The following is a 71,681-nucleotide window of genomic DNA, read 5'->3' as shown; positions in this document are numbered from 1 at the left end:
AACAAAGCCTACAACGACAAGCGCTGACGGAGGCAGTTTCAGCTCTGCATAGCCTTGGAAACACAGATGTGTCTTAGTGAGGTCGGATTTGAGAAAGGATGAACTCATCTTGAATCCTTGTTTGTTTCTTTCTGCTGCTCCACCCACTGGCTACCCCCACCACACCAAAAAAAAAAAAAAAAAAAAAAAGTCCCATCTGAATCTCAGCTCTAGCTCTTTGGTTTTTGTCTCCTGATTGTTCATTTCTTCCTAGCATTTTGAGCTATCTCTATATTTGTACAGTCAGTAAGTAACTAATTTTCCTCTTTCAACGGAGAGCTGAATTCTGTACCTCAAAGCACGCCTGATGGTCTCAGGGGCCTGAGAATCTCAACGGCAGTGGGGAATCCTTCTATCCCACAAGCTACACATACTGGTGGCTAATTGCTAAGCTCCTTCTCTGCCCAGGGGACGGAAAGGACTGCTGGATCCACCAGCCTAGCCATCACTCTGTCTCCAACCCTGAGCTCTGGGTGTAGTAACCCACTGCAGAACTATGCCCTGTGGCACACAGGAACTTCGTCACCTGACCAGGCTTTGTGTGCCATCATGTTTCTGATTCTGGTGTGTCCAAAGCTTCCATACGCTCAGAAGAAGAACTCCTGGCTCGAATAACAAGTAGAATGTAGGAGAAGTATATATTCTACCCTGTCTTTTGTGGAATAGGCTCTAGCATTGAATGCCATTTCATAGCATGATGACCTGGTGGTCTCTGTCATTGCAAGGCCCTTCGACTAGGCTGGGGAACACCTTGATTCATCATCTGAAGAAGTGGGCTGTGCCCACGAAAGCTCATGATACCATCTACATGTTTTGTTAGTCTCTAAGGTGCTGCTAGACTATTTGTTGTTTTTTAAGTTTTACTCTGATTTTGGTTAATTTCTCTGGACCGCCATTGAATTTGGTTTGGGTCCTTGTATCTCAAAACTCAAAGAGAAACAGATCAAACTAGTGTGCTTTGCCTGGTTTTGGATGGCATAGCTCAGCTCAGGTTCATGAAACCTTGATAAGCCTGGCCCAATGGGTATGGAAAGAACCACTAAGCAAGTTTCAGGATTTGTCACGAAGGAAGGGATCCCAAGAGAACCCTCCCTCCAGGATTTCCCCCAGTGATGTATCAGTGAGCCACTGGGCTGGCTTTTATCAAAACTTTAATAGATACGAGGCACTCAGGAGTTTTAGAAAAAAATCAGCTTGGTCTATGGGCTCTGACCATGCATTCTGAAAGAGTCAGAGAGATTACAGAATTATAGAGTCAGTGCTATAGGAAACTACATGCAGAGAATGCATAAAGGAATTTTCTATCTCGTCCTCTCTAGGCTCAGGGAGTCTTTGCCCCAAAGTTAGTAGGAAAGGTTCAGTTCTTCAAAAGTACTTAGACTCATGACTTTTGTTAATTTCAGTGGAAGTGAGGAGTCTAAAATCCTTTTGAAGATATGAGTCAAAATGACTGTGATTATTAAACAAAAATATAAAGGAAGTTGAAAGGAAGTAAGAAGTTGCCAAAATTGGGAATCTGCAGCAGACCAGGATAGGTACTGAGACCAAAGAGGTATCTAACATTTGGAAACAGTAAATGGTAGAAGTGAAAAGATTTAGAACATAAGAACAGGAAAACCAATATTTAAAATGTACAAAAAGCTTGCATTGCACCAGTCAAAATTTGATGCATGGCAAGTGAAGGGCTCTGGATGGCTAGATACGGCAATGAGCAGCACTTTAGAGAGCTGGGTACTTAGCTCAGATTGATTGTTCTAGGTTCTGATCTGGGATCGCGGGTCAAACACCTCTTCTGTTCCCCTCCTCCCCCACATCTTATCTATGCAAATATGAGCTGCTCCATGAAAATTCTCCTAGTTCTGTTGCAGAAATGTACAGATCACTCTGTAGGAGGATATTGGCTTGTAGCCTTCGTGACTATTCCACAGACACTGAAGGAGAAAGAAATCAAAAGGGTTATTTTTAAATAGAGATGCATAAACTCCACTGCGTTTGTGGCATGAAGAGAGTGTGATCTGTTCATGACCCCTGCATTACCTCCACTCAGGATAAACAGCCCTCTCAGCAGAGCCAGACATGTGAGGACCAAGTAGGTCAGAGAAAGGGAAAAACATCTACATGTGCCTACAGATTTATCCATGACAATGAATTTCATTATTACATTATTTCTCCAACCCCCCCCGCCGCCCTCCTCCGCATAACGTGCAATCACATCTCAGATCTCAGTAATAATTGCTCCCTTACTCTGACAAACAGGGCAAAGAATGCATTCGTTGTAAGCTAAGAAAGCTTTACAACTATTGCTGATGTAGCCAGATCATTAGGCTCGCAAACAAGTTCAACTGAAGGCGGTGAAGAAATATCCCAGAGAAAAAGACTGTGTTTTTTGTAGTTATTTTAGAGCAGTGGTTCTCAATTTTTTTGGCCCATGGCTCACCCCACTTGATGCAGACCTTTCTGCAGACCACCAGCCAACCACCCATGATGACAAAATGGGTGCAGGAGGGGGTGGGGGCATAGGGTATGGATGGAAGTTTGGGTGCAGAAATGAGTTGAGAGTGGGGGGGGTCTAGGTGGGAGGTAGGGTACAGGAGCAGGATAAGAGTGCAGGGTCTCAGCAGGAGGGGGATGGGGGCTCACTTACTTGGCTCCAAGCCTCCTGCTGCTCCTAGGCACCGTCCCCCACTACTCCCATTGGCCCTGATTCTAGCCAATGGGAGCAGCCGGGAAAACCTCCAGGTAAGTGGTTTCCTACACTACCCTTCCCCCCAGCTGAGGGGAGGGGAGCAGCAGCATGTGGAGCTGCTTCCTTCCCCCACAAGCTGGATCTGGCCCACGAGGCTTGCCCCTCCCCTGCATAGCAGAAACCCAGTGTTGGCGTTCCAACCTTATGGGTAGGGGAGGGCAAGGGTGGAGAGCCAGCGCAGGCTTCTTGCTGCAAAGGGGGATAGAGCCCTGAGCTCGCGGCCCACCTGCAAGATGGTTGTGGACCACTAGTGGTCCTTGGACCCACACTTTGATAACCACTGCTTTAGAGTCAGTGTCTCTTTTGTATGACTTTAAAATAACTCCATTCAAAATAGAACCTCCAAAAATGGGATTAAGTTGAAACAGAACATTGCACTGGTTGGTGTCAGTCCAAAATGGGAGCGACCATTGACCTGTTCTGGGCTTTATGCACTGCTCTCTGTTGTCATGGAGGCCTGCTTTCCAGGGGAGTGGCAAAGTTTCCACTGCTCACCATGGGAATCAGCTGCAGTTCAGAAGAGCTGCATTTGTTTTCTGTCAGAGCAAAATGCAAGAAAAACAGAGAACAGAGAACCTGTTCATACTGCAAATGTGACCTGGGATCCTGTAACCAGCTAGAGGGACAATCACCTTAGCCATGGAAGACTGTTCAGTTTATGGCTATACACCATCGTATCGGAATTGTTCTTGTGCTTATGCACCTGCCGCACTGTCTATCCATGTTTGTCTCATCAGTGCATTCTGTCCCATACAGATACAAGTCATGTTTACACCCAAACTTCCCAGTAACAGACTATTGTAATTTATGGACCAGGAGTCCATTGTGGTGATTGTATTGAAATTGTAATCTGTCACTTTATATCACTGGAGGGTTTTTTTTCCTGGTTCTGCTTTCAGTGTAGGGAGCTTTGAAGCAGTCAGTCTGCAACTAGCCAGCCTAAAGTAAGAATAGGTGAATTGTGCCTTTCTGTTTTAGGGAGCACCCTGCTTTCCCATCCTCACTGTTTTGGGTTCTTGTGTGTCATTCTGAATTGTAAGAAATAAAACAGGGTTATAGTACAACCTTTCGGCAGGAGTATTTTATGTTTTTGTCTAACCTCTCTGTTTGTGTGCCAATACTTTATAAACACATAACAAGAAGACACTTCCTGCCCCAGAGGCTACAATGCTGATAAAAGTTTCTTTGTCAGCAAGAACTTAAATCACAAAATGATCACTGTCCAGTGCACTGTAACAGCTTCCTGTACTACTAGCAATTGATTTGGTGCTAAACACTGTGTTTTGGGGCACTTCATAATTCTTTAGATCACTAGTGAGCAATCTACAGCTCAATGGCTGCATGCAGCCCATGGGGGTTCTATGTGTGGCCCATGAGACATTTTGTTTACTGTTGCCCATATGCAGGGTTGTCATACTCTGCTGGTTTCTATCCACGTCATTTTTTTTCCTACCAGTATTAATACATTTGGATTAAGGGTACGTCTACACTGCAGCGTTTTTTTTGGAATAACAGCCATTATTCCAGAAAATCAATACTTGCATTCACACTGCAGTTGCGTTCTTTCAACAAAAAGTCGAAAGAACGAAGGGGTTTTTCCGGTGGCAGTAAATCTCTTTGGGTATGTCTACACTGTCACCCTAGTTTGAACTAGGATGGCTGATGTTGTCATTCGAACTTGCAAATGAAGCCTGGGATTTAAATATCCTGGGCTTTATTTGCATGTTCCCGGGCACTGCCATTTTTAAATGCTCTGTAGTTCGAACTACCTGCCCACGGCTACATGCGGCACGGGCTAGGTGGTTCGAATTAAAGCTCCTAATTCGGACTACCGTTACTCCTCACTGCAGTAAGTTCCTGTCTCCTGCCAGCTCTTAAAGCCACAGGCACGTGGGTCAAGGCTTGTGGCAGGAAGCCAGCCCTGGGAGCTGCACCTCACCACGTGGCTGCCACTGCCACACTGTTCCTGAGCCATGGCCCAGCCTCAACCCCCTGAGAGCCCACTGGCCCTCACAGGGAGCATGACCAGGGCTCCCAGGACACAGCCAGGGGCACAAAAAGGCAGGCACTGTCCTGGTCTGGGGCGGAAATCCTGGCCTTCCTGGATGACTGGGGTGAAGAGGAGACCCAGAAGAATCTCTGCTCCAGATGCAGGAATACTGACATATACGGCCGGCTGGCCGAGGCCCTGGCCACGAGGGGCCACCACTCCAGGAGCCTCAAGCAAGTCAGGAGCAAGGTGAAAGAGCTCCGGCAAGTGATGCCAGGGGAAGGAAGCGCAGCTCTCACTCCAGGATAGGACTCCACACCTGCCCTTCCTTCAGTGAGCTGCACCACATCTGGGGGGTGGTGCAGCCCCTTCCCCACCCCTAGTCATCGACTCGGAGCTGGAGGCATCCATCGTTGCCCGCCCAGGGCTCCCAGGCCAGGAGGAGGAGGAGGAAGATGACGAGCTGGAGGAGGAGGAGGAGGAGACAGCCAGCACTGGCATCCTCACCCTGGAGCCAGTATCCCAGGGTTTGGATGTCTCCCAGGCATCCTCTGAGGCTGGGGAGGGATCATCAGGTGAGTGCTCTTAGGGTACGTCTAGACTACATGCCTCTGTCGCCAGAGGCATGTAGATGAGGCTACCAGACATAGTAAAATGAAGCGGCGATTTAAATAATCGCCGCTTCATTTAAATTTACATGGCTGCCGCGCTGAGCCGACAAACAGCTGATCAGCTGTTTGTCGGCTCAGCGCGATAGTCTGGACGCGCGGGTGTCAACATCAAAAGTATTTGTCGACCACCCAGGTATGCCTCCTGGGATGAGGTTTACCTGGGTGGTCGACAAATGCCTTTGATGTCGACACCCGCGCGTCCAGACTATCGCGCTGAGCTGACAAACAGCTGATCAGCTGTTTGTCGGCTCAGCGCAGCAGCCATGTAAATTTAAATGAAGCGGCGATTATTTAAATCACCGCTTCATTTTCCTATGTCTGGTAGCCTCATCTACATGCTTCTGGTGACAGAGGCATGTAGTCTAGACGTACCCTTAGTTTTTCACACACGACGGGGGAGGTGGGCACTGAAGGGCTGGGGTGCCATTGTCACTTGGCCTTCTCAGCCTGGACATCGCCAGTCCGTGCCATGCTGCCCCAGAAGGCAGCCACAGAGCACCCCCAGGCTCCTGCTCACAGGCTCTGGGGAAGCCACACACATGTCTGACCTCTGGGGAGGGACGCCCTCCCACCACAAGCCACCGCTGGAAGGAGGCTGGGGACAAGGGCGCACACAGGCATGCACACAGTCCACCCTCCTTTCCCTAGGGTCCTCCTTTCCAGTATTCCCCTCCTCCCCGCCAGGGGCTGCAGCCTGAGAGTGCCTTACCTCCATGAGGAAAGACCCTATGGTCAACTTCCCCATGCCAAACTAGTTGCCCACCAACTGGTAACTATCTGAGGGTATGTCTACACTACAGCGCTAATTCGAACTAACTTCGTTCGAATTAGTTAATTCGAACTAAGCTAATTCGAACTAACGCGTCTAGAACTAAAAACTAGTTCGAATTAGCGTTTTGCTAATTCGAACTAGCATGTCCACATTAAATGGATCCTGAACAGGGCTTAAGGATGGCCGGAAGCAGTGCCGGCAGGGCATCAGAGGAGGACTTAGAGCGTGGAGCTTCTGTCTCAGGCTAGCCGAGGGCTGCGCTTAAAGGGACCCGACCCCCACCCCGGACAGACAGTTCTCAGGGGTGCCCCGCTTGAAAACCAGTCCTGGCTTGGAGTGCCCGGAGTGCCCACACTGGGCACATCACACCACTCGGCCATCAGCCCGGCTGCACTTGCCGCAGGCTGCCATCTGGAGAGAGGGGGCAATTGGGGGGCTGCAGGAGAGCTTCCACCCCCAGAAGCCCACAGAGCCAGACCAGTCCTCCCCATCGGGGGCTCGTGCCCCATTCCTCCCTCACCTCCTTCCACTTACCCTTCCCTAGCCCCTTTTCTTGATGTACAAAATAAAGGACAATTGTGTTCAAAAATGTAATCTGTCTTTATTGAACAAAACTGGGGGAGACTGGGAAAAGGAGGTGGGAGAGGGGAAGAGAAAGGCTGGGAGAGGGGAGGGCAACTAACATGATCAGGGGTTGGGAACAGGTCCCATATGAAGAGAGGCTAAAGAGACAGGGACTTCTCAGCTTAGAAAAGAGGAGACGGAGGGGGGACAGGATAGAGGTCTCTAAAAGCAGGAGTTGGGTGGAGAGGGTGCATACAGAAAAGTTCTTCATTAGTTCCCATAAAGAAGGACTAGAGGACACCAAAGGAAAGGAATGGGTAGCAGGCTTCAAACTAGTAACAGAAAGTTGTTCTTCACAAAGCAAAGAGTCAACCTGTGGAACTCCTTGCTGCAGGAGGCTGTGAAGGCTAGAACTAGAACAGAATTTAAAGGGAAGTCAGATCAAGTCATGGAGGTTGGGTCCATGGAGTGGTATTAGCCAGGGGGTAGGAGTGGTGTCCCTGCCCAAAGTTTGTGGAAGGCTGGAGAGGGATGGCACGAGACAAATGGCTTGGTCACTGTCTCCGGTCCATCCCCTCCAGGGTCCCTAGGGTTGGCCGCTGTCGGCAGACAGGCTACTGGGCTAGATGGACCTTTGGTCTGACCCAGGACGGCCATTGTAAGCTCAGGGCTCAGGGTCGGGGGTCTCAGTGGACCCCCTTGATTTTCATGCACATCTGCTCCTGGGTGGCCAGGCTGGCAGCTCTCCTGCCCAAGCCGGCCACTTACCTGTGCCTAGTGCGGAGATCGTGGACAAGGTCCACGATGTCCGCACTAGTCCAGGCGGGTGCCTGCCTCTTGCGGTCCCGGGCAAGCTCCCGGGAGTCGCCAGCCTGGTCCCAGGAAGAGGGGGAGGGCTGGGGGGCATCGGGTGGGTGGCTCGATCCGTGCCAGGTGCAGGGTCTGCTGGCTGGGTGTTGGCAGGCTTGCACCTGGCACGGGCACCGTAGCCAGCCCGTGCCCCTTTAAGGGGTCCGGGGCCGGGAAGGGGGCATAGAGTTTCCCTGGTGTTGACCAGAGTGGCCACCAGGGAAACCTGGGAAGCCTTAGCCTCCCACTAGTTCGAATTAAGGGTCTACACAGCCCTTAATTCGAACTAGCTAGTTCGAACTAGGCTTAATCCTCGTAAAATGAGGTTTACCTAGTTCGAACTAAGCGCTCCGCTAGTTCGAATTAAATTCGAACTAGCGGAGCACTAGTGTAGTGCCTATTAAAGTTAGTTCGAACTAACATCCGTTAGTTCGAACTAACTTTGTAGTGTAGACGTACCCTGAGGTGGTAAGCTTCCAGACGGCGATTGCAACCTGCTTCTCCCAGGGAATGGCGGGTTGCATCTAGGTGTCCTGTCAATGGAGGGCAGGGGTGAGCCAGACACACAGCTTCATAAGGTGGCCTTCCACATTCTGAAGTTTTGCAGCCGCTGCTGGTTGTCCCACCGCTCCATGACCAGCTGGTCCCACCAGTCGGAACTGGTGTCCAGCCTCCAAAACCGTCTCTCCACAGTGGGGTGTGGTTGCAAAAGCCTTACTCCCACATCCAGGCAGAGGGTCTCACGGATGAGCTCAGAGTCGAGCTCCTGCAGAACCATGAAGGCAGCCTGCAGAAACTGCTGCAGAAACTGCAAGACGTTAGTGTGGAGCCATCGCATGCCTAGAGGCAGCTCCCGCTCCATGGCAAGGAGTATGCTGTGGCATCCAAAAATTGGGCAACCAGAGCATGCACTGCAAATGCTTTGCTGTCCCTCAGAGAGGTAGGCAAGCACACAGCAGAAACTGAGAAATGGCTGTCCAGGGGTGTCCCTTTAAGCATGCGTCTCAGCTAGCCTTAGGCAACAGCACCCGGAAGCAACTGCTGACCTAATGCCCAGCCTGAACTGGTTCCAAGTGGCCTTACATGCAAGATAGAGTCCAGTGTGGATGCTATCTTTTGAAATAGCACATCACTATTTCGTTGAGCTTTTACTGTGTGGACACTCTCTTTCAAAATAAATTTTTCCGGAAGATCTCTACTGGAAAAGCTTATTCTGAAAGAAGCCTGCAGTCTAGACATAGCCAAAGAGGAAGAGAAAACTCAGTTAAAACTCATTATCTGGGTAGATAAAACTTGACAACATTCATCCAACTGTAATATAGTCACATGTTCATGGGACTTTAAAATGCTTGCTACATTTTTAATTGGAAATGGACATCCATCATGATGCCCTTAGTTCTTGTCCTTCAGTGCATGCCTCCCAACAAGATCGTGCCCAGAATGAGGTGGGAATCATACTTTTTTCTCATTGGCACCGTCTTTTGCCGTCAGTTTGACTCTCAGTGACAAGGCCTGGCTTGGTGGAACTGTAGTCAGCTTTTTCATCCACTTTCCCTCCCCAGTCTACTAGCCCAATAGCTTTACATCTGCCACTGGATGAATAGAAAGAATAAAAGCAAATCTGTAGAACATCCTGAATAACTGCAATGCAGAAATGCTACATCTTTCTCCCTTTGCATGGAGTGAGGCGGGGGAGGGGGAGAGTAAGGAAGGGGGGAAGCTATCACTGCCACTAGTCTACACAGTCTCCTGACATGGAAATTAATTCTAGCCATTTTGCACAACTGTGCTTAAACCTTCCTCCCCTTTTCCTTTCTGACTTGGACCACTATTGTGTGCACAACAGCAGGGCAGCATGTGGCAAAGGAAAGCAGTGATTGTTAAGTCAAGCTGATCCTGTGGCTGGGGTCCAGCCCTCTGCCTCAGCAGCCTTTCATCCCTGCAGCCCGAGACAACTAAATGCATTTTTCACTGAAATGGGAACAGGCTAGGCTGGTCACCAGAGAATTGGGATGTTCCGACTCCTCAGTTGTACTCATCATCTGTCTGCTTTGGCCTTTTCTCTTTTCATCACAGCCCAGATGGCTACGGCAGCCTGTCTGCACTGAGCAGGTACTTCTGAACACCCTTCTCAGAATCCCACAATACAGAGCATGCCATGTGGCTCTGCTTCGGAGCAGGTGACTGATTCTCTTCAGCCCCATCAACTCCACCTTCCCCAGCTAGGAGTGTCTCACTTCAAAGAGGCCCATGGAAAGCAGCTACCAGACTCAGCACCAGGTTTCCTCCCACAGCAGCGTGAGATCCTCCATTAACCTCCATGGGGCTTAACGCTACAGCTTCGGCAGGTAGTGTCTCAAAGGACGAGAAGGCTGGCGAACAGTGGAAGGGGGAGGAAGGAGTCTTTCAAATGGGGTGAGTCAGAGACCAAGAAGGCCATGATGGAGAGAGGTGTCTCTGGGTGGGACGTGAGCAGAGGCATTCAGGAAGGTGGTAGCGCAGGAGGGGGAGGAGGAGAGACAGCATGAGTAGCATGGGTGAGCAGAGACTTCCAGAGCTGGGGAGAGAGAGACTAAGGATAGAAGATTGCAGGGGTAGGGACAGAAATGGGCAGAAGTGAGACAACTGAGGCATAAAGAGATTCAGGGATCAGTCACCAGCCCCTCACTGCCCTGCATGGCCAACCCACATCACTGGAGCCTACATGGGGTGAAGGGAGGTAGCTACTACCAAGTTGCTACTCCCTTTTCAGTGCAGGTGGATGTGGTGTAGGTGGCAGCAGTGTGCAGTCGACCTGGCTTTAGCTGTGTCCTCTCTTCAGGAGTAGGGAATGCCGGGACAGTAAGAAGACATCACTCTGAACAAGTTAGGCGTCTCAGATTGTGTCCTACAGGTTCACACAGGATAACGCATTCCTTGCTCCTGGAGCTCCACAGGTACGTGTCACGCCTCGCTTAGGCTGGGCTGTGAGTGATAATCCAGTGCTATGTGCTGGTTCATTCAGGGGAACGCTGGCAATCTGTGGCAGAGCCAGGGACTGTCCCTCTCTCCCCTGAGTCACTTAATCACAAGACCTTCCTTCCTAAAAACACCAAGTTCGTTTGGAAAAGAAAAATCAGAAGGAAGAGCTTTTCCCTCCAGTGGTTTGAGGGTTTTGTTTTGGTTTTGGGGTTTTTGTAAAGCCTTTCAAGCCTGCTTCTATTTGTGAAGCTAACGAGGACTTCTCTAAAGCTCTCGCTCTGGTGCCTGGGCCATTTTTTGTAAAACGCAGAAACATGTTTTATTGGAGGGGTGCACAAATTATAACCCATTGGCTGCTTCTGGCCTGTCAGACCTTTTAATCCAGTACCCGAGGTCCCATGGGAGATCAGGGCTGGGAGCTTGCTGCAGCCAAGGAGGATTTCAGTGCAGGTGGATGTGGTGTAGGTGGCAGCAGTGTGGGGGTTTGCCCAGCTATGTGCATGCCATAATTCTGAGTGGCTCCCAGAAGCATGTCCCCTCTTTGACTCCTACATGTAGGGGCAGCCAAAGGTCTCTGCACACTGTTCCCCAACTAAGTGCTGCCTCTGCAGCTCCCATTGGCCAGGAACAGCAACCAATAGGAGCTGCAGAGGTAGTGCCTGCAGATGGGGCAGTGTGGGGCAGAACTGCCTAGCTGCACTTCCACAGAGGAACCAGAGGGGAGCATGCAGCTGCTTCCAGGTGCTGTTTGAGGTGTGCGCCACCTGGAGTCCACCATCCTGAGTCCCCCACTCTGTACCTCAACCCCCTGCCCCAGCCCTGACCCCCCCCCCTCCTCCCTTCTGAACCCATCCATCAGAACCAGGAGCATCCTCCTGCACTCCAAACTCCTTATCCTCAGCCCATCCCAGAGCTCACACATCCAGCCAGAACCCTCACCCACATCCCCTTGCTCCAGCCTAGAATCCTCTTCTGTGCACTGAACTTCTCACCTCTGGCCCCTCCCCAGAGCCAGAATCCCCTCCTACAGCCCAACCCTCTAATTTCATGAACATTCATGATCCACTGTACAATTTCCATATAGATATGTGGCTTTCAGGCCAAAAATGTTGCCCTCCCCTGTTGTATCACTTTATTGTTTTCTAACACAGCTAGAAAAGACCTCTGTAAATCCTGTTCTGCAGTGGCATGACAAGTCCACAATGATATTAATGGCAGAAACAGTACAACTTGACATAAGGTCAGAGTCATGGTTCTGTGTGTTTATTCAAACTTGATTTATGCTTTTGCTGCTGTATCTAGCCATGTTCCTGTCTTTTCCACAATATACAGGGCAATTGCCCAACTTGATAGTGAGAAATAAGGTCTAGTTATATTAATTTTATATGGGTAAATAACATAAAATTAGGCTTTGGGTCCTCTTTTGCGCTACCTGTACAGCATTTTGTATAATTTAAACATAACTGAATTGTAGCGCAGGATTCTGAAAAGCACAGCAAGAACTAAAGAGGATTATCCAGCAGCCAATCAGATAAACTTTTATTTGCATATAAAAGATATAAAGCGAGGGGCTGAGGAGCCACAGGATTCAAAACTTCCACAGAAGACTGCAGACACAGACAGAGTTAAGAAACTATTAATAAGCAGGAACTGGCGTGATACCAGCTATGTTGTATTCCAGATTTGGCTTCGGGGATTAAGAAGTGATTCCAGCGGCTTGGAGACTGGAATTGTTGGCACTGTATGTTTTCCAAACCAGGGAAATTATTATGTCTACAAAAGACATAACAAAGTTAATTATTTTTGCTTTCCTTTCCCCCCCTAGTTACTAAAATTCAGGTTTCAGGTGCAACATTCCTATGGAACATTTTTTAATGATCTTTTATTGACACTGGTCACTGCCAAGAGAACTCAGTTACCAAAAAGTACTGGTGGGCAGCAGTATCTTCCTGCAATAACTAACAAAGGCTCGTCAATACAGAAGGCTAAAGCACTCAATGATTTCTAAAGCGTGCTAATGTGTTGTGAATTAATTGGTCCGTACAGATCCTGCTTGTGTCCCATAGAGATCTGCTAGTGCGCTTTCACATAGTTCTATTTCAAGCAGCATTACATTAAAGCTCACCAGCAGAGTTGACATTGGCCAATTAATGTGCAACAGACACTTTAGAAATCATATCCCATACAGTACTTTATCCCAGCAGTTCCCAACCCCTCCCTGCCCAGCTGCGGCACTCTGCCAGGCCACACCCCCAGCTGCTATGAGCCCAGCTCCCTGGGAAGCTCTGTTCCCAATAAGGTACGCACCTACGCGCACTAAAAATTTTCCTCCCACCCTCCGACAGTGAGTGGTGCTGTGGGCGGCCCCGTGTGCCATGGCTGGAGCTGGGCCACGGTGAGGCTGTCTCTGCTGAGGGAGCCTCACCCTGGCCCTGGTTCCAGTTCCCGCAGCAGCCACGCAGCCCAGCCACTGGGCTTCATGGTGGGCGGCTGCCCTGTGTCCTTTCAGTGGCAGGCAGTGTATTCGGGACCAGGGAGTGGAGCCTTCTCAGCCATGAGGGTCCTAGCCTTTATTGGTATTACTGAGGAGGATCAGGTTACTGGGTGTCTGCGATTTCTGCCCCTCCTCCAGCAGGGCCCAGCTTCCCCTGCGGGGTCTCCCCTGACAGCTCTGGCCTGCATCATGTGTCTGGCTGCTTCCCAACGTCCCGGGGAGCCGCAGGTGGAAGAACTGCTCAGAGTTGTGTGGAGGAGCTGGTCTCCCTGACTCAAACCAGTGAGTGTCAGGGGGGCTAGTACTGCTCGGCTGCCGGGTGGGTGTCGCGAGCCTGAGATGCACATGGGCTGAGTGACCCTGCACCTCTAGGCCCCAACTGTTAACGGCCTGGGGAGGAACTCTCGAGCCACCACAAACGTGCTCCTGCCCCTATCACTTGCATCGCAGACACTGCCGATCCTGTGCATGTGTCGGGGGTTGGGCTGTTAGGAGGCCTGGCAGGGCCAGGGGTGAGGTCTTCTGGGTGCAGAACAGTGGTTTGCTGTGCAGCATGAGGGCCACGTGGAGCTTGGCATGGCAGTTTTAGAGCAGCCACAGCTCGGGCAGCAGTGCTCAGCTGGCAGCTGGGAGGCAGCACAGAAGTAGGTGGAAGGGGGGGGCAGGCACTGGGGGCTCCAGAGGCAGGGCTAGTGCTGTAGGGTTCTGGGGGCAGGGCTGGCACTGGAGGGGCTCTGAGGGTGGGGCTAATATTGGGGAGTGAGGGCTGGGACTGGGGGAGGTTGTGGGAGGGTTGGGTGCAGTGGGGATCTGGAAACAGGAGGCTAACAGTGGGGGTCTGATGGTGGTAGGGCTCTAAGCGGAGGGGGGCTGGCATTGGGGGGCTCTGAGAGTGGGAGGCTGACACTACCCATTGGTCCTGCCTCTGCTCTGTTCCAAAAGTCACCCAGAGACCTATACAGTTTATTTACACAGTGTAAATCCACCACCTCTCACCCCACGTCACTGTGGGTTCTAGCCTTAGGAACTTCTTATCTTGCAGCCAGTAGGGGAGAGCTACCGCTTTTCTTCCACTTTCTGGCATGGCCTTTTGAAACACTGATGCAGCTTTGTAAACTGAAAAGTGTGAATCTTAGAAGTGCCCGGCACTGTTTTGGTAGTCAGTCTCAGGTAAAGCTTAAACATAGATTTTTAATAGAGTTGCTAATGGGACTGAAGTGGGAAGGATTGTTCTGAATTTCAGAGCAATGTCCTTTGTCTCATATTGATCTTCCTGGCACACTAAAATGGTCCCAGTTAATGGGAAGTCACATTTTTCCCCTTTAAAAGGGTAACAATACCATAAAGTGACATATCATTGTGCACACAGTAGAATGTATGTAAGAGACTTTCTGTGATATGACAATCTCAGTTCATTGATCAAACTAAACCAGTTTTGACACACTCTCATCTCCCCTTCCAAAAGACAAACAGCATGAAGGGCAGCTAAAGAGCCTGTAAAGTTCATCTGAGGCAAGTGTGACCAAGTGCCCCCTGTATTTGGACCCTACACAACACTGTAATTATCTTTATACAAAATATGCCTTGTGTAAGCAGGGGAATGGTCCCGCTATTGTGGGGAACTTTCCTGGCTTCTATACAGCGCGGTGAAATGAACCAGCGAAAGGATCTGAGTCCCCGCTCCCACTTCCTTTACCCCACGGCTCCCTGATCCTGAGGGCTCCCCCTCCACTCTCCTGAGTAGCAGAGCCCTTGAAACCCCAACAAGGCTGGGCCCAGGTTTCCTGGGGCTTAATCCCTGACCTTGTAGTCACTAGGGGCAGGAGTTAGGGTGTCCCCACTCCGAGGTGCTCTCTTTACACTGCAGGCCTTCTTGGCGCAGTGATCACTTCATAAGGTTCAAAGCAAATACAATTTATTAAACATCAACTGATTAAAGAGAATAGAATAAGAAACAATGAGAATGGTTAAATGAGAACACACAGCCCTGCTCTGTAGCACAGGGACATCAACACAGCAGTCTGCAGAGTGTAAGGACAGTTCACAGTCTCTTCCTTAGAAGCCCTGGATGTGCTGCAAGGGGCTGCAGGCTGGACACGCTTGCACTGGCAGTGACCACACAGCCTCAGTCTCTTAAGTGGCCAGACCCCTCTCCCAGTCCAGAGCCTTTCCCCACACTTTGCAGGTCCCAGTAGCTCACCACATCCAGCTGCAGGCTGTGCTGCTTGGCCAGTTCCAGCTCCTTGTGTTGCTTCTCTGTTCCTTTTGGCTTTCTGAGCACTGCCAGTCTGCTGCTCAACACAGGGTCTGCACTGCTTGGCCTGTCTGTGTCTGGTTCTGTCGCTGCAGGACTTCTTCTTGTACTCCTCTCTCAGCTCTCTGTCTTTGCAGGACCTCTTCTGCACACAGCTGGCTCTGCTCTTTCAGCTCCCTGTTTGCTCAGAGAGAGCCAGAACAATCCCCACTTACAACCTGTCAGTCAGGCTGAGCTGGAGTGTTGACTGCTTTCCATTGTCTCTGGGGTCTGTCAGTCTCATGAACCCTTTCCCTTCTGAAGCTGGTAAACCAAAAAACTCCCACAGAGTTTTAGTAAGGGGTAACAGTCCCCTTACACTTGTATCATTTAAAAACTAATAACATGCAAGTCAACAATATTATGGTGAAATGTGAGTAGCAACATCTTATGTAAAGTTATAAACATCTGCTGAAATTATGACAGAAATGTGTTTACCAGACAAGGGTAAACCTGTTCCTCGAAGACAAAGGGAAAACTCTAGTCAGGTATAGGGTTGATAGGCAGTCACTGGTTAAGTAGCCATTATTTGGCAGAGGAGTGGGGAAGAAACAGATTAATCTGCATTTTAATAAACAGTATCATGGAAGCTTTTCCACTACAAGACTCCATGTCTCTGTCCTCACTGTGAAAAGGAACTTTATATCTAGGGGTAACCCTCACGAAAATGCATTTCAAAGGGTGATTGGACTATAAAAGTGAGGGGTAAAACATTCTCTTTCTCATTCTTTCATCTAAGTAAACAAAGGAATCAACCCTTTAGACTGTGGGGGCAGATACTGACTTGAAAGTTTAGTCAGCAATGTTGCTGGGAACATGTGGAAAGGATTTTACCTTGAAGACTGTTTTGTTAAATCTTAGCTACTAGCAAGCGTTTTATCTTTATTTCACTTTTAACCGTGTCTGACTTTAATACCTTGTACTTGTGCTCGCTTAAAATCTCTCTCTTTGTAGTTCAATAAATGTGTTTTATTCTTTAGTGAAAACTAATCCAGTGTTGTGTTTAAACCAACGTGTTTGCTAAATCCAGTTAAAGTAGCAAAGTACTACCGGGGCAGCAGACCTCTAAGATCTGAACTGTTCCAGGACAGTGCAGAACACACATTTTGGGGGATAATCCAGGGCTGGGAGTGGGTTGCGCCACCCAGCAAGTGGTAACCAAGGCTGCTGGAAGCCAGTGTGTACTGGAGTGTGTTTGCAGGCTGCAGCTATACACAGACTCTCAGGGTGTGACCTACCTGCTGTTTGTGAAGAGCCAAGGCTGGGAACTACATGCAGCAGCAAAGCATTGTGAGGCACTTCAGGTAGCAGGACATGGTGACATAACCCCTCTCTAGTCTTGATTATACGCTGGAATACGATAGCAAGTTACACAGATGAAGGAGAAGAGCGGGGGAAGTATTAGCCTGATCCCTCTTCCACTCTTCTCCTTCCAATGAGGAGTGATGTGGAAGAAGCTGAGGAGCAGCCACCTCCCCCCTCAGCACAGGAGAGGCTTCTACTCAGGGTGTGTTTCTTGCCCAAGGCCAGTGGATCAGTAGCAAAGAGGGTCATAGAACACTGGCCTCCTGGCTCTAATAACTTGACACCGTTGACCTCACCCAAAATGAACCAACTTTTCATAGTTTCTCTAATGTGAACCCCAAATCTAAGTGTTAGCCCATCACTAACTGTATGTGGCTTAGAAAAAGGCCAGTCTAGAGATCCATCACTATTATCAACAGGATTTGAAAACACTACTCATTGGTTGATATCAGCAATCAATGTCTGCTATCTGTCCCTGTACTCTACAGCCAATGCATGAAGGGCATTAATTATATTACCTGTTACCATATTTACTTCAATAACTGTCCTGTAAAGCACTGAATGTGCTCAAATAGTATCAGGGATCAGGGGGAAGGACTCTTTTAAAGTGTTATTTCTTTGCAATGTCTGTGCAGTAAATCCACGTTTATCTGTTTCCATTTATCTTCATTCTCCATGGCTATTCAGGTAACTTTAACTCGAACAACTTTCTTGTTGCCAAATCAGCATGTCAGAAACAATTTGGAATCTGATTCACTGAATCGCAAACATTGTTCTCAGCACTGCCAGAGTGAGATCTCAACTTCAAACACAGACCTCAAGAAATGGCACTGAAAGAGGGGCATTAATCAACTTAATATTAGCAATAAAAGAGATTAGCCAGGCGTGGTTAATTTAACTGAATTGAGGGTGCAGGTTAGGTATAGTCCATGCATGGAATAACTGAAAGGTTTTAGCTTGAATTCTGCAATCCCTTACTCACATGAGTAGTAGTAGACTATACATGTGAGTAAAGGCTAATCATGTAAGGTTGTGGGGTCAGAGAGAGTGAGGCAGGAGTTCATGGGTATGACAGGTTTGCCATTCCTGCTTTACTTGACATGCAAATTTGATTAAAAGCATAAGCAACTTGTAACTGAAAATGTCATAGCTAATAGCAGGGGAATAGAGATAATTATATGTAGGCTTTTGAGAAGGAAAATAGCTTTTACAAGTACATATGGGCCTTAAAAACACAATACAAATCCATACAATATAAAATCCTTTTTAATTACAGTTGGTAATTATACTTTGGGGGTGGACGCAGGTCCGGGTCAGACTGGCCTAGGAGTAACACAAAGCCAGAGCCGTAACAATTCTTCTGGTCATTTTTGCTAACATTATTAACTCATGGCTGGAAACCATCAAGAATGTACAATGAGCCTCATAATATCTGGTGTTTTTTCTTGGAGTCTCAGCTCCTGGTGCCATTTGATTAACCTAGACCAGAGGTTTTCAGTGATGGGGGACACACATCAAACTTTCTAGGAGTGTGTGACACAACATCTAACAGTTCAATAAGCGAAGTTAATGTATGTGAGGGGGAGGAGATGCACCAGCTTGCAACATCACTCGGTCAAAGCTAGCTGTAAGAAGTCAGCCTATGACTCTGCTTTTCAAACACAGAGCCTTGTGTTGACCAGCTATCCAGTAATTAACCAGACCTCTCACCGACTGACATCAGAAGCACTTATACAGGTGAAGGGGTGTTTTTATAGCACTGTTTGACTTTGAATAATTTTTCTGGTATGTCCTGAACAAACACATTAGCAATGCTATGTGGTAGTATCCTTCTCGCTAGTGGGGCTGCAAGTTAAAAAACTCACGAACCATGGGGTGTGATGCATAGAACCCCTCACTTAGTTCAAGGCAAACTTGTAAAATATCCTGAAAGAACCACAATACAATAAAACAGAGACTCCATGGAGCACCTACAGGGACATTCCTGGAAGAAGAAGAGAGAGTTACTCACCTTGTGCAGGAACGGGAAGTTCTTCGAGATGGTTGTCTCGGTGAATGCTCCACCACTCTCCCTGTCTCCCCTCTGCTTCAGACATTATTAATTGCTTCTGCAGCAGAGAAGGAACGGAAGGGATGGTTGGCTGCGCATGTGTACTAGTGGCACTGTGCGTACAGTAGAGGACTGTGGGATGAAGCAGGGGGTTGGGTGTGCAAGGGGGCTCAGGGCAGCAGGTGGGGATGCAGGCTCGGGGTGTGCATCAGAGTGTGGGAGGGAGCCCAGAGCAGGAGTTTGGGGTCCAGCATCAGGGCAGGAGTTAGGATGCGGGAAGGGGTTCAGGGCTTGGGCAGGGGATTGGGGTTCAGGGCACTTACCTGGGGCAGGTCTCCTTTGATAGTCCAGGCTCTGGGGAGGGAAGGGAGCAGGTGGCTCTATGTGCTGCCCTGCACTGGCCTCTAGGTACCGCTCCCCACATTGGCCGTGGTTCACAGACCTGGAAACTGTAGAGGACAGAGGGACAGGGGTCAGACAGAGATTTAAGTGCTTGCAGCTCTGGTTCAGCGTAGGTAAGGGAAGGAATGGCACCCAACAGAGCTGTGTCCATCCCCTCCCACCTGCCAGGCCAGGCTGGAATGCCGGGGCTTTAGTGGCTGCAGCCCCAGGACAAAGGGGGGCCCACTAAAAAGAGCTGCATTTTTGGCAGCCCTTAGATTTTTTGGGGCTCCCTCAGACTTAGCCCAGAGTCCTGAGCTGCAGCCCCTAAAGCCCTTTTTCTTAATCTGGCCCAGCTTACACATGTCTCCATGGAGCGTGAATCTGACACATATGCCTGTGTTCAGAGCTGTTTATGAAATATGAAACAGAAACCAGAGAGAATTTTTTCCTATTTTTTTTGGAAGTGTAATAAAAATAAAAAATGCAAAATTTTGGTCAAAAGCATTTTTGTGCATGTGAGATTTACTGGATGTATTTTATTCCATCCAGATGCTTATGCAAAATAATGTAGGAGTTATATTAAAACTACCATCAAAGAAACCTCATGGGAGTAACACTGCCAGTAGCAAGGGGTTTTAATGAGACACTGGGCACGGGACTGGGTTTCTCTGGTGGCACAGTGGCTTAGGGAACACATGACATTGCTAATTAGAGCTCAGAGGTCAGGCACCACATTTGGGAAAACACAAAAGTCATATCTGAATTTAAGTATGTTGTTAATCTCCTTTGGGCTCCATTGTGCCCTTTAGCACACCCCTACCTGTGGCACTGTGTGAGCTCACACTTACCCAAGCGGAGCTCCAGGAAGGCTTTAGCCTAAAGGAGTGCAGCATAACCCCCCGCAGTGTGGCCACTGCCCTGCCTCCTTCCCACCATTGGAGTGTCTTGTGTCCCAGGGAGAGTACCCAGGGAGCAGCCCTGGCATGCGTAGAGTTGCCAACTCTGGGACTAGCTGGGAGTCTGACAGAATCAAGCCTGACCTGCTGGAGGCTACTCAAACCAAGCAAGGAGATTTTAGGCCACTAAAAGTCTGGTGGTACAGTGGGGCTAAGGCAGCGGCCCTGCCTGCCTTGGCTCCACACGGCTCCTGGAAGTGACCACCATGTCTGGGTAGGCACAAGGGCGGCCAGGGGGTCTTTGTATGCTGGCTCTGCAACTCCCACTGTCCAGAAGCCTGGCCAATGGCAGCTGTGGGGTGATACCTGTCAGAGGGGGGGCTGCGCATAGACCCTGAGCCTAGGAACCAGATATGTCTGTTGCTTTTGGGAACTGCCCGAGATAAGTGCTGACCAGCTGGAGCCTGCACATCTGACCCCCTGCCACACCCTGGCTCTCTACCCCAGCCCTGAGCTCCCCTCCCTCATCCAAACTCCCTCCTGGAGCACTCACCCCCTCACTCCAACCCCCTGCCTCAGGCTCAGCCAAGAGCTCCTTTCCAGACTCCCAAACCTTCAGACTCGCCTCAGAGTCCGCATCTCCTTCTGCACCCAACTCCCTTTCCCTGCCCAGCGAATATGAGGGAGGGAGGGGAAAAGCGAGTGATGTGGGGGGATAGAGTGAGCAGGGGAGGCTGGAAGAAGGGGTGAGGCAGGGCCATGCCTTTGGAGGAGGCGAGGGGCAGGAGCAGGGCAAGGATGTTTGGGTTTGTATGATTAGATAGTTGTAACCCTACGCATGCTCCTGAGCACACAGAGTGCAATTGTGCCCTGGGGTAGCACAGCAGCAATACTCTTTGTGCCTCATCTCCTCCATACACACCCCTGGGCCAGCCAGGCACAATCACTGGTTCTTTGTAAATATGTTTTATTATTCATAGTGTTTGTGCCTGTGTGAGCAGTGCAGATGCTGTATAGATTAGAATTATACCTGCACTATACTGTTATTGCATCAGTATAACTATGTCAACCAGCATAATTCTACTGGTACTAATCCCTAAGGGTACGTCTACACTACAGCGCTATTTCGAATTAACTTAATTCAAAATAGTTAATTCGAATTAAGCTCATTCGAATTAATGCATCTACACACACAAACTATTTCGAAATAGCGTTTTGCTATTTCAAACTAGCGCGTCCACACTGAGTGGACCCTGAACCGAAGTTAAGGCTGGCTGGAACCGGTGCCGGCAGGGCATCATCTTAGGACTTAGTGTGTGGGGCTGCTGCCTGAGGCTAACTGAGCTCCGTGCTTAAAGGGACCCTATCGCCACCCCGAACAGACAGTTCTCAGGGTTCCCCGCTTGCTTGTCTACCTCGATGAGGGACAACAAAGCAGTCCTGTCTTGGAGTGCCCTGAGTGCCTGCACTCGGGACACCACAGCACTCGGCCACATGGAGCCAGAGCTTCCCCTGGCCACGCCGGTGCATCTCGTGGGGTCATTGCCATCAGCCCAGCTGCACTTGCTGCAGGCTGCCATCCGGGGGGGTCCATCGTGGGGCTGTCAGGATCCAGAAGGCCCTGAGGGAGAGTGTCTACCTTGAGAAGCCCGAGGAGACATCCCGGTCCTCCCCACCTGGGGCTCGTGCCCCATTCCTCCCTCACGTCCTTCCACTTACCCCTCCCCAGCCCCCCTTCCTGATATCAAATAAAAGACATGTATGTTCAAAAATAGAAACTGGGTTTATTGAACAAAACTGGGGGGAGGGGGAGAATGAACCTCTGGTGAGACTGGGAAAAGGAGGTGGGAGAGGGGAGGGGGAAACCTGGGAGGAGGGAGCTGTAAGGGGGAAGCAAGGGGAAGAAAGGGGAGGGGAAGCTCAGGGCCCAGGGTTGGGGTCTCGCCATACCAACTTGATTTTCATGCAAACCTGCTCCTGGGTTCACATGTGGCCTTTGGTGGCCAGGCTGGCAGCTATCCTGCCATAGACGGCCGCATTCCTCTGTCTATAGTGGAGATCATGGACGTTGGGGGCATCCTCCCCAAACCTGAATAAGATCCATGATCTCCACTCTGGACCAGGAAGGCACTTGCCTTCTCCAGCCCCTATCAGGCTCCTGGGACCTGGCAGACTGCTTCTGGGGAGCGGTGGGGGGCTGGCTTCCAGTGGCTTGCTGGCCCATGTTTTGGAGCCACTGGGTCAGGGGACCCGGTGGCCACTGTTGGCTCTGGGCTGGCAGGCTTGGAGCTGGCACAGGCACTGTGGTCAGGGTCTACCCCTTTAATGGCTCCAGGGCTGGAGGGAGAGGAGAGTAAGTTTTCCTGGCTGTTCCCAGAGTGGCCACCAGGGCTCCCTGGGAAGGGCTAGAGGCCCCCTATTTCGAATTAAGTGTCTACACAGCACTTAATTCGAAATAGCTATTTCAAATTTGGCATTATTCCTTGTAGAATGAGGTTTACCAAATTCGAAATAAGCGCTCCGAAATAGTGGTTTGCATGCATAGATGCTATTAAAGTTAATTCGAAATAACGGCTGTTATTTCAAATTAACTTTGCAATGTAGACATATCCTAAGGTGGATGCAGTTAACCTGATAAGAAGGGGTATGTCTACACTACCACCCTAGTTCGAACTATATCCTTTGGTATATGGTTATGACTATTTTCTTCCACTATTTGATCTGAGGAAGTGGGTCTGGCCCACGAAAGCTCATCACCTAATAAACCATCTTGTTAGTTTTTAAAGTGCTACATAGTCCTGTATTTTGCTTCATTTCTGAACAGGGATCCTGTGAAGGAAATTAATCTGTGGGACTAACCCCACCTCTTCCTCCTTGCAGCAAAGGAGAGAAGGAAAGTATCACTGGCCTGTATCTTGCTGCCATTTATCTTACCCATCGCAAGCGTTAAACTCTTGCTTTGGTAGCCTCTTACCCAGCTGATACAGAGAGTGCATAGCACAGCTCTGTGATACAGAAGGTCACAGAGGCAATGAAGATTTGTGCAGGTGACAGTCTTCTAGGTGATTGAGTTTAAACCTGAAAACAAACATGGGTCAGGAGAACCTATCCCTTTGCAAGTAAAGCTGTGAGCAGCTCTGCAGAGCACAGTGCTGAGAGCCATAGCAGGAAGTGTGGTTTCAGGCGAAAACAAGCCTATTTGAAACAGTGTTCAGTCTAAGGGATTATATCACTAATACCCCGGGGACAAAAGGACTATTTATGCCATTGACAGTGAAGAAAACATTCCTTTAAAAAAATATCCTTCTCATGATTAACTGGTTAGCATCTCCACACTCCCTGCATTGGTACTTGCTAATTATTCTGGATCTGTTTGTTCTATTTTTATCTGTCTTTAAATTCTGGTTATTTTGCTGGCATCAATATTTCATGGTATCATGCCAAGGAAGTGAGGTTGCTGTTTCCCATGTGTGAAAGCACACCTGATGATCTCTCTTGGACAGGACAGGCTTGTGCCACAGAAAAACTTATGGAAAGATGCTCCAGCAGTTAGAGTTGTAGCCTGGGACTCAGTTTCTACCTCTGCCTCAGACCCTCTCTGAGACCATGGGTAAGTCATTTGGCCTGGTCTACACCTAAAACTTATGTCAACCTAGCTATGTTGCTCACCAATATGAAAAATTCACACCTCTGCGTCCTGGTCCCCTTATTTCAAAATAACAAGCAGAGCAGCCACACTACCAAGTCCGTTATTTTGAAATAGTAACTCCTGCTTTCCATGAGGAATAGGGCTTATTTTGAAATTATTTTGGGGGGAGTTATTTCAAAATAATTTCCTAGTATAGACATGCCCTGAGAGTCCTAGCTAAACTTTCGGTCAATAAGAATTCTTCCATTGACCGATCTTCCAGCTCTCATGGGGGTGGATTAACTACAATGGCAGAAAACCCCATTCCATCACTGTATCATAGAATCATAGAATAATAGGACTGGAAGGGACCTTGAGAGGTCATCGAGTCCAGTCCCCCGCCCTCAAGGCAGGACCAAGCTCCGTCTACACCATCCCTGACAGATGTCTATCTAACCTGTTCTTAAATATCTCCAGAGAGGGAGATTCCACCACCTCCCTTGGCAATTTATTCCAAATTTCATCACTGCTGCCAGCACTTAGCTGGGCCGTTGTAGTGTCTACAGTGTAGACAAGCCCAGAGTCTCCTGGGGGGCTCCATTTTTTCTCCCTCACAGGAAGAATATAGAACAGATAGTGAGGTGATTACACCTCACTACAGCAGTGAGAGGTCATGGGGTGCCCAAAATAGCTATCTACATCCTAGAGAAGGCAACACTCGTTTTTGAAAAGAGATCTATTAAAAAAATAGTGCCCAAGATTCCTATGCACTGTCCTGCCTCCTGTCTCCTTTACTGATTGTTCTGCCATTTGCTTGCTATTTATTCTGGGACTCACTTTTTTTTAAGTACGCTGTATTGGAACTTTGTGCTCATGAAAAGTGCAGGAATGATACTCCTGGAATTTAATATACACAAACCAGGCAGAGCAGTGAAAGGAAATACTTCCCACCATCTCCTCAGCTATCTGCCTCCACCCTGATCTAGAACAGAGTTCTCAATCTTTTTTGAATCATGCCTCACGTTAGTATCTTTGGACTCCTCCCTCCCTTACAATAGTGAGAGGGATACTGCCGCCTAGCATTGCCAATGCATTTGATCAGAAGCTACTAGGCAAATTACTTGAAATGCAAAGCAAACAGTACTATAAATACACCCCTCAGCTGCATTAGCCCTCAGTAAAAGATCTGGCCTTGTTTGGTACTAAGAATCAAATCAACATGAGGCTCCACGTTTGAAAGGCATAGACAGGTCATCTTGTACTTGGAGCCAGATGTGAGTGGCAGTGCAGCCCCATATGCCAATCACAAATGCCACTCATGCATCTCTGGTCCAGTGGGCCTTCCGTCTATGAGGGTACGTCTAAGCTATGCTCTATTTTCGAAAGAGCATCCTGCGGAATTTGCATATCTTCTTCCGATCTCACTTTCAAAAGCAGAGCTTTTGAAAGTGAAAGTAGTCTTCACGCATTTTTGGGGGGGAACCCCCTTTTTCGAAAAACCCCCCACAAAACCCACGTAAAACTCATTTTTTAAGGAAGAGCGGCTTTTCCAAAAAAGGGGAGGGGGCTTCCGAAAAAAACCCGCATCCAGACTACTTTCACTTTTGAAAGCACCACTTTCGAAAGTGAGATCGGAAGAAGATATGCAAATTCCTATGGAATTTGCATATCCTCTTTCGAAAATAGAGCATAGTCTAGACATAGCCAGAAAGAGAGAAAGCTCCACAGTCTATGTAAATATATGTTGATAGAAGATTATAATTTAGAGACACTCCCTCCTAAGGGACAGTACTGTAGTATGAACATAAGAATTTGGAGATGTGCCCTGGAGGCGGGGGTAGGGAATACCACATGGCTGTGTGCAGCTCCTAACAGAAGCTCTCCAGCTGATTTTATTACATTTGTATTCTTCTCTCATAATTCATTGGTGTGTTAGTTAATGAACCCCAAGATCGTTACAGCCCACAACCCATCCTCTGGGCCCTCTAATTCTATCTGTACTCATATAAAGGAAATCGCCCTCCTTTGTGGTTGTTGTTGCAGTTGGCAGTTGTTTGACTCAGTGGCATCTGTGTAATTAATGATGCTTTATTTTATTTTAAGCAAATACGTTATCAAAATGGTAACAAAAAAAATGAAGAACTGAAGAATGTATGCAAAGCTTCTATAGACTGTAAATGAACCCAAGGTAGATTTTGCTAAAATGTCTGTGTGTTTCTTTTGGGTCTGGTTCTGAGTGGATGTAGCCAGGGCCATGCGGTAAGCGAATGCATTCTGACTCCCATTAAACAGTCTCAGGGACTGGAGCCAATTGTGGGTTTTGTTAGGGGTGTGTAAAAAGACAGAAGTGCTGCTGTTTCAGCCAACACAAAACAGTCCTGCTCTCATAGCTTCCGGACGGCACATGTGTTTTCCATCGGCTGATAAGGAACTCAGAGACACTGTGTTTTGCTGGAGGGACTCTGTAGTTGTAGCAAGACACATGAAACTTTTCTTTAATGAATATGGTTTCACTTCATATCCAGTATCTCACTCTTTCAGTCTTCAGAGACTCTCTTTAAGTCTTATTCTGCCTGTCCTTTCCCTGAAATATTTGTAATGTACTTTCACATGAAGAAGACAAGCCAAAAAATTAAATAGTCATACTTTGCCTCAAGGACGCCAGATATACACTCCATAGGCTACTCAGATATTTATTAACCGAATTGGTGTAGGTGAGTGGAGTGCCTGTGTAACCCAAACACCTAGGCTATGTCTACAGTGGCGGGCTGTTGTGCCAGAAGTATGCAAATGAGGCTAAGCGTGGAATATCGCTGAGCCTCATTTGCGTACCTAATGAGCTGCCATTTTTGCGAAAGAGGCTCTTGTGCCAGAAGGAGCTGTCTACACTACCCCTTCTTGCACAAGAAATACCCTCTTGCGCAATGCCTTTATTCTTGAAAATAATCAGCGTAACAGCATTGCGCAAGAGGGTTTTTCTTGAGCAAGAAGGGACAGTGTCGACAGCTCCTTCTAGCACAAGAGCCTCTTCTGCAAAATGGCGGCTCATTAGGTATGTGTAACGCGGGAGCCCGTCCTGCTCCCCTTTTGACGTCCCTCTCACCACTTGTGCTCCTCCGCTTCCCTCCTCCTCGTGCTGCGTGCCTCTCCCCCCGTGCCCTGTGCCTCCTTCCTCCTCTGTTCTCCTCTCCTCTCCTCCTCCGCTCTTTCTCCCGCCTCCGCTCTCTCCTCCTTGTCCGCTCCTTCCTCCTCCACTCTCTCTCCATCTCCCTCCTCTCCTCCTCGCTCCTCCGGGCTCTCCCCCTCTCCTTCCGCTCCCTCCCCCTTTTGAATTCCCCGCCGGCGTCCGGCCCGGGTGACGCAATGCGCCACGTCACCAGGCTTCGCCCCCGCCGTGCGCCTGTGCCCGGTGACGTCAGCCGTCCCGTCGCCGAGGCTCCGCCCCCGCCTCACGTTGCTGTCCGGGCGAAGCCCCGTCTCCACCGCGCCGCCCGTTATCCGGGCCGCGGCAAGGGAGCAGGCTCCGCAGTGCCGCCGCGCTCCCTGGGTGGCGCCCAGGAGGGACAGCGCGATCGCGGGCTGAGTGCGGGGCGGGCCGCCGGATGGGGTGCGGGGGCGGCGCGCCCCGTCACACACCTCCCCCTCCAGGTTCGCCCGTTCCTCCCCTCGTGTCTCTGGGGTCTCCTCGGGTATTCTGGAAAAAAAGTCTGCGTTCCCATGGTCTTTCCCCGCCCGGTGGCTCACTTTAAACCGGTAGGGCTGCAGCGCTAGGTACCACCTCTGGATGCGGGGGTTGGCGTCTTTCATAGCCTGGAGCCACCGGAGGGGTGCGTGGTCGGTCACCACCGTGAACGTACTGCCTAGGAGATAATATCGTAACATGTCAACAGCCCACTTGACCGCCAAAGCCTCTTTCTCTATCGTTGAATACTGCTGCTCCCGCGGGAGTAGCTTGCGGCTCACATATACTATAGGATGTTCTTCCTCTCCTTCCCCCTGGGACAATACCGCACCGAGCCCGCGCTCGGAGGCATCCGTCTGTAAAATGAACGGGCGGGAAAAGTCAGGCTGCGCCAGTACGGGGGCTTGAGTTAGCCTCTGCTTTAGGGTCTCAAAGGCCTGGGCGCACTCGGGGTCCCACCGCACCCTCTTAGGGGCCGCATTCCTGGTTAGGTCCGTCAACGGGGCCGCCACGGACGCGAAGTCGGGCACAAAACGCCTATAATAACTGGCGAGCCCCAAAAACTGCCGGACCTGGCGCTTCGTGCTCGGGGGGGGATAATTTCGTAATGCCTCCATCTTCCCGATTTGGGGTCGTATCTGTCCTCCCCCCACCGTGTACCCCAAGTACGACACCTCCCACTGTCCAAACTGACACTTCGCGGGGTTAGCGGTGAGCCCGGCTTCCTGAAGGGAGGATAATACCACCTCTATTTGCCGCAGGTGCTCGGTCCAAGTTGCGCTGAAGATGATTATATCGTCGATATAGGCCACTGCGTATGCCCCGTGAGGCCGGAGCACTTGGTCCATTAGCCTCTGGAACGTGGCAGCGGCGCCATGGAGGCCGAAGGGCATCCGTTTAAATTGGTATAGGCCGAACGGCGTGGAGAATGCGGTTTTCTCGCGGGCCTCCTCCGTCAGTGGGATTTGCCAGTACCCTTTCGATAGGTCGATAGTGGACAAGTATCGGGCATTCCCCAGCCGCTCCAACAACTCGGCATTGGGTAGGCATCGAACACAGACACCGCGTTGACCTTCCTGAAATCGATGCAGAATCGGGTGGTGCCATCCTTCTTAGGGACCAGTACGATGGGACTTCTCCACGCGCTGCGGGATTCTTCGATCACCTCCCACCGCAGCATTTTGTCCACCTTGTCACGTACCGTCCCCCACAGTTTCCTGGGCAGCGGCCTGACCGGCTCCCTCACGGGGCGACCGGGTGTGGTCACGATGGGGTGCTGGACCAGGTCGGTCCGTCCTGGCGTCTCTGTCAGGACCTGAGAGAACCTCCACAAGGTTTCTTGTAGTCCCCTGCTCTGCCCTGGTGTGAGGCCGGGGCCCAGGTGGGGCCGGGCGGCCACCTCTTCTTCCCTCGGTTCTGAGCCCCACCCCGCCAGGGCCTCCCGGGATCGCCATGCTTTAAGCAGGTTGACGTGATAAATGTTGGTTGTCTTCCGTTTCCCGGGCATCCTAATCTCATAGTTCACGTCCCCGACTCTCCTGATCACCTCGAAGGGGCCCTGCCAACTAGCTAACAGTTTTGAGGATTGTTCGGGCAACAGGAGGAGAACCCTATCCCCGGGCTGAAAGGTGCGCAACCGGGCATTCTGGTTATAGTAGCGGGCCTGCTTCCCCTGCGCCTCCTCCAGGTTGCGCTTGGCGAACTCACCTACCCGACGTAGCCTTTCCCTGAGCCTCAGGACGTACTGTACTGTCCCTTGTACTCGGGTCTCCTGCGCCTCCCAGGCCTCTCTCACTATATCCAGGATCCCCCTGGGCTGCCTACCATACAGGAGCTCAAACGGGGAGAACCCTGTGGAGGCTTGGGGTACTTCCCTTATTGCAAACAGGAGTGCCGGCAGGGCTCGGTCCCACTCCTTAGGCTCCTCTTCCACGAATTTCCGGAGCATCCCTTTGAGTGTCCGATTGAACCGCTCCACGAGCCCGTCGGTTTGCGGGTGGTAGACCGATGTCCTCAAGGTCTTTACTCTCAGCAGGCGGCACAGTTCCCTCATGAGCGCCGAGGTGAAGTTCGTCCCTTGGTCGGTGAGGATTTCTCCTGGTATGCCTACTCGTGAGAAGATCTTAATCAGTTCGTTCGCGAGCGTGGGGGCGGTAGCGTTCCGAAGTGGTACGGCCTCGGGGTAGCGGGTTGCGTAGTCCACTACCACAAGGATATACTGGTACCGGTTCTTCGTCCGCTCTAAGGGTCCTACCAGGTCCATGGCGATCCTCTGGAATGGGACGTCTATCACCGGCATTGCCACGAGCGGGGCCTTGGTTACCCTCCCTGGTCCCATTCTCTGGCATTCCGGGCAAGATTCGCAAAAGTCTTTAGCCGCCCGGTATATGCCGGGCCAATAGAACCGCTGCAATAGGCGCTGCACCGTTTTCTCATACCCTAGGTGCCCGCCCCAGGGGTTGCTGTGGGCCAGGTCCAACAGCCGCCTGTGATGTAGCTTCGGTACGACCAGCTGCGTGATCACCTCCCTGTCCTCTCGTCCCTCAGTGATCCTGTATAGGCGGTTGTCTTGGATCTCAAAGCGTGGGTAGCCCCTTTCTCCCTCTGCCCCGGTGGTCGCGTTCTCCCATGCTTGCTGCAGGAGGGGGTCCTCCCTCTGTTCCCGGACGAAGTCGGGGGACCACTCACCCTCCATGTCGGTCGGGTCCTCCCTGGCCCTAGTTCCCGGCTCCCCCATTGGGGCCTCTGCATCTTCCCCGGCCAATGCGGCTTGATCTCCCTGCCACTCTCGGAGGGCCTGCCCGAACCCGCTCCAGTCTCTTCCAAGGAGCACGGGATATATTAGTCCCGGTACAAGGGCGACGTAGGCCCTCCCTTCCGAGCCCCCATCCTTTAAGTGCACCCAGGCAGTGGGGTATGGCTCGACGCGTCCGTGTACGCATTGGACGAACACGGGGGGCCCCCGGGGCTCCCTGGGGGAAACTAGGTCAGCCCGGACCAGGGTCTGGCCGCAACCTGAGTCCACGAGGGCGGTGACTACCTGGCCCTCTACCTCCACCTGACGTAATATCCTTCCCGCGGGTTGGGGCCCCGACCTGCTCTGCCCTGTCATTACCTGCGTGAAGGAGCAGTCCATCAGCGGGCAGTCCCGCTTGAAGTGTCCTTCTTGACCGCATTGGTAGCACGCTCCCCCGGAACCCCGTGCCGGGGGCGGGTTGATCTTCTGCTCTTCCAGGGCAGCTGGGCGGGGGATTGGCTCCTCCCTCGCAGGGCGGCTCCACACCGGCGCTAGGCGTCTGCCCCCACCGCGGCCGGGGCTGGGGGGGGCACCCGGTCCCCTTGTCTCCCCTTGCCGGGGCGGGGGTCTGGTCTCCCTTGCTGCCCCGCTGGAGTGTTCCCCTCGGGACCCGGGCCCTTCCTGGCCCCCCTCGGCCGACATATAGTCCTCCATTAGGGTTACCGCGTCGGCCAGTGATGTAGGGTGGTGCCGTCTCACCCACCGCTGCCCCTCGCCCGGAAGGATGTGTATAAACTGCTCCAGGACGACCTTCTCCGCTACCTGGGGCCCTGACCGCTGCTCGGGTTCTAACCAGCGCCAACACGCCTCCCTGAGCCGTTGTGCCACGGCTCGCGGGCGGGCCCCCGGGGTGTATTTTTCTTGCCGGAACCGCTGTCTATAGGTCTCGGGGGTGACCCCTAGCTGGTCCAGGACTGCCTCTTTCACTTTGTAATAATGTAGGGCATCTCGTGGATCTAAACTCCGATAGGCCAGCTGAGCTGGGCCGGTAAGGTACGGAGCTAGTAGCGTAGCCCAATGTTGTTCTGGCCACTGGGCGGCTGTGGCTACTCTTTCGAAGGTGACCAGAAAGGCTTCGGGATCGTTGGCGGGGCCCATTTTAGTCAATCTTACGGGGAGCTGGGCTAGGGCCCCACCCTCCGCCCCTTCCCCCACGACCGCTGGGGCTGGCCCCCGGCCCGCATTTTCCCACTGTCTCACCCAGTGGTCCTGTTGCGTCCGGAACTGCTCCGTCACGTCACGCAGTAGTTGGGCCTGCTGCTCCCGATGCTGCGTGGCCAACTGCTGGAGGAGGGCCGTCTGCTGTTGCTGCTGCTGGTGTTGATTGTCCGTCAGCCATTTGAACACGTCGGCCGCGTCCATGGCTCCGCGTTGCGCTCAGTCACGGCTCTACTTGGCTGTGCGTCCTGTTACACCGTAGCCTCCTCCACCCGTGATTTTTTTTTTTTTTTTTTTTTTGGTGAGTTGTTTTGGGGTTGTGCGCTTTTATCTAGAGTTCATACCCACATTCTCCACCACGTGTAACGCGGGAGCCCGTCCTGCTCCCCTTTTGACGTCCCTCTCACCACTTGTGCTCCTCCGCTTCCCTCCTCCTCGTGCTGCGTGCCTCTCCCCCCGTGCCCTGTGTCTCCTTCCTCCTCTGTTCTCCTCTCCTCTCCTCCTCCGCTCTTTCTCCCGCCTCCGCTCTCTCCTCCTTGTCCGCTCCTTCCTCCTCCACTCTCTCTCCGTCTCCCTCCTCTCCTCCTCGCTCCTCCGGGCTCTCCCCCTCTCCTTCCGCTCCCTCCCCCTTTTGAATTCCCCGCCGGTGTCCGGCCCGGGTGACGCAATGCGCCACGTCACCAGGCTCCGCCCCCGCCGTGCGCCTGTGCCCGGTGACGTCAGCCGTCACGTCGCCGGGGCTCCGCCCCCGCCTCACGTTGCTGTCCGGGCGAAGCCCCGTCTCCGCCGCGCCGCCCGTTATCCGGGCCGCGGCAAGGGAGCAGGCTCCGCAGTGCCGCCGCGCTCCCTGGGTGGCGCCCAGGAGGGACAGCGCGATCGCGGGCTGAGTGCGGGGCGGGCCGCCGGATGGGGTGCGGGGGCGGCGCGCCCCGTCACAGTATGCAAATGAGGTTTGGCAATATTCCACGCTTAGCCTCATTTGCATATCTCTGGCACAAGATCGTGCCAGTGTAAACATAGCCCTAGTGTGGTTACTGAGTAATGCAAGTGGTACCTAGACCACAGCAACAATTAAGCACAAGGGACCTCTATAGCATGGCTGGGAGCCAGCTGGCTTTTAGCTCAGAGAGTAGAGGCTCACTCCTATACTCAGCTCCAGAGATCCCAGGTTCAAATCTGGCTGGAGGTGGTTATACCTGGATGAGCAAAGAAATAGCAGTGTGTGGGATTTAATAATATGGCGCTATAGCTATCTCACAGAGCTGGAAGGGACCTTCAGAGGTCATTGAGTCCAGTCCCCTGCCCTCATGGCAGTACCAAGTACCCTCCCTGACAAATTTGCCTGAGATCCCTAAATGTCCCCCTCAAGGACTGAGCTCATTATGCTAGGTTTAGCGGGTCAGTGTTCAAAGCACTGAGCTATCCCTCCCCCCTTAAGGAAAGGTAAGTCCTCTGAGGATTCAGTCAAGAAAGCACAAGGCAGGGAGAACTGGAAGACAGGAAACAGATAAAGCAAGATGAAAACCTTCTCCCCTTGAAACTGCAGAGTGAATTAATTGTAAGTAGGGAGAATGAGGCGAAATGTAGTCTCAGTTAACCCTGTATAAAATCAGAGTGACCCCCTGACTTCTACAGAGACACAATCTGGGAGGGCCTCTTGGGTGGGCTGTCAGTTATTTAGAAAACAGCAGTTTGAGGGGAATGGTGAGGAAGAGTAGACATGTTTGGAAGTAATTGACATTGGAGCCCTTGTTAAGGTAGAGTTATTTAATAGATCAGAATGATAAACTGAAGTGGATAGCAATAATTTGTTATCCACCCATGACTGTCTAACCAGAGCCAATGATATCAGGAGAGCTTATTACTAATAATGAGAGAGGTACCCCAGCCTGGAAATTCAGATCTAGATTCATACCTCAATTTTCTTAAGTACAGTGGTATTTATAGACAGCTTTCTGGTTCCACCCATTATAAAAAGACTGAATTACTAAGTTTGGATCTGGATGAGAACTTTCTCAAATGTTGGATCTTGGGTTTTGGTTTTGGCACATCTCTACTGCAAATAATAAAAATTAAAATGAATGCTGGGTGAAGCGCCAAAGGCTTGAAGTTGAGTTTTGTTTCAGAGACTTATCCTGTTACTAATATGCTTACTTGGAATTGATTTGGACATCTGGAGACTATAGCACAAGGGGGTAGGAAACTCAGGAAATAACCTCCCACCCCTTTATTTATATTAGTTAGTTAGTTAGTTAGTTAGTTAGTTAGTTAGTTAGTTAGTTAGTTAGTTGCAAAATTTACAGCACTTCCACTTATAGTACAAGCCATAAATATTCAGGGAAAACAGTCCCTTTTGCAGTACTTAGCTCTGCTTCCAGTTTTGGTCCTGTCTAGAATCCAGATGTGCGGAGATAAGTGAATATGAAGAAGAGTTATCCAAATCCTCCAGGACTGCAGATGAACTAGGTTCAGGGTCACTTATTATTAATCACATTTAAAAGAACGTAAGAGCTCCCACACTGGCTCAGACCAATGGTTCATCTAGCCCAGTATCCTTGGTCTCAGAGTGGTCAGTACCAGGGCTTCAAGGAGAGTTTACAATACAGGGCAATTTTGGGAAGATCCACACCTGTCTTCCATTCCTTGGTTCTGACAGTTAGAGGTTTAGGGTCACCCAAGCATGAGAGATCTAAGGACTCACAGTAGAGCCCTGTGGTACTAGGCACTGCACAAGTGCATAGGAATAACCATTTCTATAAAGATTATAAATGGGCAGGGATTTATAACCCCTAAGGCTATGTCTACACTAGGGAACTATTTCAAAATTACTAAACTCTACTTAGGAACTCCCAATTTAAGAAATCTGAACTAGTGTGTCCTCACTACAGGGAAGCATCGAAATTAGTCCGAGGAAGGCTCTGTTAATGTGGATGCGCTACGTCAGACTCAGAGCCCCAGGAAGTACTCTGGGAAGCTGAGGGAGGCCTCCTAGAAGCCAATACACAAGCAGAGTGAACAATGTGATGGCAGCAAACTGTGTGGCAATTCTATTAGAGCGAGAGAAAGATTTGTGATGGGTTTAGTTAGGAGGGGATAAGCTAAGTGGAAAGAGACAAGGAGAAAAGTAAGTGAGGGGGCTGGGCCAAAGGTAGAGAGAATAACAGGGGCAAGTGTGGAGTGAAGCTGAGGTGACAAGACTTTGAGGGAAGGGGATGGAGCAAGCAGCCAATCAAAATGGCCTATCAGTGCAGAAAGTCCAGTCAGTACTGTAGCTTCTGCCCCCATTGGCTTCTGTGCAAGAACTCCAGTACCACAAGAATTACAGTAAGGAAGGGTTGGGGAGGGGAAAGCATCACATTGTTCTAGTGCCCCTAGAATCTGGGAGATGGATCACCTCCCCGCCACTCCCCACACAGAGGTATGTTCTGGATCCAGGGGTATGGTTCCAGTTGGATCATTTTTAAAAATGGTAAAAGTTTGGGGGAAAGGATGTCTCATTTTATCCCAGGCAATTCATCCAGCTCTACAACACTGTTATTAGCATTCTTATGATGTAGAGAACATTCTGTATCCCCAATGTTAGCTAACATTGACTACTGAGAGGCAAACATATCTTGTGGATTCTTGATCAGACAAGAGGAGCTGATCACTTGCAGTACTTTTTCAGGCCAGGCACTCCATACATTCACCGGTTCCTAGAAAATACCTGTGCCTAGGAAGAAAGGTATATGGATTTTTGCAAAAGTGGCTAGTGCTGATTTATTTAAAGAAGGGACCCAAGCTGAAATATCCCAGTAGAGATCTGAACTTCCCCCAAATCTCCAGATTGTTTGGATATCTGGAATGTCGTTCTTGGACCCATCTCTTAATTTCCAGTGGGCATCTATGAAGAATGGATGGTACCCAGTATATTAACTGATCAGAGTTTGAATAATCTCACCATTCTATTTGTGTTACAATTACTTTACTTTTATTGCAGATTTAATCACTCTGTACATGATTACAGACTACTCAATGAGATAACATTGAAGTCAGTGGAATGACTCATATGAAAGTATTAGTTGTTAGCAAGGTCTTTTCTTTTTATCTAGCTGCTTGTATGGCCTTCATCACAGTAGAATATGAGTGCTTCCAAAACAAAAAGAAGAACAACAAACAAAACTTTCTCCTTCCACTCTGAATGCAGGCCTTAACTCAAGTGTTAGCCTTTGTAACAGCTCAGGGGGGTCATCTGTGTTTCAACCCAATCTTATGTTCCCTGGTTGCGGAGCCTACATCATCCTACAGCCATTTTCCTCTTTTGTCTCCTAAGCAGCCACTCTTCTAGTCTTTCTCTTAAATGCCCAGACAAGCACTAGATAGAAGACCCCTGCGATTTGTGGAATTGCTATTCACAGTTCCACATATTTGAGGGTCTCCTGTTCCAGCCTGAGCGGTGAAGGGGGCCAGGAGCCATGGTGCATTCACCCCAGCTCGTGGCAGCTGCAGTGAGTCCCCACAACTCCTAGTAACTGTGGTGGGTTCCCTGTGGCTGCCAGGAGCCACAGTCAGTTCAGGAGCCACAGGGAGCTCACTACAGGGCCTGGAAGCCAGGGCTCCCAGCATTGGTGAATTTCGCCATTTGCGGTGGATGCAGGAACATTTTCAATGCAAATGGCAAGGGCTTCCTGTATAGTTACCTGATGAGGCACCAGCAGATGGCGCTGAAGAGTACATTGCATAGTTCCTGGTTTATGCAGGCTTGATAAATCTTGTAGTCCCTGCCAATGACTTTTTCTGCACAGCTCTTTATCTAGCACAGAACAGGGGAATCTGAGCCAAAGCCAACCTTTTGTTTACTGGGAACCAGGAGTGCCCCTTCACTTGTATTCAGGATAAGAAGGCTACTAACAAGGAAAGGGTTGGAGGGACTTGATGACGGAGGCCCGGTAAGACTGCGTACATGGTCTCAGCTGAAGCTGTAATGAACTTGAAACTACAAGGAAACCCTTAGATGGGGGGTTTGCATAACTGTTCCTTCCAGAGCCAATGTTAGGGTTGAGGTTATCTCTGGCAAATGTATTAGCACGTGTATAGGTTTTTTTTATTGTTCTTAAGATGTTTTCTCTGTAGTTCTTTTTCCTTAAGAGTAAAATAGGCTTGAATAAAAGGAGCTGTGATATATCTAAAACTGTGGGGAGTCCAACCATTAATGGCCTCTGAAGAGAAAGCAAGTGGATATGGTTGGGGAGCCTATTTGCTAGGAAGAACACAGTGAAGGCAGGGAATTGTGCAGCCTGGAAATCCCCCAGTCAAAAGGAAGCAAGAGGAAATCTCCTCCCAAGAAAGGCAACGCTGGTGAGCAGGAAAACTGAGACCTTGAGGAGAAAAACAGGTGCAGTGGCTCTGAATTGTGATGCCTACCACTTGGGGGCTTGAATTGTTATGGAGTCACTAGAATTGCTGGGAAAACACAGAGTTTTGCAGCAGAGTTCCAGGTCTGTCTGAACATTCCAAATAAAACTGCTGGGACTGGACCCTGGTCAGTACAACCTCGAGACCCCAGTTTTTAAAGCCAACATGAGCCCCAACATGCTGGGAACAGACAGCGCTGCACTGTGGGAGCAAGCCCATCGAACAGTCATACTGTAATACCCGAAAATGGGTTTGAACCAAAGAACATTTATACAGAACTACAAGCAGGCTGCAGAGTGCCAGACATGCTTTAGAATCTGAGACTAGTAGGACCAGAAGGGAACTCGAGAGGTTATCTAGTCATCCCTTACACTCATGACCAGTTTTCCCTCTAATTTTTCCCAACCCTGGGTAGAATACATTTTATTATGTGCACCAGTATGGAGCAGATGTGTGACTCTGAGGTGACACATGACACATAACCATCATATTGGTGCACATAACAAAATTCATGTGTCAGGGGTGGGGTCAGTGGGCTTTGAGTGTGGGAGGAGTCTCAGGACTGGGGCAGAGGTTGGAGTGCACGCATGTGAGGACTCTGGCTGGGGGTGTGGGCTCTGGGGTAGGGTTGGGGATGAGGGACTCAGGACTGGGACAGAGGGTTGGGATGCAAGAGGCTCTGGTGGGGGGTGCGGGCTTTAGGGAGGGGATGGAGAGGAGGGGCTCAGAGTTGGTATAGAAGATGGGGGGGCAGGAACGGGCTGATTGTTGGGATAAATCCAGACAAGGCATAAACAGAGATGACACTCATTGACTTGAATAGGAGATGTAAGTGCGGGCTTACACCAGGGTTGAATTTGGTGAATAGAGGTCAGAGATCTATCCGCCAAGGCAGGATTGTGTCATGCAACATAGAAAAGTATTTGACGTGAGTGTGCTTCGCACATGAGGCTGGACTGTTCATTAAATTAAGATGAAAACTCTCCCACGAGAGCAGAATTGCTTACAGGTTAAACGGACTCTTCTCACACTTTTTAAAAAGGTTCCATGTGGAATATTCCTCTGTCCATATGTACGACACAACAGAAACAGATGCATTACTAACCAAACTGTGCTGACATTGCTGCAGGACTAGATGGGTCTCAAATTTCTTCTAACATCAAAGTAATCTGTAGCTTTTTTAATAAGAGGGAACAAAAACGCAACACAATGTGTCTAACGCATGAGCCATAGTAATGCACTCTCCTAAATTATAAAGTACAAGGACACAAATTTTGTTAGAAAATATAGTTTTAGATTATGGGAAATCCAGAAGGGACAATGTCTCACAGTCATAAAAGACATTATAAAACTGAATTACAGTTCAAACTAGTGAGTGTTACATTATGCAAAGAGACATGTAGGCTGTAAACTACAGCAATGCATTTATTCTGCCAAAGCTAGAACAGACCTACAGGCTCCTTTTAAAATAAAGTTTAATAGCTCTTGACACAAAATGAGTAATGTTAAATAACACAGAGTGGGCCATAAAACACAACTCCATGTAATAGTTAATATCTATTTTCTCAAATAATCAGAATATTGTGCCATTAGGCCCTTCATTTTATAGCATAACTCCCTTACCTTATTTCCTTTGCAAGACACACAGTTTGCTCAAAACATACCCACAGGACTGACAGCAAAGCAATACATTGTGATACAATACCCCACTAACACTGCAGGTATTTTTTCAATCATTCATGCTGGCCTCTGTTTAAACTGTCTAATTTTTTCCCTCAAAGGTAATGGACAGTAATTTGCTAGGAATAACAAGAACAGAATTACTTCTGCCTTCATTATCTAAAGTCTTCCAGGCACTGATCAATGTTCTGCTTCACCTAACAGCAACATTTTTATATTGGCACCCACTGTTGCTCTTCTACAATTCCCAAATGGCCTGACACAGTCAGATTCCCAAGACAGGAGGTGCCATTGTGATCATTGAGCTCCGGTATAACCCAGGCCACAGAACTTGTCCAGAATAATTCCCAGAGCATAGCTTTTGGAAAACCATCCAATCTTAATTGAAACATTGTTGGTGAGGGAGAATCCACCATAAGCCTTGGTAATTGTTCCAATGGTTAATTACTTCCACTGTTCAGAATGTACACCTTATTTCCAGGCTGAATTTGTCTAGCTTCAACTTCCAGCCATGGGCTCATGTTCTGCCTTTCTCTGCTAGGGCTCATTAGCAAATATTGTTCCCCATTTCAGTACTTACATACTGTAATTAGGAGGAGGAGGAGGCTCCTATTGTTTCACCTTTTCAGAAAGGAGTCAAATACTTGAAAGTAGGAATAAGAGATCCTCCGGAAAAGGGCTTTATTCCGGAGGATCGCGCCAGTCTGGACGCTCTTTTCCGGCTTTTCCCCAAGCCGGAAAAAAAGCGGCGGCCATGTTTATTTAAATCCCGCAGGGGATATTTAAATCCCCCACGCATTTCCCTATTCCAAAGTTCTAAATTAGCATGGCTATTCCGAAGAAGGGGCCAGTGTAGATGTAGCCCCAGTGTTCTTATTATACTAGAGCTAAAATGCAGAAGCCTTATGCTCCTAAGAAAGCACACGGGAGCCAGAGGGTAAAACTTAGGGTTTATACACAAAAGCAAACATTTGCTTAGTTCAGTGTTTCTCAAAATGAGCCACTCTGAGAAAGCTGCTAACGGGACACTCTGGTTTGTTTACTTAACGGCTCCACAGCCACAGAGCCTCATGGCTCCCATTGGCTGTGGTTTACCATTTGCAGCCAAGGGGAATCGTGGGAAGTGGCGTGGTCCGAGCCACTGCTTTCTGCAGTTCCTCTGGGCTGCAAATGGTGAACCACAGCCAGTGGAAGCTGCAAGGCTCCATGGCTGTGGAGCCGTTAAGTAAACAAACCAGAGTGTCCTGTTAGCCCGTGGCCCACTTTGAGAAACACTGACTTAATTTACATGATATATTTTAATATAAAATTGTCTCATTTCTTGCGTTCTGCTGTCAGTCTATTTATATTAATCTGTTATCACTTAACTTAGATTGTAAGCTCTTTGGAGCAAGGACTCTCTTTTTCTCCTGTGTTTGTACAGAGCCTAGCACAATGGGGTTGGGCCTCCTATTAGATACCTTAATACAAATAAGATACTAAATAAGACAAAACAAGAAATAACAAAAGGTAACATTTCATCTGAGAGCACAGTAAATGTCTCCTCTCTGTGAGAAAAGAAAAGAAAATGGCAGCTATTCAGTACACAGAAAACAGAGTCCTAAGAGTTACATTACAACTGATTAGAACAGTGTTTCTCAAACTGTGCTCTGCGGAGCCCTAGGGCTCCGCGAGACATCTCCAGGGGCTCTGCGAGGTTGACAAACTGGAAACATCGATAGGTACAACACATACAATCAGTGGACTGCTGGGGCTCCGCATAAATTTTTATGCATGTAAAGGGCTCCGGAGCCCAAAAAGTTTGAGAACCACTGGCTTAGAAATAAAGGCCCTGAACTGATTGGTGCCATGTAAATTAGATTGTAAACATTATTTGTGTATCAATAACCTAAATTGTTTTTTAAAAATGCCCTGCCATTTTACTAGCTATTTTGTATAATTTTCCTCTTGACTGGCATTAACAAAGAGAAAACTAATGCACACCATTATTTTCCTTCCACTCTTTTATTAACTGATTCATTGACTCATTCATCAGTTCTAATGTCACAACCCAATGAGTCTTCGAAGATTTCATATAATACAAGTGGCAGCAGTTAACTTTCTTTATTCTGGGCACACACAGGCTTTTCTTTCGATGGCGGTAAACCTCGTTTCACGAGGAAGAACGCCTTCTTTCGAAAGTTCCTCTTTCGAAAGAAGGCGTTCTTCAATGTAAATAGGGCTTCTTCAAAAGAGAGCATCCAGACTCGCTGGGTGCTCTCTTTCGAAAAAGCGGATTGCTCTTTCGAAAGATCCGCCTGCAGTCTAGACGTGATCTTTCGAAAGAGGCTCTTTCGAAAGATGCTTTCGAAAGAGCCTCTTTCGAAAGAAGCCTGCAGTCTAGACATAGCCACACAAAAAAGATCATTCCCTGCTATAGATTTCTTACATATGCAATTGCACACAATCTGATTTCTGATTCTTTCAGGCCAACATTCATCCTTGTCCAACTGTTCTTCTTGACTGAGATGATTATATTACAGATGAGGGTAGTGTTCTCTAAATGCAAGGTCAGGTAGCTTTACATTAAATGTAAGTGAGATTCAGCATAATATAACTTGAACATCTTGATTATGAAAAGGGATGCCGACAAGTTGCTAAGTCAGTTTATTAAAGGTCATTTTGGCTTGTTTGGATGGTTTTGTGTGGCTGTTGTCAAGCAGACATGGCCCACGGGGTTTTCAATTTTTACCTGAGGTCTACCCCCTGTTGCCCCTTGAACAGTGCCTCGTGGTGGTTGTTTGCCTAAAAACCCCTACCCAATGTCATGACATTTTGACACAAACCCCACGGAACCAGTTGTGCTTGTTTTGGGTGGGTTTATTGCCCCATCACATTGGACTGAGTCTCTGTTATATTACCCCATCTGTTCCCAGAAGATGAGGGTTCTAAAGCCTAGAGGGCTTTGCACAAGCTGCTCATTTCTTTGTCTTTGAAGTCTATCATCAGCACCTTTGATAAACATGCAGCATTAGCCTTGGAGACAGGAGCAATGCAGGTTCTGATAAGGCATTGGATTGTAGATGAGTTAAGTTGTAAAATTATCTGGATCTGAGTGTTGAAAAAGGGGAACTTGGGTGAAAGCTGCTGCTTCTGCTACTGCCTTCCCTTCTCTGCTGCCGGGAGAGGTTACCTTGCTTATGTGGCCTGTTCATCGAATGAATACGTTTGCAGCTACTTAGCTAAAATCCAAGCATCTATTTCTGTTCTATCATACCCACTTTCACATAGCATGGTAAAAATTCACTATATTTCAAAAAGCTTTATAGTATCATGTTATAATTATCCCTTTTGACCCAATTGGTTAGCCAATATTTAGGGTCTTATGTGTTGTTTCCATTAGATGGAGGCAGGTGTTTCTTTACTGTTTCTTTATGAAGAACGTACACAAAGTCCTGTTTCTCTGAACACAGTAGGGCTCAAACAAGCGGAAGTTTCTTTGCTCACAGGCCCAAGCCTCTCTCCAGCCAGAACAGACTTGCACTCTCAGTTTTTTTCTTGGAGTCATGCCACAAGTGTGTGTCTGTTTTTTCAAAAGTAAAAACTATGTAGCACTTTAAAGACTAACAAGATGGTTTATTAGGTGATGAGCTTTCGTGGGCCAGACCCACTTCCTCAGATCATATTCTGAAAGAGAAATGGCATGACCATATATACCAAAGGAATGCAATAAAAAAGTGAGCACATTATTAAACTGACAAATCAGATTTAGAACAGAAGTTGGGGAGAAGGAAAGGGAGGGAGGAAATAGCTGTTTATAAGTCAATGAATGGCTAATCAGGGGTGATAAGTGGGGAAGCTGTCTTTATAATGTGTAAGGTAATTAGCATCTTTGTTAAGGCTCATTCGTAAAGTGTCAAATTTAAGCATGAATGAAAGTTCTGAAGTTTCTCTCTGTAATCTGTTGTTAAAGTCTCTTTGAAGTAAGATGCATGCAGTAAGGTTGTTAAGACTATGTCCAGGTAGGTTGAAATGCAAACTGACAGGTTTTTCCTTGTGAAGATGTCTGATGTCTTATTTGTGGGCATTAATTCTTTGGCAAAGTGTCTGAGAAGTCTGTCCAATATATATAGCAGGACACTGTTGGCATGTGATGGCATAAATTCTATTTCTGGATGAACAGTAAAATGTGTCCTTGATCATATAACTGACATAGTTAGATCCAGTGATGGTGTCACCAGAGTAAATAAGTGGACAAAGTTGCCAACGGGATTTGTTGCAAGGGAAAGTTCCAGGGTTGGTATTAATGTGGTATGTCCTGTGGTTGTTGGTAAGAATCTTCCTGAGGTTAGGTGGTTGTCTATAGGGGTATGTCTACACTACCCCGCTAGTTCGAACTAGCGGGGTAATGTAGGCATACCGCACTTGCAAATGAAGCCCGGGATTTGAATTTCCCGGGCTTCATTTGCATAAGCGGGGAGCTGCCATTTTTAAAACCCCGCTGGTTCGAACCCCATGCAGCGCGGCTACACGGGGCTCGAACTAGGTAGTTCGAACTAGGATTCCTATTCCGAACTACCGGAACACTGAGGTACTAGAATAGGAATCCTAGTTCGAACTACCTAGTTCGAGCCCCGTGTAGCCGCGCTGCACGGGGTTCGAACCAGCGGGGTTTTAAAAATGGCAGCTCCCCGCTTATGCAAATGAAGCCCAGGAAATTCAAATCCCGGGCTTCATTTGCAAGTGCGGTATGCCTACATTACCCTCCTAGTTCGAACTAGAAGGGTAGTGTAGACATACCCTAGGAGACTATGGGTCTGTCCCCCAGAGCCTTTCGGAGTGTAGTATCCTGTTCCAGTATAGGTTGTAGGTTATTGATAATTCATTGGGGGGTTTAAGTTGGGGGCTATAGGTGTTCTATTGTTGGTTTTCTTGGGCCTATCCTGAAGTAGATGGTTTCTGGGTATTTGTCTGGCTCTTTCAGTTTGTTTTTTTATTTCTCTGGGTGGGTATTTGAGATTTACAAATGCTTGGTAGAGATCTTGAAGTTTCTGGTCTCTGTTCGTGAGATTAGAGCAGATGCGGTTGTACCTAAGGGCCTGACTATAGACCTGCGGTCCCCAACACGGTGCCCGCGGGCGCCATGGCGCCCGCGGGGGCACCTGCATGCGCCCGCCAGGTGCTCGGGGCTGGCCTGGCCCCGGGCACATGGCGCGGCGCTTGTGGGGAGTGTCGGCCCCGGGCGCGCGGCGCTTGCGAGGGGGGAGCGCCGGCTCCGGCCCCGTGGTGCTTGCAGGGGGGAGGGGGAAGCACCGGCCCCGGCCCCGGGCGCGCAGCGCTTGCAGGGGGGAGGGGGAAGCGCCGGCCCCGGCCCCGGGCGCGCAGCACTTGCAGGGGGGAGGGGGAAGCGCCAGCCCCAGGCGCGTGGCGCTTGCGGGGTGCTTGCGGGGGGGGCACCGGCCCCGGGCGCATGGCTATGGGGGGGCCCCGGCCCCCCCGGGCAAGCGGCTATGGGGGGGGCCTGCCCCCGGGCAAGCGGCTATGGGGGGGAGCCGCCCCCGGGCGCGCAAGTGTCCCCGTCCCCTGGCGCCCGGCGGGCGAACGGCCACGCCCCCTGGCGCCCAACAACCTCAAAAGGTTGGGGACCACTGCTATAGACGATAGATCGTATGGTGTGTCCTGGATGGAAGCTGGAGGCATGTAGGTAAGTGTAGTAGTCAGTGGGTTTTCTGTAGAGAGTAGTATTTAATTTTCCATTAGTGATTTGTACTGTGGTGTCCAGGAAATGGATCTCTCATGTACAATGGTCCAGGCTGAGATTGATGGTAGGGTGTAGGTTGGTAAAGTCTCTGTGGAATGTTTCCAGTTTTTCTTGGCCATGGGTCTAGATCATAAACATGTCATCGAAGTAGTGTAAGTAAAGGAGAGGTAAAAGGGGGCGGGATCTGAGGAAGCATTGTTCTAAGTCAGCCATAAAGATATTAGCATACTGTGGGGCCATGCGGGTACCCATAGCTGTGCCACTGATCTGGAGATATAAGATGTTCCCAAATTGGAAATAATTGCAGGTGAGAACAAAGTTACATAAGACTTCCAACAGATTGGCTGTGGTATCCTCTGGGATAGTGTTTCTAATCGCTTGTAATCCATCTTCATGTGGAATATTGGTGTAGAGAGCTTCTACATTCATGGTGGCAAGGATGCTATTATCAGGGAGGTTATCAATGTTTTGTAGTTTTCTCAGGAAGTCTGTGGTATCTCAGAGATAGCTGGGAGTGTTGGTTACATAGGGTTTGAGGAGAGATTCTACATAGCTGGATAATCCAGTAGTGAGTGTGCCAATACCTGAAACGATGGTTCGTCTGGGGTGTCCAGGTTTATGGATTTTGGGAAGCAAATAGAACAATCCTGGTCGGGGTTCAGAAGGTGTTTCTGTGTGAATTGGTCCCGAGTAGAGGCAGGGAGTTCCTTAAGGAGACAGTATAGTTTCTTTTGGTATTCTGAAGTGGGATCAGATGAGAAAGGTCTGTAAAATGTGGTTTTGGAGAGTTGTCTAGCCACCTCCTGGTCATAGTCTGACTTATTCATAATGACCACAGCACCCCCTTTGTCAGCTGGTTTGATTATAATGTCGGTGTTGTTTTTGAGACTCTGGATAGCATAGTGTTCAGCGCGGCTGAGATTGTATGTCACTTGTTGTTTGTGCATAATGTCAGTCTGTGCATTGTTGCGGAAGCATTGTATATAGAAATCCAGATTGTAATTACGACCATCGGGGGAGTCCACTTAGATTTTTTTTTCTTTTGGTGTTGATAGGAGGGATCTAGTTGGTCAGATTGATGTTCATTGGTAGTTTGGAAGTATTCTCATAGTTGGAGGCGGCGAAAGAAAGTTTCAAGGTCACCACAAAATTGAATCCAGTTCGTGGGGGAGGTGCGGTAGAAAGAAAGACCCCGGGATAAGACAGACTCTTCTGCTGGGTTGAGTTTGTAGCTAGAGAGGTTGACAATATTATCTGGTGGGCTGAGGTAGTTGCTGTTGTAGTATCCAGTGGTGTGGAGTAGTTTAGAAAGTTTATTGTATTTTCTTTTTTGTAGGGAGTAGAAGTGTGTATAGTAGATTTCTTGTCTGGTGTTAACCAGTGTGGATGTTTGTCCTGAGATGAGATTTTTCTGTTTTTTCAGAAACTCGGTTCCATCAAACAACATACAGACCCCAAGAAAATTGCCTCAGACCAAATTTTTACTCCAACATTTCAGGTGGCTTGATTTGAGGAGGTGGCTTCTATTGTTTCACCTCTTTAGAAAGGAGTTTAATTGCTTTTTTACCCAAATCCTGAATCAAGAATGGCCATTGCTCTGCATTCTCCAGATTCCATGACAATTCCTCCAACCTCACTTGCCCTGATGATAAAGAAATCTTATCTGTGCTTGCTGGAGTCATCTGCCCAACTTCAGCAGCCACTGGCAGCACCAGCAAAGGCTCACAGCCTCTGTTGTCACTCTGCAGGTTAGTGATAGGCACTCTCCAACCCTTCAGCCTTCAAAGTTTCTCCCTGGAGGGTCCAGCCCTGGCTCCACTGGATAGTCCCAGTATTCACAGATTTGCTGCTTCCAAAGAAACATTTTAGTGCAGGCTTAACAATTCAATCTCCAATCAACATGCTGCACTTAGACATATTTATAATGAAATCAAATGTAAGTTTATTGAACAAAGCATACAGATTCAAGTGATAGCAAGACGGAATAGTTGAATCAAATGACTGTGTATAAAATAACATGCTTGCTAGATTCTGGACTTAAAAGACCAAGATACTCTTATGTCTCATAAAGAGTTTGGCTGAATCAAAATCCTTGCAGCCAGGCTTGTCTGCCATTATTCTTTCATGAGACAAGTACGCTCTCAGCTTTCCTTCCAGGCGAAGGACTCAAGTTCTTCTTTTGCTTCCCAAGATGTACATGTCTCATCCTTTGTCTTTATTCATAAACACTTTGGCTTTGATTCTGCCCTGTGCTGAGGCTTTGTTCGGGCATAGAGCAGAGACGGGATAGTGTCAGAGTACAGATTGCAGCTCCCTGATTCCCAACTCTGGAATAAGTTAAAATAGTTGGAGTGCAGTTTTGACTTACACTATGGATATAAGATCTCTCACGGACCATACACCAGTTAGCATTGCCATCTGGAGTCACTGCACCAGATTTCTAATCAATTGACATATGCAGCCAGTTCTTTATGTCAAGAGGTTGATGTAGTTTGATTTTTTTTCTTTACCACAGACTGCCACATCTAATGAAAGGAGGGAAGTTGCTCAGCATAAATTAGGGAAAATACCCCAAGCAGGATTAATAAACATAAAACAGTGTGCTGCGGCAATCAAAAAGGCAAATAGAATGTTAGGAACTATTACGAAAGGGATAGAAAATAAGACCCAGAATATCTTACTGCCCCTGTATAAAACTATGGTACGCCCACATCTTGAATACTGTGTACAGATGTGGTCTCCTCACCTCAAAAAAGGTATTTTGGCCTTGGAAAGGGTTCAGAAAAGGGCAACTAAAATGATTAGGGGTTTGGAACAGGTCCCATATGAGGAGAGGCTATAGCGACTGGGACTTTTCAGTTTGGAAAAGAGGAGACTGAGGGGGGATATGATAGAGGTATATAAAATCATGAGTGGTGTGGAGAGGGTGAATAAAGAAAAGTTATTCATTAGTTCCCATAATATAAGTAAAGGCAGTCCCCGACTTACGCGGATCCCACTTATGTCGGATCCGCACTTACGAACGGGGCTTTTCTCGCCCCGGAGCTCACGGGCGGCGGATCGCCACCCGTGTCCTCCAGGGCGATAAAAGCTTATCCTGGTCTCCCTGGTCTGCTGTGGGGGGGGGGGTCCAGCAAAGCTGCTGGACCCCCCCCAGCAGACCAGGGACACCCGAGCAAAGCCGCCCAGGCGGCGGGAGTCCCGCTGCCTGGGTGGCTTTGCTCGTTTGCCCCGGAGCAAAGCCGCCCAGCCAACGGGACTCCCCCCGCCTGGGCGGCTTTGCTCCTGTCCCCCTGGTCTGCTGGGGGGGGTCCAGCAAAGCCGCTGACCCCCCCAGCAGACCAGGGACACCTGAGCAAAGCCGCCCAGGCTGGGGGGGGTCCAGACCAGGGGGACAGGAGCAAAGCCTTGGAGCACGCCCGCTGCGGGCGTGCTCCAAGGCTTTGCTCCTGTCCCCCTGGTCTGCTGGGGGGGGAGGGGTGCAGCTAATGCCCCCCCCCCAGCAGACCAGGCTTTTCTTGCCTACCCCTGGGGTAGAGCAGCTGGGGGCTGCCAGGTTAGTCCCGCAGCGCCGCTCCGGATCAACCTGGCAGCACCCCAGCTGCTCTGCCCCAGGCGTCCTGATTCAGCCGCTGCTGAAACTGACCAGCAGCGGCTGAATCAGGACGCCTGGGGCAGAGCAGCTGGGGTGCTGCTGGGTTGCTCCAGTAGCGCCGAGGAGCCGCGCTACTGGAGCAACCCAGCAGCACCCCAGCTGCTCTGCCCCAGACGTCCCCAAGTCAGCCGCTGCTGAAACTGACCAGCGGCTGACTACAGGAAGCCCAAGGCAGAATTGCTCTGCCCTAGGCTTCCTGGAATCAGCCGCTGATCAGTTTCAGCAGCAGCTGACTTGGGGACACCTGGGTTTCTTAAGTTGAATCTGTATGTAAGTCAGAACTGGCATCTAGATTCAGCCGCGGTTGAAACTGATCAGTTTCAGCAGCGGCTGACGCCAGTTCTGACTTACATACAGATTCAACTTAAGAACAAACCTACAGTCCCTATCTTGTACGTAACCCGGGGACTGCCTGTACTAGAGGACACCAAATGAAATTAATGAGTAGCAGATTTAAAACTAATAAGCAAAAGTTCTTCTTCACACAGCGCATAGTCAACCTGTGGAACTCCTTGCCAGAGGAGGCTGTGAAGGCTAGAACTATAACAGAGTTTAAAGAGAAGCTAGATAAATTCATGGAGGTTAGGTCCATAAAAGGCTACTAGCCAGGGGGTAGGAATAGTGTCCCTGGCCTCTGTTTGTCAGAGGCTGGAGATGGATGGCATGAGACAAAGCACTTGATCACTGTCTTTGGTCCACCCCCTCCAGGGCACCTGGTGCTGGCCACTGTCGGCAGACAGGCTACTGGGCTGGATCGACCTTTGGTCTGACCCAGTACGGCCATTCTTATGTTCTTAACTGTGAGCAGGACACCTATCTAAGGGTATGTCTGCACTACCACCCTAGTTCGAACTAGGGTGGTTAATGTAGGCAACCGGAGTTGCAAATGAAGCCCGGGATTTGAATTTCCCAGGCTTCATTTGTATAAAGCCGGGCGCCGCCATTTTTAAATGTCCGCTAGCGCGGACTCCGTGCTGTGCGGCTACACGCGGCACGGACTAGGTAGTTCGGACTAGGCTTCCTAGTCCGAACAACCGTTACTCCTCATAGGAAGCCTAGTCCGAACTATCTAGTCCATGCTGCGTGTAGCTGCGCGGCACGGAGTCCGCACTAGCGGACATTTAAAAATAGCGGCGCCCGGCTTTATGCAAATGAAGCCCGGGAAATTCAAATCCTGGGCTTCATTTGCAACTCCGGTTGCCTATATTACCACCCTAGTTCGAACTAGGGTGGTAGTGTAGACATACCCGCAGAGTGTATGCAAGGGCAGAGTTTCGGGAGGGCAGCAGCTGTGCACTTGGGGATGCGGTTTGCTTTTCTTCCCATTCCCTGGACTATCAGGGGGCAGGAGGAAAGTACTTGCGTGCCGTGCATGCCTCTCATACCTGGCTGGGGAAGGAAAGGGGTCAGAGGAGTAAATTGCAGAATTCAGGTGCTTTCCCCTCACTCCCTGACAGTCCGGGAAATGGGAAGAAAAGCAAGCTGCACCCCGGTGCGCCTGGCTGCTGCCCCCCTGCTCTCCTGAATCTCCGACTGTGAGAGCATGGGACAGAGTCTTCTGCCTCATGTTCTTGAGTTCTATGACCAAAGGTTCCTTTTCTGTGCCTCCCTCACCACCCTCACCACACCCCACTCAGAGGGGTTATCGTTGGTCAGTGAGAATGCAGGGTTCAGAGGCACATCTGTGTAAGCTCACCTCCCACATGGGATGAGGAGGGGAAAAGGCACCTTGCTTGCTCTGCCATCTGAGCACTTGCAGTGGCTGGTCTCCCTGCCAGCCACTCGCTCCTCTGCTGCCTGCCCTGCCAGTTGCCATTCTGCCTCGCCAGCAGCCATTCCACTCCCCTGGATGCTGTTTGGCTCTGCCAGCTGCCCCACCAGGCACAGTTCAGCTCCACTGGCTGCTCTGCCAGTTCCCATTCTGCTCCACTGGCTGCTCCGCTGCACCTTGTGTTGCCATGTGCATCTCTACTGTGACCTCAGCAAGTCAGTCACCAGAGATTCCACCCCCTCCACCAGCTCCTCTTGCAAGGAGGTTTAATGGTAGTTCAAATTAGGAGCTTTAATTCGAACTACCTAGTCTGTGCCACGTGTAGCTGCAGGCAGGTAGTTCGAACTAGGGGCATTTAAAAATGGCGCCCGCCCAGGAACATGAAAATGAAGCCCGGGATATTTAAATCCCAGGCTTCATTTGCAAGTTCAAATGCCTACATTAGCCACCCTATTTCGAACTAGGGTGGCAGTGTAGACATACCCTAAGTGATTTCAGCTCTATTAAGCACTTAACAAAAGACTCCTATTGGAGCCTTACTCAGCACTGTCCTAAACCGTGGGGAGAAGCAGATTAACCTGTGCCTGGGGCTCAGAGATATAGTCCACATCTCCTGGCAGGGACACTTGTCCTCACCCCCTCTTATTTTCACAGTAGTCTGCATCCAACTTCCCAGCTGAGTGTGTGTATTTCAGTTGAGGGTGAGCCCTCAATCAGGACAGGCAAATCACAGTTCTGCTTCCCTTTACTCAGATAATGAAGATAAAAACACTGGTAACAACATCTCACTACCCCTGCTGAATTCAGTGAAGTGATTTGTAACTTAACACCAGCCAAAGTTGATCACTTTGGGCAACACAGTGGGCCTCTCTGCAGGATATCTAGGCAAAATGTCTGTGTTCAGTAAATAACAGCATGGTCCTGAAGTCTTTTCCTCTCCCCAGCTAGTTGTCAGGGGGGGGAGCTCATTCAGACAGTGCTCACAAGGTAATCTGCTTACAAACTGGGAGGTGAAAAAATTAAGTAAAATGAAAAAATGGATCCAAAACCAGGAAAAGAGGCTGACTGACCCATCTTAGTGGATGTGAATGGCTATATACACAATACACACACTGAAGTACTGAAGAAAGAGTGTCCTCAATGAAAGACACATTTTAGACAACTTGTCAGAATGTTCACCACCACATTTTCAGCTGGCTATTTGTACAGGATGGTATGTCTGGAGTAAGTCACTGGAAGAGTAAAACAAGAGTCTGATGCTGTGCATTACTTCTGGGTGGCAGCATACAAAGGGTTAGCATCACAGAGTTTCTTCTCCTTAAAACTTATGTGGATCACCTCAGAGAAGCTCAACATCAGGATTTTGGTGTCATTCCAGCATAAGACTGGGAGCAACTTAACAGCAAAATACTTAAAAAAAAATCAGTGGCCTTTTATTATGAATCTAGCCTGAGAACCTGAGCTCAGCTAAATCTGTATGACCTGCAGCAATTTGGGAAAGGTGAGTAATAGCAGAGAGTTTTTATAATAGCAGAGAGGTTAATAACTCAGACCATTTGAGCTGAAGAACAAACCATTTAAAGGTGCATTATCAGATGGGACTGAGGGACTGGGAACAATTTTAGCAATGGCTTGCAGAAAAGGCTAGGTCTTACCGATAGGCCTCTTTCTTGTAAGCACATGTTGAATTTCCTGAGTTTATTAGAAGCAAAGAAGATATTACCAGCCACTGTGTGTAACTGCTGAGGGCACTGATCTGCAGAGCAGATAAGTCTGAACAGAAGGAGAAAAAGGACTGTGTGAATCTGAGTTTTGATTCTAAGAACTTGCTCCTTGCTTCCTGTAAGCAGGCTGTGAAAAGTCTGGAAGGATGGACCTACCTCAGAGGTGGAGGTGGAGAGAAAGAGATACCCTTCTTATTGAGTAATATTCTCTCTACATAACAACAGCAGTTTTTGCCTCTTAGGATATGTCTACAACTGCAACACTATTCCAAATTAATTTAGTCCACATCAACACAGTAGGCAGTTATTTCAAAATAGTGTTAAGCTGGAGGACTTCTTACTCTGACCCCTGTAACCTTCATTGTATGAGGAATGAGGGAAGTCAGAGGAAGAGATTGTGAGAAGTCATTGAGTCCAGACCCCTGCCCTCAGGACAGGACTAAGTACTATCCCTGACAGATTTACCCCAGATCCCTAAATGGTCCCCTCAAGGATTGAGCTCACAACTCTGAGTTTAGTAAGCTAAGGCTCAAACCACTGAGCTATCCTTCCCTCCTCCAAATGATGTACAGTGAACCCTCGTTTATCGCGGTAGATAGGTTCCAAACCCTACCGCGATAGATGAAAATCCGCGAAGTAGAAGTAGGATCCTCAAAGCCTCGGGGGAAGCCGGCGGGGGGGGGGGGGCATCCCAGGCGCGCCTGGGCTGCTCCCCCGCCGGAGCCCCTCCGCGGCTTTCAAAGCCTCGGGGGAAGCCGGCGGGGGGGGCATCCCAGGCGCGCCTGGGCTGCTCCCCCGCCGGAGCCCCTCCGCGGCTTTCAAAGCCTCGGGGGAAGCCGGCGGGGGGGCATCCCAGGCGCGCCTGGGCTGCTCCCCCGCCGGAGCCCCTCCGCGGCTTTCAAAGCCTCGGGGGAAGCCGGCGGGGGGGGCATCCCAGGCGCGCCTGGGATGCCCCCCCGCCGGCTTCCCCGGAGGCTTTGAAAGCCGCGGAGGGGCTCCGGCGGGGGAGCAGCCCAGGCGCGCCTGGGATGCCCCCCCGCCGGCTTCCCCGGAGGCTTTGAAAGCCGCGGAGGGGCTCCGGCGGGGGAGCAGCCCAGGCGCGCCTGGGATGCCCCCCCGCCGGCTTCCCCGGAGGCTTTGAAAGCCGCGGAGGGGCTCCGGCGGGGGAGCAGCCCAGGCGCGCCTGGGATGCCCCCCCGCCGGCTTCCCCGGAGGCTTTGAAAGCCGCGGAGGGGCTCCGGCGGGGGAGCAGCCCAGGCGCGCCTGGGATGCCCCCCCGCCGGCTTCCCCCGAGGCTTTGAAAGCCGCGGAGGGGCTCCGGCGGGGGAGCAGCCCAGGCGCGCCTGGGATGCCCCCCCGCCGGCTTCCCCGGAGGCTTTGAAAGCCGCGGAGGGGCTCCGGCGGGGGAGCAGCCCAGGCGCGCCTGGGATGCCCCCCCGCCGGCTTCCCCGGAGGCTTTGAAAGCCGCGGAGGGGCTCCGGCGGGGGAGCAGCCCAGGCGCGCCTGGGATGCCCCCCCGCCGGCTTCCCCCGAGGCTTTGAAAGCCGCGGAGGGGCTCCGGCGGGGGAGCAGCCCAGGCGCGCCTGGGATGCCCCCCCGCCGGCTTCCCCGGAGGCTTTGAAAGCCGCGGAGGGGCTCCGGCGGGGGAGCAGCCCAGGCGCGCCTGGGATGCCCCCCCGCCGGCTTCCCCGGAGGCTTTTTAAAGTTTTGGTAACCGCTACTTCGCGGTTCGACCATCGCGGATTCACGTATATACATAATGTAATGAAAAAAGTCCGCGAAGTCGTGAATCCGCGATAGTCGAACCGCGAAGTAGCGAGGGTTCACTGTAGCTCAATTTGTGTAGCTTATTTTGAGCTAAGCCCTGCAGTGCAGCCACACCCTGTCGTCACAATCAATGTCAAGATGCCTTTATGTGTGAAGCCTAGCTGCAATGAAATGGGGAGAAATAACATTTGGGATACTTCTGGAAAGAATTTTTGAACACTGATGACTTGCGCTGTCCATTCTGTAGAGGCTAGAAATAGACTGGTAAAGCCAAGAGGAGTCTCAAGACCAGTAGGCATGGTAATGCATCATTCTGTGATCACATTGGTCAATTGTACTTATATCACACTTGAGCAGGCCTAAAAACATTCTATTAATTTTGTTAGAAGCACCTGTTGTTGGCCACTGTCAATAGACAGGATACTGGGCTAGACAGACCATTGGCCTGACCGCAGTGTGAACATTCTTACATTCACATCTGGTTAGAGATTGACCTACCCTGTAGGAGAAAATGGAATGAAGTAGGGAAGAAGAGCTTAGAAAAGAAACCAAAAGAGAAAATGGAAAATGAAAGGAAAGAGAAGAGATAGGATAAGAGTGAAATATTGAAACGGAAGAAAAGATTGAGTCAGAGACAAGAGAAAGATGTGCCCTGAAGGGAAAGAGTATTACTGTCTTCTTCCTTCCCTGTCTCTTCAACTCCTATTTTTGATCGACCTCAGGATTAAACAGTAACAAATACTGCAAAGGAAAATGAATAGATATATTTCTTCAGGAGCCACATTCTGATCTCTGGTCTCAGGGTATGTCTACACTACCCTCCTAGTTCGAACTAGGAGGGTAATGTAGGCATACCGCACTTGCAAATGAAGCCCGGGATTTGAATTTCCCGGGCTTCATTTGCATGAGAGGGGCGCCGCCATTTTTAAAACCCCGCTCGTTCGAACCCCGTGCAACGTGGCTACACGGGGCACGAACTAGGTAGTTCGAACTAGGCTTCCTAGTTCGAACTACCGTTACTCCAAGGAGTAACGGTAGTTCGAACTAGGAAGCCTAGTTCGAACTACCTAGTTCGTGCCCCGTGTAGTCGCGCTGCACGGGGTTCGAACGAGCGGGGTTTTAAAAATGGCGGCGCCCCGCTTATGCAAATGAAGCCCGGGAAATTCAAATCCCGGGCTTCATTTGCAAGTTCGGTATGCCTACATTACCCCGCTAGTTCGAACTAGCGGGGTAGTGTAGACATACCCTCAGAGAGGTAGCAGATGCATCTAATGAAGTGTTTTTTATGCACAAAAGCATATGCCCAAATACATCTGTTAATCTTTAAGGTGCCACAGGTCTCCTCATTATTCTGATCTCTGTCACACTGTGACATTATTAGATTTTAATAAGAACATGCAGATCATTGTTGCATACACTGTTGTGTTTGCCCCAAATTCTGGGCCAAGAAGGCCAAATGAGGTGTCTACTGAAAGCTTATGCTTTGCTGATTCTGTTTATACTATTCATATGTCTGTATAATTTTGTTATGAGTATTGACTCTGTACTTGTGTGTTAAATGTTTGCTTCTGGGAAACAGAAATAGGCGTTGCCCACCTATTGCGAGGAGTGGCTATTGAGTGACTAGCAGTACTCTTCTAACAATGGGTCTTAAGTGTTGCCAATAAACATCTGAATTAATCTGCTGCAAACCTGCAGCCAGGCAGGTACCTTATGGCTGTTTGCCTAAAAATGACATGGACAAGTGACTTGCTTATGTGACAAACTCCATTTTGGGAGATTATCTTCACCACAGGAAAAACAATGGAATTCCCTCCACATGGGCAAGATTATAAAAGAGGCCCTTCACTCTTCACTCCTGCTCTACTCTTCAGAAGCATTTTTGCAATGAACAGAGGGCCCAGAAGGATTGTTGACCCATCCTAATAAAGAATGTACTCCAGAGACTTTTAAGATAGCAGTTTATTACATCTCTGCTAAGAGCCTGCATCAAGAACTTTGTGACTGATGTATGTAATGTGATTTCTTTAACAATTCTACTCTCAACCTTTTCTTTCTTTTTTATTAATAAATCTTTATATTTTAGATTGCAAATAACTGGTAGTATGGTCTTTTGGGTAAGATCTAAGATATAAATTGACATGAGAATGTAGCTGGTCCTTTGGGATTGGTAGACTCTGTTCAGATTTGGTGAGATTTTTTTTATAACTTTCACCTGTGTAAGGAGAGGTGCTTGGTGTGGTACAGGTAAAGCTGGAGTATCTAAGGGGATTGCTTATGTGAATTCTTGCTAGCCAATGTGGTAAACAGAACTGATCTTTGTGACTGGCTTGGTGCCTTATCGAGGAAGACCCCCAGTCTTGGGCTGCAAGTAGCCCTGCTTCTAAGTAATGTGCCCTGATTTGACCCTCTCAGCGATGCTCCCAGACCACTATTACATTATACCCAAACAAATCTGTTAGTATTTAAGTCTCTTTGTTATTCTGATCTCTGTCACGCCAATGTAAATCCAGCATAACTTCAGCATCTTGCCCAAGCAGACAGTAGAGCTGTTCTGTACGGGCAGAACTGGAGTCAAACTCAATGCAAATAGTTCCACAAAGGCATTTTTTCTGCCAATTATATGGCCCTTCTGAGAACAGCTGGTAACCACTGATGTACTTCCCATGTCTGCAACAGTGTATTCTGTCCCCTTTAAGGGGCTGAGGAATGAGGACCACCCCATATTCCATGACAGGCCCTTTAAAGAAATGGCGTAAAGGTTTTGGGTCTGACAGGCCAAAGGGGACTGTGTTCTATAAAAGGTTAATAAATTAGACTCCTTGATGAGGAGTGTTATTTTAGGGTATGTCTAAACTACATGGCTCCGTCGACGGAGCCATGTAGATTTGTTTGTTCGGCAAAGGGAAATGAAGCTGCAATTTAAATAATCGTGGCTTCATTTAAATTTAAATGGCTGCCGCGCTGAGCCGACAAACAGCTGATCAGCTGTTTGTCGGCTCAGCGCGCTAGTCTGGATGATCCCCTGCCGACACGAAAGCCCTTTATCGACCTCCCCGGTAAACCTCATCCTACGAGGCATAACGGGAAAGTCGATAAAGGGCTTTCAGGTCAGCGCGGGAGCGTCCAGACTAGCGCGCTGAGCCAACAAACAGCTGATCAGCTGTTTGTCGGCTCAGCGCAGCAGCCATTTAAATTTAAACGAAGCCGTGATTATTTAAATCGTGGCTTCATTTCCCTTTGCCGATCAGCCTAATCTACATGGCTCCATCAATGGAGCCATGTAGTTTAGACAAACCCTTAGAGACTGTGCTGTGAAAGAGTTATTGGCAGAACTAGAAAGGAACTAAGGCCAGACTATCTGCAGTGCTACACCAGGTCATTAGGGGGCGTGCTGTGGAACTGCATTTACAAATGTGTGGAAATACATTGATGATGTGCTCAGTAACTAGACAGCCAAGAAAACCAACCTGTAACATCCCTGGATAAACACGCATCAAGTATGTTCACAAAACAGAGAACACCCTCAAGGGTGGGCACACGCCCTGAAAGGCACAATATAAGCACAATGTCAACCAGAAAATGAAATTTACTGCCACCTCCTTATTCTCTTTAAGAAACAAACCCGCCTCTTCTTCTTCTGCTCTCCCTAGATTTGCCACTGAGCACATCTTGGACATTGGGCAGAAAAGCCGAAACACCCAATATGTATTCTGAATACATTGTCACTGAAATTGTGTGCATGCTCATACAGAGTTGGAGATGTGGTACAAGGCCTTCACGTGGTTTGCTGAAATGTAATTCCTACTCCCTCCATTATTCCCTTCCCGGATTTGATTGCAGGACTCAAAAACATTCTGACGTGTACACCGAAGTCCCCGCTCCACAGTGAAGCCAATAGTCCTCTCACAAAATAGTTCCACCACCTGTCCACCCGCATCTGGATTTAGGGTAAGGCTGGTGGGAAATGACAAATCCTTTACACATAAATCTTCACACTTGCTTGAGTTTGTTGAGCAACTCTGATGATTTATGGGGGATTAACAGATCAGAGTTGAGGAATGTAAAGAGGTTTAGGCCGGCTAAGTGGAACATTTATAGTTTGGTCACAGTGATTTTGATTCAGACTTACAGCTATTTAATTATGTGCAATAAAAAGCAAAATGGAGAAACACATATATTAAGTGCTCCCTAAAGAACAGGAAAGTTGTTTTCCTTTGTTGTATTCTGGAGAGTATTCAAATACTTAGAGTGACCCTCTGTTGATAAAACTCTTCAGTTTCTATTGATCAAGGTAAAAGTAACATTAAAGGTGCACTTACTTTTTGTACATGTACATTTACACCAACACACAGAGTGGGGTAGGAAGGATGCTGTAGTTGACAAGGGACTGGACTTATGCTGCAAGGTAAAGGCACAGCAGCCTGTAAAGAGTAAGCAACTTGGGACAGGGTGTAAAAAGATAGGAAATTTGGGTTAAAGGGCAACTAATGGGATAGTTGTACCTTTTCCCCTTCTGGTTTGGTAAAGGAGGGACAGCACCTAGTTCAGCCAAAAACTTCCTGTGTGACCTTTGTCAAGTCACTTAAGCTACCCTTTTCCTCAATTTCTCATTTGTCTATAAATGAGGATAACAGAACTTTGCTACCTCACCAAGTGGTCAGGAACTCTATTAATGACAGTGAGGTGATCAGACACTGTGGACTTGAGGGCCAGATAAATACTTAGATCAACAGAACTGCTCAAATTAATATTAATTATTCATACTGACTCATCATGCAGTGTTCTTCTCACATAAGTTGCCCCATTGGATCCACTGGATCTACTTGGATTATTCATGTGAATTAGATTTTGCAGGATTGGACTCTAAATTTATTGCAGAATTTTTTGCTGCCCTTTAAAGTACTAATTAACAATAAGTGCATCTAATTGTTTTGCAATAGAATCCTTAAGAGCTTTTGTATATAGTCCTCTACAAACATTACTCTTTATGTTCCTTCTCTTAAAAATAAAACTGGCTTTAGCTCCACCAACTAAGAGACAGAAAAAGAGCAATTAAGCTCAACAATATTATGTCTGAATGTTGCTTTAATGGATTCCTTAGAGTGTGCTGTATATTATTGGCTAAACTATGTATCTGCACATCCACTTAATTGGCTTCAATACTGCCAGACATAGTTTTTTTTTATTTAACTGGTTACCCTGCTAGACTCTAAAGAAACCTTTGCCATAACATGTCTGCTTCCAGCTCCTTCTGTCTACTGTATTAATTACCTACTTCCAAAAAAATAGTTTTCGAACTATGGGAGACAGTGTGGATCTGTCTACATTGAGTTACATTAGCTTATTGGCATGCCATGAAGTACCGGTATGTTGAGTTCTGAGCAACGAATTGCATACATGTTGAGCTAAATTCTTTTCTCACTATACCAGTGTAAATCAGAAGTCATTATTTTCAAAAGTGGCTAATGGTTCTAAGTTGCCTCAAATTTTGGATGCCCAATTTCAGGCATACTAAAGAATCCTGATTTTTAGAGGGCAAGCAGCTCTACTTTTAAGTCTCAAATTGAGGCTCAAAAATGGATGCACCAGTCACTAGTCATTTTTTTAGGCCTGACTCTGGTCTCACAGGCTACATCTACGCTGCCAGAAGTATCCCAAAATAGCGATACTGTGTCTTTAAAAGCGACAAGGAGTCCTGTGGCACCTTATAGACTAACTGAAGTGTAGGAGCATAAGCTTTCGTGGGCAAAGACCCACTTCGTCAGATGCATGTAGTGGAAATTTCCAGAGGCAGGTATAAATATGCAGGCCAGGATCAGGCTGGAGATGACGAGGTGGATCCAATCAAGGAGGATGAGGCCCACTTCTAGCAGGTGATCTGGAGGTGTGAATTCCAAGAGAGCAGAAGCTGCTTTTGTAGTTAGCGAGCCATTCACAGTCTTTGTTTAATCCAGAGTTGATTGTGTCAAACTTAAAGATGAACTGAAGCTCAGCAGTTTCTCTTTGAAGTCTGGTCCTGAAGTTTTTTTGCTGCAGGATGGCTACTTTTAGATCTGCAATTGTGTGTCCAGTAAGATTGAAGTGTTCCCCTACAGGTTTTTGTATGTTGCCATTCCTAATATCAGATTTGTGTCCATTGATTCTTTTATGTAGGGACTGTCCAGTTTGGCCGATGTATATAGCAGTGGGGCATTGTTGGCACATGATGGCATATATTACGTTGGTAGATGTGCAGGAGAATGTACCAGTGACAGTATGGCTGATTTGGTTAGGTCCTGTGATGGTGTTGCTGGTGTATATATGTGGGCAGAGTTGGCACCGAGGTTTGTTGCAAGGATTGGTTCCTGAGTTCGAGTTATTATGGTGCGGTGTGTAGTTGCTGGTGAGAATATGCTTCAGGTTGGCGGGTTGTCTGTGGGCAAGGACCGGCCTACCTCCCAAGGCCTGTGAAAGCGAGGGATCATTGTCCAGGATGGGTTGTAGATCACTAATGATGCATTGGAGAGGTTTTAGCTGAGGACTGTAGGTGATGGCCAGAGGTGTTCTGTTGGTTTCTTTCTTGGGCTTGTCCCGTAGCAGGAGGCTTCTGGGTACACGTCTGGCTTTGTCGATCTGTCTCCTCACTTCCTCGTGTGGGTATCGCAGTTTACAGAATGCTTGTTGAAGATCTTGTAGGTGTAGGTCTCTGTCTGAGGGGTTGGAGCATATGCGGTTGTACCTCAGTGCTTGGCTATAAACAATGGATCGTGTGGTGTATCCGGGATGGAAACTGGAGGCATGCAGGTAAGTATAGCGGTTGGTAGGTTTTCGGTATAGGGTGGCATTGATATGACCGTCACTTATTTGTATCATGGTGTCCAGGAAATGGACCTCCCGTGTAGATTGGTCCATGGTGAGGTTGATGGTGGGGTGGAAGCTGTTGAAATCATGGTGAAATTCTTCCAGAGTCTCCTTCCCATGGGTCCAGATGATGAAGATGTCATCGATATAGCGTAGGTAGAGAAGGGGTGTAAGTGGACGAGAGCTGAGGAAGCGTTGTTCCAGGTCAACCATAAAAATGTTGGCGTATTGTGGGGCCATGCGGGTGCCCATAGCAGTGCCACTGGTCTGGAGGCATATGTTGTCACCAAATCTGAAATAGTTGTGTGTGAGGATAAATTCACAGAGTTCAGCCACCAGTTGTGCTGTGGCATCATCAGGAATACTGTTCCTGACAGCTTGTACTCCATCTGCATGTGGGATGTTTGTGTAGAGAGCCTCTACATCCATGGTGGCTAGGATGGTGTTTTCTGGAAGATCACCTATGCATTGTAGTTTTCTCAGGAAATCCGTAGTGTCACGAAGGTAACTGGGAGTGCTGGTGTCTTTAAAGCAGCCTGTTATTTCGAATAAACAGGCGCGCTATTCCAGAGTCCTGGTAAACCTCGTTCCACAAGGGCTAAGGGACATTTTGGAATAGCACTTTATTTCGAGGTAAGGGTGCAGTGTAGATGCACCCACACTGATTTTACACCGTTGTAACTCCATTGACTTTGCAATGCAGCCCCAGTAGAGATAAACCAACAAGAATTGGAGGAACTAAGGGCACGTCTATACTTACCATAAGAGTTCGATCTTCTAGGCTACGTCTAGACTGCAAACCTCTTTCGAAAAAGAGCATCTAGACTGCAAGCAGTACTTTTGAAAAAGCAAGCTACTTTTTCAAAAGAGAGCACCCATGCAGTCTGGATGCTCTCTTTCGAGAAAGCCCTGTTTGCATTCAAGAGCGCCTTTTTTCGAAAGAGCACTTTCGAAAAAAGGCGTTCTTCCTCGTGAAATGAGGAGTACCGCCGTCGAAAGAAAAGCCGCGTTCTTTCGATTTAATTTCGAAAGAATGCGGCTGTAGTCTAGACACAGGTGAAGTTTTTTCGAAAAAAGGCTACTTTTTTCGAAAAAACCCTGCAGTCTAGACACAGCCCTAGAGTTTGATTTAGTAGTCTAATACAGACCCCTAAATCAAATGCTGAGAGCAACTCTGGCTGGCCACCTGTATACCTCCTTTTGCAAGGATTAAGGGAAGCCGACAGGAGCATATGCTCCTGTCAGTCTCCTGCAGTTGGATGCCGCCACAGCTTGGCTGAAGGTAAGCCGACTCCAGCTATGCATTTTATGCTGGAGTTGCCACCTTAAGCTGACCTTCCTGGTCTAGTGTAAACTAGGTGTAAGAGAAGAATTTGGTCCATTGGTAGCAAGTCCTATTTGCCAGCCTTTCCAGATGTAACAATTATTAACTATAATGAATTTGGCACATTTTCACTTGGAAACACATTTCTTTTCAAAGAAAAATTGCAGTGCAAAGCATTCTTGAACAATAACATTCCCATTGCCACAGGTTATTGCTGAACAAGGTGTAGTGAAATGGGGATGATACATTCACCACTAACAAATGAATTTGTCTTTGCAGTGCAGCTGTTTTTGTCAGCTGAAAGAAACATCAATCCTTAGGAAATTAAAATGGAAACAGACACAGCTTGCTCACATTTCTATATTCACTTACCACGTCACTCTGCAGGAATCACCGGAGATAACATCCCTGACCCCAAGGGGAGAATATGATGCTCATTAAAATTCCGCTGCATGTTACTAAAACAATAGTTAATATTAGTGTAAGGCTTTGGGAGAGCAGTTCTGTTGCAGACAGAATTACAGGTCTGGACATGTCATCTTTGACAGAAGGATATAACAGGATTCCAGGGATGAGATTACTTTGAGGCACCCAGATGAGCTCTTCCTCTTGTACTCCCAGTGCAACCTGTCTTTCTGTGTTGGATTTCTAGGTTATAATCCAGGGCCAGGTAAAATGCAGCCTGCGGGCCGGATCCAGCCTGCCAAACTTTTTAATCTGGCCTGTAGTCTGCCCCATGGGAGGGAGCAGCACTATGCCACTGAAAGTGGCCGGCTGCACCATGTAGCTCTCTGTGCTGTGTGCTGGGGAAAAGGGAGTCTTCATATGTTGCCCCCACCCCCAGCACAATCTCTCAGCTCCTATTGACTGGAAATTGAGAGATTGTGCTGGGGACAAGGGCAGCATGTGAATTCGCCCTTCCCTCCCCTTCCCCAGAGCTGAGAGCCACGTGGAGCCACTTTGAGCCTGAGGTTGCTGGCAGGCAAGGAGCCTACCTGAAGTAAGCGCCTCCCTCCCAGAGTCTGCTTCTGGCAGCGCTCCCCTGCACCCCAACTTGCTGCCCCAGGTCATCATCCAAACCCTCTGCACTCCCTGCCCCAGTCACAACACACACACCCAGGGAAGAATTCTCCCCTGCACCCACACATCCTCCCAGACCTTGCCCCGCCATCACCTGCCCCAGGTCACCATCCAAATCCTCTATACCCCCTTCCTCCTGCCCCAGGTCATAACTCCTTCCCAGACCCTGCACCTCCTCTTACAACCTTCTCCTAGGCCAGAATCCTCTCCTGCACCCATACCCACTTTCAGACCCTGCACCCCAACCCGCTGGCCCCAGGTCACAACCCCCTCCTTCACCCAAACTCCGTCTCAGACCCCAGTCCTTATCCCAAGCTCCCTTCTGCACCCAGCCTCTGTCCCAGATCCTAAACCCCTCCATTGAAAAGTGCAGCCCTTGACCACTTCTCAAAATCTTGGAGTGTCCCCCACATCAAAAATTACTGCCCACCCCTCCTTTATTCCCAGTCCTTTGCCAGCATGAATACTGAGGACTTGATTCCACTAGTGCTGGACTAAATCAGAAGTAACTTCTCTTGCATCAGTGGAGTTTCAACATACTAGTGCAAGTGAGATCAAAATCAGGCCCAAGATTGCAACCTGGAGTAACGTGTTGCGCTTTTGTTAAACCAGACCATGACAATCACTTTTTAAACCTTGTAAGTTATGGTTTATTATTTAAGTGCTAGCAATGTGAATGGCATTGACCTAAAGAGATTATAACAGCGGTGGGAAATAATTTTGCTGGGGGGGGGCACACCAAGATTTTAGGTAAGTGATCAAGGGCTGCACTTTTCTATGGAGGGGTGTGGGATCTTCAGAATGGGAGGGAGGGGCAGAGGCAGGCTCTGGCCAGGAGGTGCTTACCTAGGTGACTCCCAGCCAGCATGCCAGTGGGACCCTCAGGCAGGTTCCCTGCCTACCAGCAGTCCCAGGCTCAAAGCAACTGGCTGTTCCATGTGGTTTTCTGTACTGGGGAGGAGGGGAGAGGGAGGCTTTGCACACTGCCCTGTCCCCAGCACAATCTTTCAGCTTCCAGTCAATAGGAGTCGATTGTACTGGAGGTGAAGGCAGCATGTGAAGACTCTCCCTCCTCAGCATGTAGTGTAGAGAACTACATGGAGCTGCTCCACTCCCGAGGGTCCCTGGGGGGGTGGACCACAGGCCAGATTAAAAAGTTTGGTGAGCCGGATGTGGCCCACGAGCTGTAACTTGCCTGCCCCTGGAATAGAGGCATCTCCTGTGCAGGAGGCTTTTCTCTGCATTAGCAGCTCTCAGAACTTTCACAAGAGTTGTGCAAAACATTCCTAATGACACACACCCTTCCCCTGATTAGGTGTTTTAAGATCCGAATCTGTGTCAAGCATCACCCCCTTAACTACACCTATGTGTAACCCACTGACTTTAATGGGTGTGACTGAAGACTGGATTTGGCTCATGTAGATGAAGAGCAACATGAGGTAAAGAGCTAAATATAGAGTTAGATCTAGTGAGACTGAGGGCAGGCCCCTGCTTTGCCCTATAGCAGGTTGGCAAATGCTTTTTTTCTGCATGTCCTGGGAGATGCATAACGTTATGCTGTATCAAAATACAATCAGTATCATTACTGCAAAGAAAAGCTTATGTACTGCTACCAGGCTGGGACTTCCTGAGGCATGATTTTGCTTTAAAATAGTTCACCTCCAAAGTCTGTGAGTGCACTGTTGAACAGCTGGGAGCAGCAGGAGTCATTTAAGCAGTGGCCCTGAAGTACTGTAGAATAGGTTAAGTGGGTAGACTTCAATGGAACGGAGTCGTTTCATTTAAATCTGTCTGATTTTGGCACTAGAGAGGGAGCCTAGTGGCGTGAACACAAGGATGGCCTTAGGATTTATGGGGGCCCCTATGCAGTACTATTAAACTGATGCTCCATCCCCGACAGCAGTTTGGGGGGATGATGATTTTTTAAAGATGTGATGTTATAATACTGAGCAACACACTAATTCAATAGTTCTAAAACAAATTTTAAGCTAACTAGTCTTGTGCACTAACACGGCAAATGTAAAAGCTTCAGAGCAGTAGCCGTGTTATTCTGCAACTGGAAAAACTTAAAAACCAACAAATTCAGAAACAGAATACAGTAAACTTCCGATAATCCGGCACCTTTAGGACCCAGGGGGTGCCGGATTATCAGATATGCCGGACTATCAGAAGGGGGGCTATGAAGGGTCTGGGGTGGGGTGGGGGGATGCTACCCCAGGCCCCCTCATAGCCCTCCCTTCTGATAGTCCGGCTCTGCCCCAGCTTCCTGGAATCAGCCGCTGCTGGTCAGTTTCAGCAGTGGCTGAATCGGGGACGCTTGCAGCAGAGCTGCTGGGGTGCTGCTGGGTTGGTCCGGTAGCGCCGACCCTTTGCGCTGCGAGACCAACCCGTCAGCACCCCAGCTGCTCTTGGGGATGCCTGGGGCAGAGCAGCTGGGATGCTGACGGGTTGGTCCCGCAGCGCCGCTCCTCGGCGCTACTGGACCAACCCAGCAGCACCCCAGCTGCTCTGCCCCAGGTGTCCCCAAGTCAGCTGCTGCTGATACTGATCAGCATCTGACTCCAGAAAGCCAGAGGCAGAGCTGCTCTGCCCCGGGCTTTCTGGAGTCAGCCCTGGTCAGTTTCAGCAGCGGCTGAATCAGGACGCCTGGGGCAGAGCAGCTGGAAGGCTGCTGGGTTGGTCCCACAGCGCCAAGGAGCGGCGCTACTGGACCAACCCAGCAGCACCCCAGCTGCTCGGTCCCACGTGTACCCAAGTCAGCTGCTGCTGAAACTGACCAGCGGCTGATTCCAGGAAGCTGGGGCAGAGCAGCTCTGTCTCGGGCTTCCTGGAGTCAGCCGCTGGTCAATTTCAGCAGCGGCTGAATCCGGGATAGCTGGGGTGCTGCTGGGTTGGTCCCGCAGCCCCAAGGGGTAGCGCTACTGGACCTACCCGGCAGCACTCCAGCTGTTCTGTCCCCTGCGTCTCGGATTCAGCGCTCGTCAGTTTTAGCAGCGGCTGAATCGGGGAAGCTGGAGGCAGAGCAGCTCCAATGGTCCGGCTGCCCGGAGCACTTCCGGGTTCCTGATGGTGCCGGACCATCAGGAGTGCCGGACCGTCAGATGCCGGACCATCGGAGTTTTACTGTATATACTTGGGGTTGGCAAATGCCTGTTAAATGGCTTCATTACCACTTGAATGGCTCTTTCATTGGTTCAATGTTCTGCTAATATCCCTGGCAGGCTTCTTCACTTTTAAGTTAACTAGATCCTCTCCAAAGAAAGCAGAGCTACAGATCAGGGACAGGAAGAGGTGGCTAGATGGACATTAAGAACCAGTGGTACGCCAAATTTTTCAGTGCCGTATGTAACTGCTTATTCTCCATATGGGTAAGGGTGGCTCTGCTTGAGCAGGGGTTTGGGAGTCTGGGAATCTGTGTCCTGAACCTGGAGCTGGCAATGAAGTGGGTAAATCATTTCACCTAGGGATATGTGTCAACAGTGTACCCTCTTAGCCAAGAATGCTAATGGCATATTAGTGAGGAGCATTTCCAGCAGATCTAGAGAAGTGATTATTCCCCTTTATTTGGCATTGGTGAGGCCACATCTGGAGTATTGCCTCCAGTTCTGGGCTCCCCACTACAGAAAGGATGTGGCCGCATTTGAGAGGGTCCAGTGGAGGGCAACCACAATGATTAGGGGTCTGGAGCACACAACTTATGAGGAGAGGCTGAGAGATTTGGGTTTATCTAGTCTGCACAAGAGAAGAGTGAGACGATTTGATAGCAGCCTTCAACTTCCTGAAGGGAGGTTCCAAAGTGGATGGAGAGAGGATGTTGTCATTAGTGATGGATGGCAGAATGAGGAGCAATGGTCTCAAGTTACAGTGGGGGAGGCCTAGGTTGGATATTAGGAAAAACTATTTCACGAGGAGGGTGGTGAAGCACTGGAGTGGGTTACCTAGGGAGGTGGTGGAATCTCCATCCCTAGAGGTTTTTAAGTCCCAGCTTGACAATGCCCTGGCTGGGATGATTTAGTTAGGGTGGGTCCTGCTTTGGGCAGGGCATTGGACTTGATGACATCCTGAGCTCTCTTTCCGCCATAGGATTCTATGATTCTATGTCTTCACTGCAGAGTTCACTTGGGTGACTGGCACTCGGAATGGCCTAGCTCAGGTGTAGGCACCCTGGTTGGCCTAGTCTAAGTTGAGTGAAGAAGCCATTTCCTTCACTGTGTCCACATTAGTGGGTCACAGCAGATTATGTAGCACTGGGAAGAAGGATCAAGGAATTTGAAGCACAAGTGGTGTTCTCGTCCATTCTTCTGGTTGAAGGAAAAGGTCCGGGTAGGGATCATCGGATTGAGGAAGTAAATGGGTGATTGCGCAAGTTGTGTTGGAGAGAGGACTTTGGTTTCTTCGACCATGGGACTCTGTTCCAGGCACAAGGATTGTTAGGAAGAGGTGAGATACACCTAACGCTGGGTATGTCTACTCTACCCTCCTAGTTTGAACTAGGAGGGTAATGTAGGCATACCGCACTTGCAAATGAAGCCCAGGATTTGAATTTCCCGGGCTTCATTTGCATAAGCAGGGAGCCGCCATTTTTAAAACCCCTTGTGGAGGTGTACCGGTAGTTCGGAATAGGAAGCCTAGTTCGAACTACCTAGTTCGAACCCCATGTAGCCGCGCTGCACGGGGTTCGAACCAGCGGGGTTTTAAAAATGGCGGCTCCCCGCTTATGCAAATGAAGCCCGGGAAATTCAAATCCCGGGCTTCATTTGCAAGTGCGGTATGCCTACATTACCCGAGCTTCATTTGCAAGTTCAAACTAGTGGGGTAGTGTAGACATACCCCCAGAGAGGAAAGAGCATCTTCGCGGGCAGGCTTGCAAACCGAGTGAGGAAGGCTTTAAACTAGGTTCGTTGGGGGACAGTGACCAAAGCCCTGAGGTAAGTGAGGAAGTCGGACTCTGGGAAGAATGACAAGGAGGAACGAGCAACAAAGGAGGACCCCTGATTCGGATGGAGCAGGTAGGGTGATCAATTGGTTATCTAAGGTGTTTGTATACAAATGCGAGAAGCCTGGGAAACAAACAGGAAGGATTAGAAGTCCTGGCCCAGTCGAAAAACTATGATTTGACTGGAATAACGGAAACTTGGTGGGATGACTCTCATGACTGGAGCACTGTCATGGAAGGGTATAAACTGTTCAGGAAGAACAGGTGGAGGAGAAGAGGAGGAGAAGTTGCATTGTATGTAAGAGAGCAGTATGATTGCTCAGAGCTCCAGTATATAGAAGGTGAAAAGCCTGGTGAGAATCTATGGGTAAAGTTTAGAGATGGAAGCAACGGGGATGATGTTGTGGTTGGTGTCTGCTATAGACCACTAGATCAGGTGGATGAGGTAGACGAGGCTTTCTTTGGACAACTGAGAGACGCTTCCAGATCTCAGGCCCTGGTTCTCATGGGCAACTTTAATCACCCTGACATCTGTTGGGAGATCAATACAGCAGTACAGAAAACATATGAGCAGCCCTCCTGAGCATGAGACATATTATATGACCATGGCATTTTCTGAACAACAGAACTGTTTGTACCTTTAAGAGTTCGTTCACAGAAGATGAAACTGAACCAGTCCTTGAAGGTTTGATGGGAAGGTTTGAATTAAAAAACACAGACAATCCAGGAAGTTTTTGGAAAATGTTGGGAATAACTTCTTGGTATAAGTGCTGAAGGAACCGACGAGGGGCCATGCGCAGCTTGACCTGCTGCTCATGAACAGGGAGAAACTAGTAGGAGAAGTAGAGGTGGGTGACAACCTGAGAAGCAGTGATCATGAGATGGTAGATTTCAGGATCCTGACCAAAGGGAGAAAGGAGAGTAGCAAAATACACACCCTGGACTTCAGAAGAGCAGACTTTGACTCCCTCAGAGAGCTGATGGGCAGGATTTCCTGGGATGCTAACATGAAGGGGAAAGGAGTCCAGGACAGCTGGCAGTATTTTAAAGAAGCCTTGTTAAAGGCACAGGAAGAAACCATCCCAATGTGCAGCAAGAAAAGCAAATATGGTAGGCAACCAGATTGGCTTACCGGGGACATCCTTGGTGAGCTTAAACACAAAATGGAAGCTTACAAGAAGTGGAAACTGAGACAGATGACAAGGGAGGAGTATAAATATATTGCTCAAGAATGCAGGGGAGTTACCAGGAAGGCGAAAGTGCTATTGAAATTGCAGCTAGCAAGGGATGTGAAGGATAACAAGAAAGGTTTTTACAGGCATGTTAGCAATAAGAGGGTCATCGCTGGCAGGCTTGTAAACCTAGTGAGGAGGTCTTTAAACTAGGTTCGTTGGGGGATGGTGACCAAAACCCTGAGGAGAGTGGGGAAGTCGGACACCGGGAAGAAATGCAAAGAGTAACGAGCAACAAAAGAGGTCCCCTGATTCGAATGGAGAGGGTAGGGCGATGAACTGGATATCTAAAGTGTTTGTACACCAATGCGAGAAGCCTGGGTAACAAACAGGAAGAATTGGAGGCCCTGGCCCAGTCCAAGAACTATGATTTGATTGGGATAACAGAGACTTGGTGGAATGACTGTCATGACTGGACCACTGTCATGGAAGGATATAAACTGTTCAGGAAGAACAGTCAGGAGAGAAAAGGAGGAGGAGTTGCACTGTATGGAAGGGTATGTCTACACTTGCCCCCTAGTTCAAACTAGGGAGGCAAATGAAGCATACCAAAGTTGCAAATCTTTATTTCCCGCGCTTGATTAGCATAATCGTAGCTGGTAACCATTTTAAAATGCTGGTCACCCGATTTAACTTGCCACGTGTAGACGCGGTAATCCGATTTAAAACCCTTCCCTTCGAATTAACTGTTACTCCTCATTGCAAAGGGAAGGGTTTCTGATAAATGGACGGTAAGATGGATAGAAAGCTGGCTGGAAGGTCGGGCCCAGCAGGTAGTGATCAACGGCTCGATGTCAGGATGGCGGTCAGTTTCTGGTAGAGGGCCCCAAGGTTCGGTTCTGGGACCGGTTTTGTTCAGTATCTTTATTAATGACCTGGATGAAGGGATGGATTGCACCCTCAGCAAGTTTGCAGATGACACTAAGTTAGAGGGAGAGGTAGATACTCTGGAGGGCAGGGATAGGGTCCAGAGTGACCTGGACAGATTAGAGTATTGGGACAAAAGAAATCTGATGAGGTTCAACAAGGACAAGTGTAGGATCCTGCACTTGGGACGGAAGAATCCCAAGCATTGTTACAGGCTGAGGACTGAATAGCTAAGTAGCAGTTCTGCAGAAAAAGACCCGGGGATTAAAGTGGATGAGAAGCTGGATATGAGTCAACAGTGTGCCCTTGTAGCCAAGAAGGCTAATGGCGTATTAGGGTGCATTAGGTGGAGAATTGCCAGCAGATCCAGATAAGTGATTATTCCCCTTTATTCGGCTCTGGTGAGGCCACATCTGGAGTATTGTGTTCAGTTCTTGACCCCCCACTACAAAAAGGATGTGGACACACTGCAGATGGTCCAGCGGAGGGCGACCAAAATGATTAGGGAGCTGGAGTGCATGACTTATGAGGAGAGACTAAGGGTATGTCCTATTTCGAAATAGGAGGGTAGTGTAGACATACCCTAAGGGGTTTGGGTGTGTTTAGTCTGCAGAAGAGAAGAGTGAGGAGGGATTCGATAGCAGCCTTCAAATTCCTGAAGGGAGGTTCCAAAGAGGATGAAGAAAGGCTTTTCACAGTAGTGACGGATGGCAGAAAAGAACCAATGGTCTCAAGTTACAGTGGGGGAGATCTAGGTTGGATATTAGGAAAAACTATTTCACTAGGAGGGTGGTGAAGCACTGGAATGGGTTACCTAGGGAGGTGGTGGACTCTCCATCCCTAGAGGTTATTAAGTCCCAGCTTGACAAAGCCCTGGCTGGGATGACTTAGTTGGGATTGGTCCTGACTTGGGCAGGGGGCTGGACTTCATGACCTCCTGAGGTCTCTTCCAGCTCTACGGTTCTATGATTCTATGATCCTTGGATGAAAAGTGCAAAGGAAGTTGATATTATCAAACAAATCATAAGCTCTTCAGAGCCAGGACTCTGTCAATGTGTGTTTTCACAGTGCTTCATTCAGCAGGGCCTCAGTTCTGATTAGAGGCTTGGGTTCTAGTGAGATGCACCCAACAAACAGCCATGGACCCAAGATCCCAAAAGGCTCCATCTTTCACAACAGATGTGATTGAGAACCAGTGACTAAATGCTGTGTCTTTCATAATCCTGATGACTCTCAGCCCTTGGGTTGAGAATGAGCACAGACAGTGAATGCCATTGTTCTATACACAGCAGTATAAGCAGGTCATTTTTCAGATTTAAAAATAATAGCAACACATTGGATTTGTTTCTAAACAGAATGCAGCATGAAGGAAGGATGAATACATCGTTAGAGATTAAAGTTCATAGGGACGCTCAAACCAAATTTCATAGCCATTAACTCACAAACAAGGCAGAGGGCCAGACTTCAATTCTACTTCCTCTGGTGTAAATTAGGAGTAATCCTGCTGAATTAATTGAAGTTTTAATGGCATAAATCTGCCAGAAAACAAGGGAAGAATCAAACCTAAAATGAGAAAAATATGAGTAAGGGTATATCTGGGTTCCTTGGGCACAGGGCATCTGTATGATTATGGTGATCTTTGACCTGAAAATGATGTATCTTGGGATGAATACATTACCTATACACATATAGGAAGGACTGCGATATATGAACACACAGGATGGAAACATTGTGAGCAGCAGAATTCCCCAAAATATGTTCTGGACCATTTATAACTGTTAGAATCAGAGTTTGATATCCAGGTTTGAAAGTATGGAAGGAGTAGGAATAGAAAGGTTTATTTCAAAATAATAATAATGCATAATGTGCTAAGTGTCAGGTATAAAGGAGCACCGGAGGCCATATCCTTACCTAGTGTAATTGGCGTAGCTCCACTGATTTTCAAGTTACACTGCTTGATTTGGACTTAGTCTCCATTGAACTACAGCATCAAATCGCATCAAAATCGCATCTTGGCAAGGTAGGTAGCTGAGTGCCATGCAAATGTCTATGTATACATAGACCAAGATTTTTTGAAATGGGTGCCAAAGCATAGACTTTAAGATTCTATGTAGGCCCCTAAATTTGTGGTGAGGTTTGTCCAAATGTGCCGAGCGTCTAGCAGTTGCCACTGAAGCCAATGAGAGTTACTGGGTACTCAAGCACATCTGAAAACCCAAATCACTCAAGTGCCTAAATGTGGATTTCAGCACCCATCTTTTTAAAATCTGGCCTCTCATTTATTAAGTGACACTTAAAAAAGACGTCATGTGTGGTCATTAAATATTCTATGGTGGTTCTCATAAAAGCAGAGATTTGCCCTGGTAGTCTAAGGCAAAAATTTCCTCCC

The 71,681-nt window shown here is 48.8% G+C and overlaps 1 long non-coding RNA gene across 1 annotated transcript; it reads right to left on the bottom strand.

Annotated features, from left to right (window-relative positions):
* Positions 1-15,134: 15,134 nt before the first annotated feature.
* LOC149525951 (uncharacterized) lies at positions 15,135-49,815 on the bottom strand. The gene is made up of 3 exons (XR_016348565.1): positions 49,445-49,815; positions 19,058-19,183; positions 15,135-18,792 (listed from the first exon to the last, which is right to left on the bottom strand). It is a non-coding gene; the product is annotated as an uncharacterized LOC149525951 (long non-coding RNA).
* Between the last annotated feature and the right edge of the window lie 21,866 nt (positions 49,816-71,681).

Source organism: Pelodiscus sinensis, chromosome 1, assembly GCF_052426305.1.
Source record: "Pelodiscus sinensis isolate ZL-2025 chromosome 1, ASM5242630v1, whole genome shotgun sequence".
NCBI lineage: Eukaryota > Metazoa > Chordata > Testudines > Trionychidae > Pelodiscus > Pelodiscus sinensis.
This window is presented reverse-complemented; position numbering and strand designations above follow the sequence as displayed.